The sequence below is a fragment of the Sturnira hondurensis genome, unplaced genomic scaffold (assembly GCF_014824575.4).
Source record: "Sturnira hondurensis isolate 20B ecotype Veracruz unplaced genomic scaffold, ASM1482457v3 Scaffold0022319, whole genome shotgun sequence".
Taxonomy (NCBI): Eukaryota; Metazoa; Chordata; class Mammalia; order Chiroptera; family Phyllostomidae; genus Sturnira; species Sturnira hondurensis.
Genome location: NW_028094950.1, coordinates 2,196,522 through 2,263,115, shown reverse-complemented (window position 1 = coordinate 2,263,115; position 66,594 = coordinate 2,196,522). Strand labels below are relative to the sequence as shown.

General features: G+C 41.2%; 1 protein-coding gene, 1 long non-coding RNA gene and 1 other non-coding gene across 4 annotated transcripts; all 3 read left to right on the top strand.

The window, feature by feature from the left end:
- The first annotated feature begins 24,544 nt into the window (after positions 1-24,544).
- Positions 24,545-29,379, top strand: LOC118979437 (uncharacterized). 2 transcript variants are annotated; one of them, XR_005064911.1, is made up of 3 exons: positions 24,545-24,913; positions 26,121-26,235; positions 28,522-29,379. It is a non-coding gene; the product is annotated as an uncharacterized LOC118979437 (long non-coding RNA). The 2 variants fall into 2 exon arrangements; XR_005064910.1 differs by having other exon boundaries at positions 26,086-26,235.
- Positions 29,380-33,214: 3,835 nt separating this feature from the next.
- Positions 33,215-33,347, top strand: LOC118979441 (small nucleolar RNA SNORA41). The gene has a single exon (XR_005064913.1). It is a non-coding gene; the product is annotated as a small nucleolar RNA SNORA41 (small nucleolar RNA).
- Positions 33,348-36,606: 3,259 nt separating this feature from the next.
- On the top strand, positions 36,607-51,075 carry TDRD15 (tudor domain containing 15). Its single transcript, XM_037035478.1, has 2 exons — positions 36,607-36,680; positions 44,780-51,075. The coding sequence occupies exon 2, from the start codon at positions 44,783-44,785 to the stop codon at positions 50,984-50,986; it is 6,204 nt and encodes a 2,067-aa protein (XP_036891373.1). The 5' UTR covers positions 36,607-36,680; positions 44,780-44,782; the 3' UTR covers positions 50,987-51,075.
- Positions 51,076-66,594: the final 15,519 nt, after the last annotated feature.

Below are 66,594 nucleotides of genomic sequence, written 5' to 3'. Positions count from 1 at the left end.
ATACCACTGCCCAAGGAGGCGGGTGGCTTAGTGGCATTTGCTAGGGTGTGCCTTTGGTAATGTCCAGGTTTCTGATGAAATGTGATTGGGGAAAAACACAGATGTGCTGAGACACCCGTAGTTGCTGCTCCTCGGATGAGTCTCAGTGAACGTTCTGTGTATTGTACTTCTCCCCTTCTGGTCCCTGCATGCGTTCTCCCCAAGCTGGCTCGGGCACCGCGGGTCTTCTTCCATGCTTGCCTTGCACATGATGGCCTTTGCATGGGTCATCCCGCCAGATGAACACACCGTGTCACACCCAGAAAATATCTCCAAGAGTGTGTCACTAGGAAATGACATCTGTCCTCTCATTCCGGACCGGGTCTTGGGACTGGAGTCCCTTGGCGGAACACTGGCTGGCAGCCTTCTTTAACACTGCTGACCCATAAGCATAGCTAAAGGCCATTTATGTAACTTAATTTGGACAAGTCCAAGATAAAGTGGTAAATTGAGGCAATTAATTAAAATCAATCTCTTCTTCTTGACGCATAGACCTTTTTTTCACCTGGACATTTTTCGTGAAAATGATGATGGATGTCTGAATTATCCAGAGAATTCCTTCCTTCTCACTTCATTAATAACAGAGCTGGGTCTCCTTGTCAGAGGGCGGATGAGCTATTTCTCCCTTAATGCTCAGAGAAGCTGGACCCGTCCCAAGAGGAGCGGGGTAGAGAGGTTGGCAGACTCAGGTAACTCAAGCAGCTTCTGCGCACCCCACTGATGACGGGAACCCCATCTTTGGGGCAGAGCAGCCCCTGCCCTTCTTCCACCCCTCTGTAAAAGCCTTCCCTCCCTAGCGTTCTTCCATGGAGAGACAGCTTTGCATGTGACTTCCCCCGTCTCCTAGTCTCTCATGTCGCTGCTCTCCCCCTCAGCCTTGCTCTCCTTCCCTCTCAGTGCACGCACTCTCTTGCCCTTGTCACCACACCTCAGCCCTAAGCTCCACTTCATTAAAGTTGTCTGTCCTGAAACAGCAATCCAAAAGAACCTATGCTCCCCAATGTTCGTAGCAGCTCAATTTACAATCTACATCTAGGCTGGAAGCAACCTAGATGCCCATCAGTAAATGAATGGATCTAAAAACTATGGTACATTTACACAATGGAATTCTATGCAGCAGAAAGAAACGAGGAGCTCCTACCCTTTGCGACAGCATGGATGGAACTGGAAAGCATTATGCTGAGTGAAATAAGCCAGGCAGTGAAAGACAAATACTATATGACCTCACCTTTAACAGGAATTTTAACAAAAAAAACAAACAAACAAACAAAATATGACCAAAGACACTGAAAGAGAGGACAGGCTGCCAGTGACCAGAGGGGAGAGAGGAGGGAATTTCCGGGGAAAAGGGGAAGGGTTTACAGGAACAAGTATAAAGAACACATGGACAAAAACTAGAGGGGGGTAGAAATGGGAGGGAGGTGGGGAGCATAGGGGGAGTGGGCTGGGATGGGAGTAAAAGACAGAAAACTGTACTTGAACAACAATTAAAAAAATAAAATTTAAAAAAAGGGTTGTCTGTCCCGCTCTTCCTCCTGCTTCATATTTTCTTTATCATGTCCACCATTTTGGTAGCAAATTATTACTGAACTAATTTATTTTTTGAGTTGTGTTATGGGCCCATGTAGAATATGCCACGGTGACTCCCCAGGTGGCCTGTGTGTCAGTGTCCTGGGGCTGTCACCAGAGAACCACAGACTGTGTGGCTTCAGCACCAGCTAATTTCCTCACGTCTGTAGGGGGTGGAAGTGTCTCTTTCTCCTGAGGCCTCTCTCCTTGGCTTGTAGACATTGGTCTTCTCAGCTGTGTCTTTGCCTGCTCTTCCCTCTGCGTAGGTCTGAGTGTCCTAACATCCTCTTCTCATGAGGACACAAGTTGTGTTGGATTGGAGCCCACCTTGGTGACCTCGTTTTACCTTCGTTACCTCTCCAAAGGGCCCTGTATCCAGTAGAGTCACATTCCAAGGTCGCAGAGCTTAGGACTCCCACCGGTGTCTCAGTCTGCTCAGGAGAACATAAGGAAACACAGACAGACAGAGGGTTTAAACACCAGGGATTCATTTCTCATGCTAGGGAACCCGGGAGGCTGAGATCAGGGTGTCCACATGGGGATCTGTCATCCTGGCTTGCAGATGGCCAGGCCACCTTCTTCCTGTGCCTTCCCATGGTTCGGGAGTGGGGGTGGGGAACGGGGGAGAGAGAGAGAAAAGGGAGGGAGGGGGGAGAGAGAACTCCCTTGTGTCTCTTCTTGCAGCAGCACTGATCTGATTTTGAGGGCTCCACCCTCGTGAGCTTGTCTAACCCGAATCACTCCCAAAGGTCCTATCTCTAAATACCACCACAGCAGGGGTTACGCTACAACATAAAATTTGGGGGAGTCCATAACACCTGAAGGGGTACTACAAACAGAAGCACAGAATCTCCTTACAGTTCATGGAGGTGTAGAGCCACACTTCCTGTGTTTCCTGAGAAAGGGTTTGAAAAATTTCGAGAAGATTCTGTTAACTGACTGTCTGACCATGGACTATGGTCCACATGGCCTTGAAACTGCCTCACTGATTTCATTATGGCTTCCCAAGGGTCCCAGTGGTTCCCAGGTCAATTTGGCTGTGTGATTGCCACAGGGGAGGGCTATTGCTGGAGAACACCTCTGGGCACGCAGGTGGGCACTATCAGGTGAAGGCCCCACCCTCTGGGGGCCAAAAAGCCATAAAACACTGTGGCATTCATTCCAAGGGGAAGACAGATACTGACTGGCCTGGGACATTAAGATAACCTGTCAAGAAAAACAAAATAACTCAGGAAAAAGAATGATAAATCTTGTTGACTTTCGATCTTTCAGGGCTATTTTTCTCCTAGAAGAGTAAACTCATCCCAGGAAGCTGTGTGCTCCTTTATACCAGCAGACCAGCAATTCCCCCAGCTTAAGAGACAAGGCAGCCAGTGACCTTGGCCTTATCAGAAAGGGTGGATGAACACTTTGATACTGTGAATGTTTTGGGTGGAGAAAGAGAAATAAACATTGCATCAAATCCTGTCTTCTCTCTGGGGAGGACGCTGGAGGAAATATTTTCCTGGCGTTCCCTCTGTTCCTTTGGCCCCTTGTCGATGACAAGACCCAGTCAAGTCTGCTTTCTAAATATCTCCCCCTGTTTTTGTACCCCTTCTCTCCTGCCAGAGCCGGACATGTTTCCCCCATAGTTTTGCAATAGCCTTCTTGCACCCTAGCTACAGCCACACCATGTCCCTGAATATTTTAAGCTTTCTCATGACTAAGTCCTGGAAGATGACTTTTTCTCTGCCTGGAAGGCTCCCTTCTCATTAGTTTGAAAACTTAAAAGTCTCCTTGTAGCCCTCCTTGATGTCCCCACAGATTTAATTGGTGCTCCTCATGCTCTGTGGATGCTTTGCATACACTTCCATGACAGTAATATCTTGCACTGTGCTTACCTACTTGGCTACCTAGCTCTCAATTACTCTGGGTATTTTACAGGCAGAAGAAGATATGACTTCTAATTTTTGTCAACTTAATGCCAGGCACACCAAAGCACCTCCACTTTGATGTTCCACAAACATCTCAAACGTGACATTTGTTGAATGAATGAATGAATGAATGAATACATTTGTTGAACAAATCTCTCCCATCCTCAGAATCTTGAGTGTGGGGAAGCAAGTATCTTTGTTACCTTTGGTGGCAAACATTTAATCACTTGTCTTGATTGGTGGAGATTCATAACTTACTAGTTCTCAACTGTCGTTCACAACTGATCCCCTCCCCAAATCTCAGTTGCCCAGAAGACGTGAGAAACAAGACCGCTTTTCTCCCAAGGTAGCTTCTATCATTCCACGGGAGGAGCATCTTTGGAATTAAAGCACAGAGTTAGCAGGAATGCTCCCTGGACACACAGGCGGGTTTAAAGGGGACAGTGGAAGTTTAAGAGAGTCCTTTTCTTTTTATCTGGAAAACAAAAGATTAGCAGTGGGAACTTGTGTTGCAGATTTTTTGCAGTTTTCACTTGTTAAGGTTCTGTTTGCACACACACATACACAGTTCATTCAAAGTTGCAAACATTTAGTGAACATAGAAGGAAGAATCTTGGTGCAATAGCAGTTTTACAGCAATTTCTATGGTGCGTCTGGTCAGACAACATGGAGAATGTCCTTTCTTTGTGTCACAAGGAATTCTTTCTGGCTCTCCACTCCGTAAGACAGTGTTCGGCTCTGAGCAAAAACAGGGAATCTACTTTTTAATTTCCTTTTATAATTCAGTAGTGAAATATAATTTTCACTCCAGTAAAATTCTTTGAGATTTAGAAAAATGAAGTAGCTTAGAATTACAGATATAAATGTTCTGGTACGTGGGCCAGAAGCTCACTTCCTTAGCAAAGGGCCTATCAGTTCACACCATTGAAACATAAAGCTACGGAGGGAAGAATATATTTCTTATACCCCAGCTACCTGGAAAATGCCACTAGGCCAATTCCAGTCATCTTTTCCATTTTCATCTAAATACATACTTGAAATGCAGCCTTACAAACTAGATGGGTATTTTTAAATTGTCATGTTAAATTTTTCACGGGTCATAAAGCTGCTTGATGTTATTTTCTATTATCTTAGCAGCCAACCAGAGCTTATTTTATACAACTTTTATACAGCGTTCCAAAGCCAACATTATATAACCAAAGTTACACAGTATAGTTAACTACAAACTTTCCATACCCATTAGTATTTCATCAAAATAACTACCCAGTTTCGATAGGGGATGTTACTGATTGCGAGTATGGGAAAGAATGACTCGGGGACAACTTACATTGTCTGCTTCCTGAAGTTTTCACTCATTCAGACCACTGCTTAAAAGCAAATGAATTAATTTTGCCAGTATTAAGTTTCTGTAAGGAACTTATTCTTCTAAATAATTAGGTATTTTCCTACAAGGAGGAAGAAGCAAACTCAATTAAGCTTTGGAATCAACATTTCCCCCAGTTTTACTGAGGTATATTTGACAAATGAAATAGTAAGATATTGAAAGTGTACAATGTGATAATTTGCTATATGTATACATTGCAAAAGGACTCCCCCATCAAATTAACATATCCATCCCCTCACATATTTTTCTTTACTTTTTTCCAGACATTTACATTTTCCTTTCTTAGCAAATTACAACAGTATCATCAACAATAGTTGCCATATTATACATTAGATCCTCAGAAATAATTCATCTTATAACTGAAATTTTATATGCTTTTACTAACCTCTTCCTGAATTTCCCCCACCTCCAAGCCCCTGCAAATTACTTTTCTACTCTCTGTTTCTATGAGTTGAGTTTTTAAAAAAGATTTTGTATATAAGTGATAACATGAAGACTTTGTCTGGCTTATTTCACTTAGGATATAGTGCCCTTCAGATTCAACTATGTTATCACAACAGACAGGATTTCTTTCCATTTAAGGCTGAATAATATTCTAAAATATCTTGTGTGTGTGTGTGTGTATATTTGTATGTATACATATACATACGATCTTTATTCATTTATCCATGGATGGACACTTGGGTTGTTTCTGTCCCTCGGTTACTGTGAATATGTCGCAGTGATCACTGATGTGTAGCTATCTCTTTGAGATACTGATTTCATCTCCTTTGGATACACACCCAGAATTGGGATTGCTGGGTCATACAGTAGCTCTATTTTTAATGTCTTGAGGAAAGAAAGGCCCCATACTATTTTTCACAGTGTCTGTAGCAATTTACAGTCCCACCAATAGTATACAAGGGTTCTCTTTTTCCACCTCTTTGCCGGCCCTTTCCTCTTGTCTTTTTGATTAGGAGATGATATCTCACTCTGGTTTAATTTTTCTTCTTTTGTGGTTTGCACTAAAAATTATTTTGTATTAGTTGCAGGTGTATAGCAAGGGAAATCAAAGTTCTTTGAAGTTAGGAAAGCTACAAGCTGTGAAATTAGGTCACAGTTTATCTTTTGAGAAAAACACCCAGATTTGATTACACAATTGTGTAAAAGTTATTTAGTAATTTAGAGGGCAATTTGTGTGTGTGGACACTGCCCCCCACTGCCCAGATCCTCAGCAATAAAGAAAATAAAATGCCTCTCCCACAACAAAAGGGAAGAGAAATTACCCAGTTTCAAAGAATACACTTTTGATTTGCTCCGATTCAATTTTTAAAAATCAGAATGTACATACACAATGCAATCAAATAACAATTAGCCCTACAGGACTCTGAGTTCCATTAAGCCAACTCAGAAAGAGACGTCCTGGCCCAGCTGGATGTACTGTAGCCGAGACAGGCCTTTCTCGGGAAATTGTCAGCAGCAGTCCTCACAGGGGCAGAGTCCCCCCCGGGGGCAAACGACCCTCTCCGCACTGACGACGGAAGCCGTGGGGCTGGCTGCGCTTCACAACGAGTCGACTACCATCGATTATTCGCTTTTCAAGCAGCTGCTAGACGGGGGCAGACACGGGGACACAGGCACAAATCGGAGAGTGCGGTGACCGCGTTTTCAGGAAATGAGGGTCAGCCCTTAGATTTGGTCAAAGTGCTTCCACCCAATAGGACACATATTCCCACTGAGGTGGTGGCACTCTGGTCACCAGAGTCTGCTGGCTGACCGCTGGCAAAGCAGGCATTGGGCAGTAAGCCAGCTGGAGGCTGGCTTTGGGTACTTACATGGCTTTCCTCCGTTTTTAAAATCCAGGGTTATAGGGCTACTCTTCTTAATATGAGCATATATAAAAATTAGTTGAGACAATGAATCATTTTTAAAATTTTGGGACCACAGACTCCTGCCTGTTAATGATCTGCTAAGAGCCAGTACACTCCGACTATAAAAACCTACAAATGTCCAAGAAACTTTGCATGGAGCTTCAGGAGCCCGTGAAGCCCCTGAAACCGATCGATGGCCCCGACCGCCCCTTGGTGAAGGTGCTCAGGGGGCAGCTAGAGAACCGGGTTGGCTCACCCAGCGTCTCTCACCTTTGTAGCTCAGCGGTGGGCCTGGAGGAAGCGTTGAGATCCCGGGGGAATAATTTCCCCGGGGCTGATGTTGCTGCCCTCTCCCGCAGGGCTCTCCAGGGCATCGGTAGGAAACTCAGTGCTCCGGCGTCCACCATGTCCAGCGGATGCCTCTCCTCCCACCACCGCCTCTTGCCTGCACATCCAGGAGAGAAGGATTCCGTCAGAGTGGCAAGGCAAGGCGGCACTGCCGACTGCTGGGTGTGGGTGACGATCAAGGGCAAGCCACAACCACCCCAACGTGACCACACTGGGCACGTCATGAATGAGGTCCCTGCTCTCAGGCAGACTCCAGTGTGAGGTCTTTTGTTCATGGTGTTAGATTTTAAGAATATCATTGTCCTTCATTAAATAGTGCCATTAACTGCTCTGTGTCTCCAGGAAATCTCTGGAGTGAGCCAGAGCATCAGTGCTCTGCGTCACAGGTCCAGAACCAGTCGTCTTGTCAGAAAACGTGTGCTATGGACAGCATACAGGACACGGCTTCAAATCAGGTTCCTGCTCCAGTTTTAGAGTCAGGCCTTCCTCAGGGTGCGGATTATTGCTGTGTGTGTGTGTGTGTGTGTGTGAGAGAGAGAGAGAGAGAGATAGGAGGTGGGGACAGAGGAGGAGGTCTCCAAGTTGTGGGCTCCATCCATGCTTCGAGGGACGTTTCAAGGCTAGATGTCCTACAGTACCTGTGACCTGTGACGCAACTGAACACTGACTCAGAGCCTCCAGCACTGTCCCGGAGGACCCCCACCCCTTTGCCTTGACACTGCTGTGACAGTGCAGCCACACCAAGTCATGCAGGCAGGATGTGTCACTGATAGCTCCTGAGAGCAGAGGTCAAGTTTCTGGGAGAACGTTCTGGTGGCAAAGGTCCAGTTCGAGCACAGGACATCCAGAACATGAATGAGGCAGGCCTCAGGCTGGTGTACTCCCCGTCTCTCACCCTTGGCTGGCTTATAGTTACTGTGTGTAGTAACCGGCTGGTGTCAAGGCTGAGGGGTGATCTAGGGGAGAGGAAACCCAGGCTGTCCAAACTGTTGGAAAATGACCCACATTAAGAAACTATTTTCCCATCACTGTACAGTGCACACACACACACACACACACATATATATATGTATGTATATATAAAATACATGAAATACATTATATATATATATAGTTATATAAGAGAGCACTACCATAGTCTGTGATAATTCTATCACTAAAACAAAAGTATCCATACTACCTGTGACACACTCTGATATACCCCATTCTGTTCCATTTCATCACAAAAAAAGTTTGGCCACCACCCATTAAATTGGTTTCACTGGTGAGTGGGTGAAGGTTCATTTGCAAAACACTGGCTTTTCTCATTGAACCTGACAAGGAGTTATACCCTGCTTTGAATTCTCCCCTCTAAATCATAGACCTATTTTTTATCCATACATAATTCACATAACATCTAAAAGACACCCTCACAACTGTTCTGCACCGTTTCACAACTGACAAGTGGCAACATTGAGAGCTATGACCAGCCTAGAGATTCCAAAGCAAGGGCTCTGCCGTCTTCTTTGTCCCTGCCTAGCTTCCCCAACCTCGTTGTAAGAGCCAAAGGGACCAGGAATGCGCCTAAAGCCTAACGCCAGGCTGGGGGCCCAGGAGGGTCTCAGTGAGTACCTGATAGCAGAATGGTAGAATAATCTTGGTCAAAAGCCATGTCCTGCTTTTGACATTGTGCTTTAGGCCATCTTTGTGCCAAAACCTTATGTAATACTTAGTAATCGTGCCTTTTATAAGGTATAATTATACTTCATTTGTGATATCAGATCTGTGTTACTCTGTGAGGCATTATTTGATGGGTTGTTACTGGAAAAGTTTCTGAAGCTTTTTCGGTGGATAAATAGGTACTGGGAGGTGGGGGGAGAGGGAAAGAAAGAAGGAGAGAGAAGGGGAGAGAGAGGGAGAGGGAGAGAGAATGAGAGAGAGGGAGGCTGGTTCCTACCTCAGCTTGGGCTTTCCCCGGAGCTCAAAGAGTTCCGGAAAGGTCAACAAGAACAACCAGACAGGAAGGTTTTTGTTTCTGCTTGTTTTCCCAAGGAGCTCGTTTCTGTGAGGTTTTAATTTGTAGGCCTGATTTTACCAGGCTCTGAATTGTGATCAAGGGTAAGCTATCAAGAATAGATCCCAATCTCTGCTACTTTGGGTCTCTCCAGCTAAATCCAATGTCCTTAAGTAAATACAAATGCACATCTGCCCAAAGGTACAAACAGGTGTGAATGGAGAAGTAGGGTAAGGGCAGTTAAGACTGAACTGACACTGAATAATCTGTGGAATGAATAAATGACTATATGGACGAAAAATCAAAGTATGACATACACAATGTATCTTGCGTACATATGTATGTGTATTTTTATATGTGCTCACACGAGGCTCTTTTCCTAGATGACATAGGGGGGGAAAGGTGGCAAAAACACTACCCTGTGGGTAGATGGAAAGGAAAGGACAGTTGGAGAGAGGAGTTGAGAGGAGAAATGGGAAAGTGAGGGTGGGGAAAAAAGAACAACAGGGGGACATGTGGCTGGGAGGGCAGGAAGAAGGCCCAGAACCCCGGAATGTGTATCACAACCTTCGTTAGTTCTAGAATTATCTTTATCAGACCTGCTAGCGTGTATGCTCTGTAGGACGCAAAGTACGTGTTTCACAAGGTGAAAAGCTCCCTGTTTACAAAGTCTTCTGGAACAAGTTTTAAAGTGTGTTTCACCATCTCGGCATGTGCCTTGGAAAGGAACGGGAGGAAGCTGTAGCCCCCTAAATCCAGTTCCTGGGTAAAAACTGATAGCCTTTCCTGACGTTAAGTCAAACAGAACCCCACCAGTAGGAGGAACATAGGTGATGCTCCAATGACGGGACTCGCCTTCCAATCTCACGTTCAACGAGCTTTGGGAAGAGAACAGCCTTCTCTCCAAAAGTCAGGTCAGAAGTCTCGCCACATGTTGGTTCCCCAATCTGGGACCTGTGATGACAAGTGAAACAAAGGCCCTTAAGAAGCCAAAGCTCTTTGCTCTCCCGGGAATTGTGTTCTCTCACAGCATCTTTCTACATGATCACTTTGTATCGAGACAAGGGTTTACATCTTCAAACACAGCATTTGGAGGAAGAGGCCAGTGGTTCGTGGGCAGGGCGGGAGGCTGGTGCTACCCTTGTGTGCGAGAGAGACATCGAGATGAAGGGCACAGATCTGACTGAAGGGCACAGATCTGACGCGGGTTCTGCCACCAGCTTCCTAACTCACCTATCCTTGCTATGCCTCATTCATGAAAGGCGGACAAAATAGTTTTATTTCATTGGACTAAATGAGCTAACACAGGTGGTTTGCTTCAAACATGTGTGAACATAGCAGTCATTCCACCAGTCCTGGGTATGAATAGGGTGTAAGAAAAGAAATACACCTTTGTTAAATGTAAGCACCCAACACTGGGTTAAATTCTCTATGAAGGTGCGGGAAAGTAAAACACAGTCCTCCTCCTTAAAGGGTTTCAGCTGGAACAGGAGCAGTAAGATAGGCAGAAATAAAAATGATGCAATAATACAGTCATTTATATAACAGGGACAGTATCAGAGACTTAGGCATCTTTTGCCATCTAACCAATCAAAAGTCCTATAAAGGAGGTATGATAAGGTTAGTAAGTTAATGAACGACTACAATAAACGAGGCCATGACGTCTGCTAGGAATCATGCTGTATGTAACATTTGCTGTAGCTGTAGGTGCCAGAGGCTTCAAACTGCTGTAGTGCCTTTGTTTTTGTCACCGCTGTTGTCTTGAGGATTTTTAAAATACTGCTCCTTAGAGTCTGTTTGGTAGTTCAGCTGTGACCCACTGTCATGACAGAGCCTTGTTGGTGAGGTGGCGAGATGTTGGGGAGGGATGTGTCCTGTAACTCCATGGTTAAATCTCAGTGTTTTAACGGGCCTGGGTCTCTGGATGTGACCTTCACAAGTGGTTCTTAGGCCCCTTCCCCCTTAGGCAAGAATTGAGTCTTCTGGAGGCAGGGCAAGGTACACCTGGGGGGGGGGGGGTGAGGCTCTGATAAAATCTATTCCCTGGAGGGGAAGGCTTTGTTCTGAGGGTTCTGAGGATGCTCTTCCCTTACATCCCGCCTGCTACTGCAGACTGAATACAGACACAAATCTAGATTTCTAACAGATCTTTTGAAGGACGAACACATTTTTCATAATCATGTTTAATTTGGTATGCATGCATGTATTCTTTTTTAAATAACTTGAAGTGTTATTTACAGTGGATCTTAAATGCACAGTTTGGAGAGTTCTGGCAAATGCATAATTTCTCAGCCCTATCAAGCAATAGAATATTTCCATTACTCCAGAAAGTTCCCTGGTGACCCTTCCCACGCAATACCACCCTTTTTGGGCAACCTCGTCCCTAACTTCTGTCGTTATCGATTAGTTGTTGCCTGCTTTAGAACTTTGTATTAATGGAAACACATGGGTATTCTTTTGTGTCTGGCTTCTTTTGCTCAGCATAATAAGTTTTAAAGTTAGAATTTGGGAACTAAAGTAAATTGCCCTAAGAGAAAATTCTCATTATTACTGAGGTGACCGAATGCAGACCAGAAAGAGGGCACACGTGTAACAGATTCCCACCCCCTGTGTTTCCACCTCCTGGATACTTGGCCAAGAAAGCCGATGGCAGGTGTCAGTTAAGCGCGTGTCACAGGAAGGAAAGCCCGCTCATCTTTGTGCCCCATCATTGCACCTTCCTGAGCTCTTTCTTGCTTTGGAGATGGAAGAGTGGGGAAATAGTGCCTTTCCGGGCCTGTGAGGGGGACGGCAAACCTGCTAGGTGCTTGGTCGGATGATTCTATTCCCGCCTCAGGGCATAAGAAGAAAACCCCGAAATGTGTTTTCAAACTGAGATGAAATCCCAGCTTAGATGTGAAATCCTGAAATAGATTTCTTAACATCTGTTTCGGTAAAAACCAGTCTGAGAAAATATCTTTTCCTTTTTTAAAACTGTGCTTAGGCTTGTGGCTGGACTATGGACTGAATGTCTGTCCTCTCCTCCAAATTCCTATGCTGAAACCGATAAACACCAATGTGATGGTATTTGGAGGTGGAGCCTCCTGAAGGTAATCAGGGTGAGTTGAGGTCAGGAGGGTGGGGCCCGTGATGGGATTAGTGCCCTTACCAGAAGAGATACCAGGGAGCTCGCTTGCACTCTCTCTTTGGGCGCACAAAGAAAAGGTATGTGATCATGCAACAAGATGTTGCCAAGACAAGAGGCCTTGCTGGCCTCTTGATCTTGGACTTCCCAGCCTCCAGAACTATGAAGAATAAATTTCTGTTTAAGCCACTGAGTCTGTGGTACTTTGTTATGGCAACTTGAGCTAAGACAGGAGGTAACATCTGTTAAATACTAACTATGTGCTGGGCCTGGTGTGCATTTAATCTGTGAAACAAGACCAGGAAGTCGGTAATGGCATCTCCATTTTTCCAGGGAGGAAATAAGGTTCAGCATCACACAGTAAGTAATGGCGGATACTGTCAAATTTCCCTCCCCTCCAAAGAAGCTGCACCAATATATTCTCTCATTAATAGTCCCCATATACTTACCAAATTTGGTAAGTGACCCCTGACCCTTTTTAAAATCCTGATAGGTCTGCCTCACGGTAAGGTCTTTGTCTCATTACTTCCTTTTGGGAGCTGATCATTGAAAATGGGGACAGCCTCTGAAACCAGTCAAAATACTGGTTTTGATGTTTCCATCTCAGCGTATCCACATCTACATTGTTTATGAATGGTTTCACTTTGTACTATTGCATGTATACACCTCTTATATGTACTGTATTTGTTGAACCAACCCCCATGAAGCACAACTTAGGTTGCATCAAATCCTATGCAATTAAATCAAAACAAACAAACAAAAAACAATGGTGTTGCTATAAAAAGCCAGTCTACTTAGATCTGTGGCCACGTATCAGTTAATTGGCAGGATATAGCTCAGAAGAATTGATGGTTTATAAGTAATATAAACTTTGTCTCTTTCTTTGTCTTCCCTACTAAAAAATTACTGCATGTTTTCTTCTACTGCTTGTATGATTTCATTTTTTTTAAACATTTAGTTCTTGGATCTGTCTGCAATGTATTTTGATGTAAAGAGGAGGGAAAGGTCCATATTTTAACATTTTTTGCTAACACCATTTATTGAAAAATCCATTGATTTGAAATGTTATGCTACGGTATACAAAATCCTCCTATGTACTGATCTCTTATCAGACTATTCATTCTCTTTCATTGATCTATTTCTCTATTCACATACTAATTTTAAACTGTTTAACTTCCCCATAGCAGGCAGAGTGCTAAAGTCACAGGCTCTGGAATCAAACTGCAGGAAGTAAAATCTTGACTTCACTAACCATAGGTTGTCTTTTGATTTTGTTGACTGGTTCCTTTGCTCGGCAGCAGCCTTTTAGTTTTATATAGTCCCACATATTTATTTTTCCTTTTGTTTCCTTTGCTTGGGTGTCAAATCCAAAGATCATTGCCAAGACTGATGTCAAGGAACGTACCTCCATGTTTTCTTCTAGGATTTTTACTGTTTCAGGTCTTAAATTTAAATCTTTAATCCATTTTCAGTTAATTTTTCATTTTTGATGTAAGGTTGGGGTACAGTTCTATTTTTTGCATGTAGTTGTCCAGTTTTCACAACACCATTTATTGAAGATACCATCTTTTCCCTATTATATATTGTTAGCTCTTTTGTTGTTAGTTAATTGACCATCTATGCATGTGTTTTTCTTGGTTCTCTGTTATGGTCCATTAATCTATGTGCGTATTTTTATGCCATACTTTTTGATTACTGTAGCTTTGTAATATAGTTTGAAATAAGAAAGCATGATGTTGAACCTGGTCTTTTTGATTAGAAAAATTGTGTTCTTTCTATTGTATAATTTTTCTCCATGCAGGAGAATTCTTCAATAATGACAATCTGTAGTCATGTTTTTCTTCTTATCCTTCAATATAGAAAAATTTTAGACCCTAAGGTAATTTTTGAGTAATAATAATTATAATAATCATAATCTAAGATGCTAAAATATTTTCTCAAAAATATAGAATGTTGAGAGAAGGAGTTATTTAGTTGCTTAACATGTACACTATTCTGGGTAAATGTGCTTTGTTGAAAAGTGAGTAAAAAACTTGGTAACCTAATAATAGGCTTTCTGGGGTGTGTGTGTGTGTGTGTGTGTGTGTGTTGAGCAGTGGGCAACACTTCACTGATGGAACACATTCCTCAAAGATAGCTGGAAAATTTGTATTGTCTAGTCAAGCCTTGTTTAGTCAAAATACTTTTGTTTTAAAGCATGGGCAATAAGTTAGGCTAGTTTAACTTTAAAAGGAGAGCTTTATGGAAGAATATAGGGTATTGTGTGGGTTCCAGGGCAAATTGAAATAAGGAGTCCTTAGGAACTTCAGGATCTCATTGGCACAGACTTTCTGTTCAGCAATCCGCCATCAGTGTAATTCAACTACAAAATTCCAATCTCTCTGTTTCTCAGATTCTCAAGAGAGGGAATAAGATAGGGTTAGTGTGGACCAGGCATCCACAGCTGAACTCTATTTATGGAAAAGAAAAGGGAGGTGGTATGCACTCTATCTCCACTCTTGACCTACTTCCAGGTGCTTTTTTCTCTCTTCCATCACAGGGGCCAGAACTATTAGAGATCATCTAATTCAACTCTGGTTTCCAGGTGATGAAACGTGAGGGGAGTTCAGCCACACGGTCAGTAGGAAAGGTTAGATGATGGCAGTGTAAATCAGGAGACTCCAAGCCATCTTTCCACATCTGCCCCTTTTCCTCTATTTCCTCGGATATCACTCTTGTTTTGGTTTTCATTACCTCAGATCCAATACAGGAGACTCCTAACTGGCCCCAACAATCTTCTCAGGCTGACGGATCCTCAGTCACCACGAGAGATCCCCCCAACAATTATGGTTGTGCCATTATTTTAACTCAACTCAGAACCCCCAGTGGTTACCCACTGTCTATAGGCCAAACTCTTCATTATGAATTCTTCTTTGTGTACCTGGAAGGGTTCAACAGAAACTGGAGGAATTTTTGCAGCCTCATTGCTCTGAAAATAATATTAAGAGATTCATTAAAAACCAATGGATTTCTGAGGTCTCACTCAAGCTAAAATTTTCAAGATCCTGTGCCCATTTGGCTTCAAGTTATCTTCCAAACCTCATATTCTCTAACCCCTTGACATAAACCTATTTTAATTCCTTCATATGTTTTTATATTTTTGGCATTAGAATAAAGCAACATTTTCATATCACTTTAGAAAACATGAAGTTCAATATTTAATAGCTCAGGAACAATGAAGCTTTTTCCCTCCCTTCAAGCAAATTTATTAACTCAGCTCTTCATGTTCCATAAATTGTCTATGATTTGATTTGTTGAAAACATTTATATGCAAATATTCCACTAAAATATAAAATCTACAGACACAAATAAGCTTATTCAGCCATATATATATAATCTTAGATTAAAATACTCTGACTACAAAAGATGAGTAAGACAAGAATATAATAAAAAACACTTATACTTGAGTTTGATTATATATGCCCCTAGAGAAAAACTTTATTAGAATCACCTTCTCTCTATTTTATTTTATTTCAAAGACCTTTCATACATACACTACTTCTACGTTGGGGAATTTAATCACTAAACTTTTTTTGCAATATGGGTTACTTTATTATTTCTTTTTCAAAAAGATTGGAAATCCTGGAATAAAACCAATTATTGCCAAGCTGTGTGTGTGTGTGTGTGTGTATAACCTCTCCTAGACTCTCTGGATGGTGTCATCCCAGGTGGCTGCTTTCTGTACAACTCTCCTCTCTAACACCAACATTTTCATTCCCTCTATGGTAGAACGCCATCCAGTGCCGAAGGAAATCCATCTATAATGAGGGCTTCCTTCCCAGAGAATATGCACACAACTCAGTATTTTCCTTGGGTTACAGACTGTCCCTCACCTTTCCCTTTCTTTCAAAATCGCTCATTGAGCAGACACTGAACCAACTGCTGCTGTGCTGACCCTGTGTCAGGCCCAAGCACGGGGAGGCACACCCAGGGCACCCGTGGAACGGCAGAAACAGGCGGTTGAGCGCCATGGGCATAGAGATGGAAAGGTGTTGCCAGTACATTGTATGTGCCTTCATATTTTTCATTTTTGCTTAAGACTTACCCTTCGAACTAATGCTAAAATTTCCCCCCTTATATCTTTCCTTATTCATTACCAGATGTTAATTCTCTTTAAATCTTCAAAGACAAACCAAAACAAATCCACAAAATAAATAGGCTTGAGGTATCCTTCCTATCTCGTAGGTGAAGAACTCTGGACCTTGTGGGGAAGGCTCAGTGACTGCCTGGACAGTGAAGTACATGACTAGTTGGAGGAAAGCTACATTTGTCTTCTAACTCCTGGTATAAGCTCCGTTCAATATCTTACCTAACTTTCCCATGGGATTGGAGAGAACTTAGTGTTTCTGAGTAGGGACAGAAGTATGGTGAAAAGAAATGCATCTGCAATGAGATGTATCAACCACCTACACAAAATGAGGTGCATTGCATCGGGGTGCATTAAGAAGTACTAACTGGTAATTACAACATAGGCTTGGAGATGGAAAGTACAGCATGGGGGAATACAGTCGACAATATTGTGATAACTATTTACGGGGCCAGGTGGGCACCTGAATTATCAGAGGGAGCACTTTGCACTTTGTAACCTATAGGAATGCCTATCTGCTGTGCTGTACACCTAAAGCTAATACAAGACAGTGTTGAGTGCAAACAGTAACCAAAAAATATAATAATTAAAAACATAACCTCCAGATCCTGCAAGGCTGGCACACAGGTGGGGCAACGGGAACGCAGAGTCCCGACTCTCATCCCGGCAGCACACTTCCCCAGGGGGCTGCTTCTGGCCCCACCACATGGGCCTGTGGGGTGTCTGGGCCTCTCCCGTAGTTCCCCACAGCACAGCCGAGGAATACTACTGTCTTTTTCTTATTTTTTTTAAAGACAGAAAACTGTACTTGAACAACAATTAAAATAAATTAAAAAAATAAAGCCCTATTTGTTTTATTTAAATTTTCTATTCCTTCCTAGGTCAAATTTAATTATTTGAATAACAGGAAATGTATCAGTTCATCTAGGTTTTCAGATGGGTTAGCACACAGTTGTGTATAGTCTCTTATAATTCTCTTTTGTCTTTCACATATGCCTATCTGTGAGTGACCATTCACTCACTATTAATGGTTGCTTTTTGTGTGTGTGTGGCTTCTCTTTTAAAATTAACCTTGCCAAAGGTTTAATCTTATTTGGTTAACAATGACGGTGGGAGGAAGGTTTGGGGTTGAAAACGTGATCTGTTACATAACCGTTTCTGTGCACTCCGCCATGCAGTCACCTAGGGTTGACTGCTGTGGATGGGTAGGGTGATCATAGGACCCAATTTATGCCTTTTCGCAGGTATAATAATGAACAGCACTTCTGTCTGCTCTCAAAAACGTCCTGAAGTGTCAACTAAATTACGTGACCAACCCACTGACAGGTCAAATAACGATGAGTTGAAATGTGCACGTGGTGGCCGGAACAGGATGAGCTTTGCTCCCGTGTTGAAGACGGAAGCCTGGCTGGGAGAGTTTAACAATGTGGAGAGCAGCCACAGACAGTGAGCATGGGTTTTTGCTTTGAAGAGTTTTGCCATAACAAAGAGAAGAAATGAGGGAAGAGGCAGAGGAAGGGAAGTTACTTGCTGTTTCATCCATTTCTGCGTCTACTATTTTTCTTTCTTTCTACTTCCTCTAAGTTGAGTTGTTTATTTCTTAGTCTCTTAGGATGATAGATGATGGTTGCATCTGAAGCCCTGACTCTCTCTCCATGAACAAAACATGGATTCTGATATTGCCTTCATTTCCTTTCATTCCTAAATAAGTCGAAACTTTAATTTGGACTTTCTCTTGAACCCATAAATTGTTTAGAGGTGACTTAAAATATGTATATGCCTGGATTCAACTCTTTAAAATTTTTTCTAATTTTAATATGCTGTGTTCAGTTAGGTAGTCTATATACCTTTACACAGGATATCATTTTTAAAAACTTTTCTTGTTCTCTCTTTTCAATTACAGCAGACATACAATATTACATTAGTTCCAGGTGTCCACCCCAGTGATTAGACATTATGTAACTTACTAAGTGATCATCCTGGTAAATCTTGTACCCATCCGACACCATACATAGCTATTGGGATATTATTGACTATATTCCCTATACTGTACTTTACGTCCCAATGACTATTCTGTAACTACCAATTTGTGTTCTTAATTCCTTCACCTTTTTTACCCATTCCCCTAACTCCCTCCCATACGGCAACCACCAAAATGTTGTCTGTATCTAGGAGTCTGTTTCTGTTCTGCTTGTTCATTTACTTTGATTTTTTAGATTCAATTGTTGACAGATAACATATTTCTTGCCATTTTCGTGTTCAAATATGAAGAAAAGAGTTCTTTGAAAAATCTTGGGAACCATGTTAGTGCTGTGTATCTTCACTATTTTTATTATAATTCAGAAGCAAGCACAGCTACCTTCATTGATATTTTTGGCTGATTTTCTTCTCATTACTAGAGTTCCCTTTATTGTGTAAGGGATAGTATATAAATTGTTATAATTTTATACAAAATACAGTGATACAGGTATTACTACTCTCCATGCAAGAAGCTATGAGAAGTGAAAGAATTGTTAAAATTCACCGGGTAGGAAGTGACTGGGATTGGAATCCGTGTCTGTCTGTCTGTCTGTCACTAATGTCCAAGATCCTTTTTTTCCCCCCATACACTGAAAAGATTATACTGAGAGCAACAATGTAGTTCCTCTGTACTGGGATTCAACTGTAAGTGTGTGATGACATTAATGGTTCACTGCTGCTTACCTTAGTTTAGCCCAGATCACTTGTCAATTAATACGCAGCCTTTTGGTTTTCTCCCAGTGCCCAGTTTCAAATGGGTGTTTAAGATGGACTGTTTCTGGTTCTCTGGGAGGTCTCTTGGCTTGAAGATGCTACACAATATAAAAGGCCAATACATCAATATTACACAAGATTCCTGGAGTTCATGTTGGAACAGGAGAAAAATGGCTGCTTTCCAAGGTGGGGAAAAGACAGACAGTTTCTGAAAAAATGCTCCCTAGGCCTGAAAATAATTGTGGTTTTGATTGTGCCCGTTCAGAGACCTCTGCGCAGGTTAGGTCTGCACGTCCACGGAGCAACCTCCTCTAGTCACCCCCATGCAGTGCGCTCACTTCCTCCTCCTCCCACCTCTTAGGGCAGCCCAGAGTCCCAGGGTATTGCCTCCTAGTCTGGATTGTTTATGTGCTGGCCAGCCTCTGCAACAAAATGGTAACTTGCACATCTTTTTTTTTTTAATATATCCACATCCTTTATGTATCTGCCGAGCAGGGACCCTGTGGTGACCATTCTCCTCTTATTGCATTGACAAAATATACATACCATCAAAGTTAGCATTTGTGAACATACAGTTCGGCGGCATTACGTGTGTTTATATCATTGAGCAACTCTCACTGCCATTCATCTCCAGAAGCTTTTCGTCGTCCCGAACTGAAAACCTGTGCCCAGTAAACAATAATGCCCCCTCCTCCCCTCCCTGCCCCCGCACCTGGCAATCACCATTCTGCTTCCTATTTCTATGAGTCTGACACTCTTAGGTAAGTGGAATTAATCGTGCAGAATTTGTCCTTTTGTGACTGACTGTCTTGTTTCACTCCGCATGATGCCTTCAAGTTCCATCCATCTTGTAGCACGTGTCAGAACTTCACTCCTTTGGAAGGTTGAATAATGCTTCTTTGTACGTGGATGCCACATTTTGCTTGTCTAGTCCCCCTTCGGTGGACATGTTTCCATGTTTTGGCTGTTGTGAGTGATGCTTCGATGTTGGTGTGCAAATGTTTGTGTGAATTCCTGCTCTCGGCTATTTTGGGTATATACGGATAGTGGAATTATTGAATCGCACGGTAATTTTGTGTTTAATTTTTTTGTAAAACCACTGTATTCTTTTCTTCAGTGTTTCTCCATTCTGCATTTGCACTGGCAAATGCAAATGTATAAGGATTCCAATTTCTCCACATTCTCTCCATACTTATTATTTTACCATTATCCTCTGACTTAATCTTCATGACAGATAAATATTACTCCATCTAGCATCTGCATTGCACTTTACAGTTAACATTTTTTACATAATTATTCATTTTAACCTTTTTAGTAATCTTTGCTGTAAGTATTGTATTTATATTAAAAAAAAGAAATGAAAGCTTAGAGATGTTATATCACTCCCAAGATCACAGAGCTAATATGTGGAGAAGTCAAATATACAGCTTTACTCCAGATTCTTTTTAGTATTTGGAGAATTAAATAGTCTGTGTTCTTTGAGATTCTCCTCTGTGTATTCTGTCCACTCTGAATCATATCAAAAGGCAAGCTCACGCACATTGAGAAAAGATTCCAGCAAAGGAGACCTGCTGTTCTCCCATATTTCTTAAGGTATGAAAGAAAAGAAATGGTTTAATAAGTAGCAGGAAGGATTTAGCTTAGGTATTAACTGGTGGCCAATGTTGGTGAAACATTGGAAAAAATTACCAAAAGATATTTTGAGATAATTCAAGTCCTGAAAATCTCTGGGTTGAATTTCTTCCCAGTACCTGCCTATGGGCACAGGAAGTAATTCCATTAATCCTTGTTAACTATTTGAAAGTGAGAAATAAACAAATGACTTCATAGAGTTTCTTTTGAGTTCTCTAATTCTGGAACAAATATCCTACCAAATGGATTTGTTTTACTCAAGAGCGCTGTTCCTTGGTGTTTGGGGATGGCTCTCGTTTCTTGACCCCTTCGTCTTTGGTCTCTGGAGAATGCAGCTCCCCTCCCCTGGTTCTATTTCATACCCTCAGGGAAGAGGGCGGAGATGGGCCAACATCCTGAGCCACATCCTGGGCAGGTTCTACACCATTGTTGATTTGGTTCTGCTCTGCTTCCCAGCGAGAGTTGAAGGTGTTGCCATCCTGGCCTGAAATTAAAGGGGACAATTTTAACGTCTAGCCTTGATGGGTTGTCAGTGCTGGAGCATGAGAAAGGGAGATGGTAGCTGGTTTCAGCGAGAAAGCCTGAAAGAAAGATAGCGCGGGGTAGATAGAATCCCCTGGGTGTGTGTCTAGATGCTGCCACTTGTGAGCGATTTATTTCCCTTTGATCAGCAGTCCGGGATGGGGGGTGGTATTAATTTATTTATGTTTCTTCTTATGTATTTGCTTACATACATTCATCTCCAAGCATGACTTTGAACGACACTGTACAACTTACGATAAGTCATATTTTTATTATCATTAGTTCAAAATATTTTAAAATTTCCATGATTTGTTCCGACTGTTGCATATTTTAAATATGTAGGCATATTTTAATTTTTATTCCCCCCCTTTTTATTGTTATTCTGATGCTCTGTGATTTCACTCACGCTAAGCAGTCCCTCCTCTCTGCTGCAGAACCGTAACTGCACATCTTTCTGGGACCTGGCATGTGAGACTAGCTCAGCCCCCTTCGTGGGTTCCATATCCCTGTGTTTTACTTTCCTCACTGTACAGAAGAAAGATTCAGAACTTTCCACCTCACTGTGCTTAGAGAGCTAGCTAATAAACCTTTGGAACTGCAGCCTGCATCTCAAGCAATTTAAAGGCCTTTTTAGGAGAATGTTAAAACTAAGGAAAAATTATTCTAGTAATCAACCAAATGCTTGCTGGAAAATGAAGGTGATGTGCTATGCAAACAAAAGTGGTAATGAGTTAGTGTCATGTGCATCTGAAACCAAACAAACAAAAAAGGAGCAAATTGTTAAGGGAGAAAAGCAGAAGTACAGCCTCTCATCTACATCCTTCTCCTTTTCTTTCCCATCCTTCGAAGTCCCTTTGTTTATGGCCCTGACCTCCTCCTCTGTACATGACAGGTGAACTGGGTTGAGAGGGAGTCAGTGCAGCAAATCCCAGCTGTCCCGACAGGCCGGCACTGCTGACCTGGAGCAGCGATCGCTCCTTCCTCCCAATGCAGATTTAGTCTTTGGAACCTCAGAGCAGAGAATGCGGAGCAGGGGTGAGGTCGCAGCGCCGGTCTCCTTCAGCCACCCTGTCTCGGTGCCATGCTGAACCTGAAGCCTGAAGGGGTGCCAATCATTTTTCTTTTACATTTGAGGTAGACTTTGAAGAATGCAATGGTAAGCAAGTGGAAAAAGGCAAGGGTGTACCCATTAACCCCAGGTCTAGGGAGCCATTTTTTGTAAGTAGACTCGCCTTCAGTTATCCCATATGGTCCGCTGAGTTTACAGAACAACTTAAGATCACTCTGAACCAGGTATTATTTCAATAAATACACAGAGTGAAGGCGGATAGAACCTAGTTTAGTGTTTAGCTGATTCTTATTCTCAACTTACCTTCCTTTTGAGCCTCGATAACTTCACGTGATGTTGAAAACCAGCCTCCAAAAAGCTGCCTGTTTACCTCTGTCTGCAGGGCAGCTGGAGGCTTCCATCGGCACCCTAATCGGTGCAAGATCCACACGGACCTGCAAACCACCATCCACGCCAGGGTGCTTTTCTGAAATTTAATGGCCTGAATTTTAGTGTCTGTGATAAGAACTCAGGGGGTACTACCACACACCTCTGGAATGCGTCTACTGACTGTGGGCTGTCGCCTGCAAGTGGCAGTAGCAGGACCTGGTCAGTTAGGTGTGCAGAGCTTTCTCACCTTGCCTGGGTGTTCACAGGCAAGGTCGTGCTGTTCCTGCTCCCGGGGAGCTGGCTGGTTCCACCGTTCTCACCCCCTACTGCAATATACGCTCGCAAACAGGGTCCCTGCCCAAGGGTGCTTTGATGTTTTATGTAGTAAGTCCCAAAACATTTTAGATTTAAATGTCAGAAGAAGAAATCCACGCTTCCCCCTTTTATTCTGTAAAATTTAACACGTCAGTTTTATTTTTAATCCCCAAAGAACTTGGTGAATGAAGTGCATTGTGGTGGGATTATGCCTGTGTTTCTCTTTTTAAGTAGTTTCATGTGGCTGGGAAGTTTTTCCTCAGTGGAAATGCATTATATTTATGAATCTGATAAATGTTTTAAGGAAGCCGCCAGCTGTGGCAGGCACTGGTGGGCTTCTGAGGGGCTTTGCGACAGGTCGAAGGTCGCTCCCTCACCTCTACCTCGAAGTGAAACTCGGTTTACCAGGCCATATTGAAGTTTACCACTCCATGAAGGATCTGAACTCACCATCACTAAAATGCACCTCTAGGGATGCATCTGCGGGGCGATTTGGGTGTTAGTTCTATTGTATTAAAAATCCCAGATTTGGAGCCGAAATGCTGCAAGAAATCTCTGCTTGAGGCGCCGGAGGGAAGGCATTTGGCCCTCCTGGAGGGGAGGGGACAAAGGGACATTACTGACCCTCCCAGGGTTTCTGCATCTTCGGTGTTTTCCTCGGTGTGACTCACTAATATGCTCTTTGTTCTTTGCTCTGGAGTCAGAGGCATCCCTGCCACGTGGCACCTAGAGTTATAACTCTGGGCAAAGGTTTCAACAAATAAGATTTCTTCACTCCAAAGTCCCCTCTCTGTGTGTCCCTGAAATAGAGAACAGTGCATTTCTCTCTGCTGGTCTCTGGTCCCAGGAGCCTCGGCCACACAGGTAGGAGGAGCCCCAGGAAGGCCTTCCCCCAGCTCTGGGGATAAGGACTGGTTCCAGCAGGTCAGAGCTTCACCAGGACTCCACGGACTTTATTGCTCTCTCTTTTTTCAAACTGATAAGAGCGTCTGCCCTGACACAGGCTGTTCTGGAAAAAGAAACAACTGTGTCTGTCGTAAGTTTTACCAAAGTGGTGTCAATGGACAGATCATAGCCCCAAAATCTGGTGAAGACACATTTCTTACCAGAGAATCCACTGAAATGTTGCAATTGAAAAGTTCTATTTGGAAAAAGAAAATGAGGATTTTTTAAAAGGGCAAGATCTAGAATTAGGCGTGATATCTAGAGCCTGCAAGGAACATAATACAATTCCTGATTCTGAATCTGGCATCTGAGCACGTCGTCTGGGACGTAAATCAGAGTCTGCAGTAGCTGTGCTGCCTCATGCCCGTCCCTCTCCTGTAGACAGGCAACAGGGGTGCCTGGAATCTGGGATCCTCTCAGGCCCCAAAGCGGTCTCTGAGCAGGGCGTGTCCTTAGCATGTCACATGAGCATGACTGACACAACAGCCAAGGCTCACCTGGGGCCCGACTGACAATGCCGTCTAGAAACCCCTGGGTGGAGGCCAGTGCTGTGGCATGGAATCCACTCTAGTGAGCCGCGGTGCACGGGGCATCCGTGTGGATTCGAGCCCCACACCGAGCAGGACTCAGTGATGTAATACGATCTGACCCACCCTGAGGACTTTCGGGGGAGTTTAGCTGCGGGGCTAACCTTTGAATTACCTAATCTGGAAAGGAGCCAGCTGGCCCATGGAACACCTGAAAACGAAAGGCTACCCAGCAGAGAAGGGAAAGCATGCCCGCCTTAGAATCCCTGGGAAGAGTCACTTAAAAACCGAAAGCCACACAAAGGCTCACAACGCCTGGGTTCTTGAGAAGTTCGGTCTAATGGGGAAAGCAGATAGACGCTAAGAATCTTAAAAAAACAATTGAACTGTTATATTGAGCATACGTCCAGGGCGCTGTTAGAATGCAGAAGAGGGACACCTCCCGCAGCCAGACGGTGAGGGCCTGGGAAGGCTGCCACTGTGTCTAGTTATAAGAAATGCCAAGTTCAGTGGGTGGATCTTGCCTTGGAGATCACGCTTGCCCTCCAGATAAATTATATTCTTTCCAGAACTGTTCCAAAGGACTTCAGCTCTTCTCACAAAGACTTTATATACTTATTCATCTGCCTCCTCAGGGAGGGGCGGGGGGTCAGAAATGGGCCAGATATAGACCAGGGGCACTTTCACCCTATGGTCCTCTGCCTGTCTCCTGAACATTTGTCTTCTTTACTTGTCTTTGCGTAATTCTTAACAGATCTCTGTCTGACCACCCAAACAAGCTGTATAACTTCATGCAACATTATTTGTCCTGGAAGGTATGGGCATAATGGCCTTAGATAATTTTTTTTGGGGGGGCTTACATTATACAAAGTTCGACCTCCCCTGTTACTTGTACTTCTCCCTTCCCCGTCTTCTGCACACTGCCGGGGTCCCCTGACTAGCACTTGCCTAAGCAGTGCCACCTGACAGTTGTTTTCAGTATCAAGTCTCGCTTTATCACTAAAACCCTACAGACATATTCACTTCCTCTAAAGTTATCTGAGTTGGATGAGCTAAAAAAACAGAACACGGGGCTGTGGCCGGGGGCTACTGAGAGAGCTCAAGGCCCTAAAAGTAAGTGGCTTATTAGCACTTTTATCCAGAACCGGGTCTGACCAGCCCGACTCATCAAGAAATTCAATTGGAGGTTGGAATCCTTTCATCCTTTTATCTTTCCTCATTGACCATGTCCACACATCCATTCTTCCTCTGGAGAGGTCCGAGGGGCTCAGGGATGACAAGGACGGGCCCTTTCCATCGCCAGCTGTGTGCCCTCACTCACCGTCCTGCAGCAGGTCTCTGGCGGTGGGGTGATGCGTTGTTGAGGACGGGCCGGAGGATTTTCAGCCTGCCTTTGGACGCAATGCCGAGTCCTTTCAATTATCTTGAAAATGGGGGTGGTGTTAGCCAAATGGAGAGACTCTTTTGAAATGTAATAACATCATCCAAAGCCACTTCCAGTTCAGAAATAAATTTTAGGCACCAGTTGATGCAATCATGCAGATTTTTTTGTTTGATTTATTAATGCGGTAAGGTAGGCTTATTCTTGTATTATTATTTGTTAACTCTGCTATTATTTTTCATGCAGAAAACTATACATTCACTTCGCCGCACCCTGAATAGTGAACACATTCCTGAGTCATCTCGCAGCGGACAAAGCTGCTAGATTTCCAGACCAGAGTCCCTACCTACTTCTATCATAAAGCTTCCTCGGAGGTTTGACCAAACTGAAGATCATGTCAGTGGTTCTTGTTGTAATTCCTTACCCATTAGACTCAACCACCGGCGATCCACTGGATGATTACGACATATTACTAAGTAGCTGCTGTTACATTCAATGCCAGGATTGAATTATTGCCAAGGGTGAGTTAGTGCCCTGTAATCCTGGCCTTGTAAATGATGTCAGAGAACTATCTATGCTTAGGGAGGAGGGTTCAGTGTGATAAAAGTCCAGACAGTGATTAATTGGATCATGTCCTTCCCTATCTTAATACTGATCTCTCTGAATCACTATCGCCTGTTTCCGTGCTTCTGACACAATAGGCACACAGTGAAAAATTGTCAACAGACTGACTGGTCTCCAGGAAACAATTCCACAGGTAGAGGGACTGTATCTACTTATCCCCAGCTCCTAATGCGGGGGGTCTAGCCTGAGGTAGGCATGCGCAAAGGCAAAGCCATCGATGTCAAATGTGTATCCTCTGAGAATGTATAAGACCTTTTCCTGTAGTTCCTCATATTTATGCCTTATTCCAATTGCTACATTTTACTATTTTTAAGTGGCTTAAGAGCAAGGGCTATGTTGTTTTTGCAATTTATTAGAGTGATAAAAAGTGGAAAGAAAAATGTCTTAAAGCTAAATATAAAGTCCATTCATTTGTACACTTTTCTAAATTCAGCAGAATTACACTGACCTTAAAGTGTGCAGGTTCAAACCACTTAAAATGAATTCCACTTCCGTGTGTGAAGGTGGCTGGGAGCAGAGAGTAGCGGGTGATAGGACATGCCACGCCTCTCGCTTGCAGGCCCGGTGCACCTGTTTGCTCAGCTATTCCCACTGAACACCGGTGAGCAAAGACAGCTGCCAAACATTTTCTAGGCCATTTGTTCTGTGTGTAAACAGAAAGTGTGTAATATGTGTAATAGTTAACAAGTTATAATCATTCACAAACTGGATTTATGCAGAATGAAAGGAGTAAGAAAAAAAGAGAGGCTGGAAATTAATGCACGTCTTAAGTGCTTAATGACCCCATTAATTGAGAAATAGGTATTTGGGGAAAACAAACAGAAGAGGTAGCGCCTTGGAGCCATTAATCTGTTCTGGGCGTACTGCGAATGTTTACCAGCTGATTTTCTTCTGAGTTAGGAGCTGAGAGTCAGTCTACTGTCAGTTCTTAAATCTGGTGTAGCATAAAAAACACTTGGAATGCTTCTGAACCACACCGATGCCTGGATTCTCTTCATACTTCCTAACTCAGGATCTCTGAAGTAGGACTCAGGCATTCAGATTTTTTTAAAAAGCTGGACAGGTGATTCTTTATTTTAAAAAAGTTTTAATCTGCACCAAGGACATTGATGCACAAGGGAGAGATTGCCTCCCATAGGCTCCCAGACCAGGGATGATATGCACCTGGACTGGGGATTGAATCTGCAACCTTGGTATGTACTCAGACCAAGAATCGAACCCACAACCTTTTGATGTATGAGACATTGAGGTACAAGGGAGAGATTGCCTCCCATAGGCTCCCAGACCAGGGATGATATGCACCTGGACTGGGGATTGAATCTGCAACCTAGGTATGTCCTCAGACCAGGAATCGAATCCACAACCTTTTGATGTATGAGACGATGCTCCAACCAACTGAGTCAGGGCTGGACAGGTGTTTTTTTTTTTTTTTTTTTTTTGTAAAAAGCTAGCCAGGTTTGGACATCATTGCTTCAGAACAGGTTCTCAACCTTGGTGCTATTGACATTTTTGGATGGCTAAAGTCATGGAGACCGCCCCTGTACATACAGCTGTGGACTGCATATATCATGGTGGTCCCATAAAATTATAATGGGGCTGAGTTTCCTGTAAGAAATGGAAGGATTTTTGGTTCAGGAGGAGTTCATTTTTCTCTGATGGGAGCAGTCTCTGCAGGGCTGAGCCCTCCATTCCCCCTCACTCACAGTACCTCAGTGTCGAGTGCACAGGCTACGTCCCAATCAGTCAGCCTCCGACCTGGCTCAGCACAGAGTAAGACCTTGACCCCCAATGCTATGCATGCTGAGGGTGCTCTAGCCCTCCCAGATCTAGCCTGATGGTCTTCAGAGAACACTGCTGTGCATTCTTTGTCAAGAGCCTAAGACCCTGTACAAAGATGCAGGTCCACAGGAACTACCGTGATAAATATTACGGTAACGTTAATAAACAGTTTTTTAGGTAGTGTGGAACCAGCCTGTCCTTGCATGTTGGAAATTTTTCTGGTTGTAATGAGGTAAAGCATGGATAATTCTTATTTCTTTCTTCAATTCAATGTGAGAGAAAGCCCTTTGTGCCAGACGGGGTCAATAGAATCGAAAACAAAGTTCCAGAGTCAAAATACTGAGTTCTCGCTTCTACACCCTCTCCATATCCAGCACCCTCTTACAAGAAAACGAATGCCTCGAGGTTTTCCTAATCTGCTCGCTGCTCCAGCACGTGAGAGCCCAACCCACACCGCGTGATGGCCCCCTAGGTTCCTTTACCGCTCCCTCTTGACTTCTTATTCCTACGGGTCCTCAGACCATCTCCCACTCCCTCCGGACCGGCACCATCGTGGTGATCAGCACCTAAGCCACCCAGTTTCTCCCTGGTGTTTCCGATCCATCCAGCCCGCATCCCTGTTCACGGAGCAGCATGGACAGCTCTGATACTCCATTTCTGACCCTATTGGTAGGAAGCGGGGACAGTGCTTACAGCGTCTCCAGCAGGGGTCAGTGATGTCCCAGGTCTTTCTGTCCACTCAGCACTCACTCACTGACTCCCCCAGAGCAACTTCCAGTTCTGCAAGCTCCGCTGACGGGAAGCGCCCTACACAGGTGTATCACTTTTTAAAAGCTTTTTATGCTGTATTTGTACCATATTCTTTCTATGTTTAGCTATATCTAGATACACGAATAGCGGTGTGTTATAACTGCCTGTAGTATTCAGCAACGTGCTGTCCAGATTTGCAGCCAAGGAGCAATAGCGGCTCTACCACATATGTCTCAACAGATGAGTCATAAAAATAGTGAGATTTTAACATATTAATATAGAAAATATTAATATAAATCTTAAAAAAATAAAGAAGCCAGTCACCAGAGAGCACATATTGTGTGGCCCCATTTATAGACTATGTCTGTACGAGGGAAATCAGTAGAGACAGAAGGAAGAGTAGCAGTAAAATCGGGACAGTGGGAGGTGATGGTTACTGGGTGCGGAGTTTCTTTTTGGTATAAAAACATTCCGAAATCATATTTTGGTGGTGGCTGAACAATACCGTGAGTATGCTAAACACTATTGAGTTATACACTTTAATTGGATGAATTGTGTGACATGTGAACTACATCTCAAAAGAGCTGTTCACAGCTCTAAGTATATGCAGATTCACTTCACTCGCTCTCATTGTTGGACAGGAGTCCATTCATCCAATCTCATCTGGAGTTCAGAGCCCCTTTTCCAATAATATTTTTATGTGCCTTTCCTTCTCTTTCTTGATCAGTCCTGTAAGAGGTCTCTGAAACTTATTATTTTTTCAGAGATATGGATATATTGCTTTTTCTCTTTCATTAATCTTGTTCTGTATAATTTTGAATGTTTAAAAGGTTCTATTTTTACCTTTTGTCAGTTTCATTGAGGCATAATGCATATATAATAAAATTTGCCAATTTTAAGAGGATAATCCAATAAATATTGACAAATGGATACAGTGGTAAAACCACCAACACAATAAAAATGTAAAATATTTTCACTCATCCGAAAAGTTCCCTCTTACCGTTTTGCAGTCAATCTTTCCCTCCTATCTGTAAGTCCTGGCCACTATTCTCCATATTAAGCTGTTATTATAGCTCTGCTTTTTCTAAAATTTCATATAAATGTAGATAAACAGTAGGTAGTATTTTGTGTGTGCTTACTTTCAGTTAGGATAGTCCTGCTGAGATATCTCTCTGTGGTTATACCTACCAACAGTTTGTTTCTTTTCAGGACTGAATAGTATTCCATTGTCAAAGAGATTATTCGGTTCCATGGATCTCTGTGTCTAGACCACTGATCTTTTGACTGTCTTAATAATTTTGACTTTTCTAGAATGTCATATAGTTGGAATCATACAGTAGGTGTTCTCTTCATGTGGCTTCTTTCACTTAGTAATATGCACTTGAGTTTCTTCTGTGTCTTTTCCTGACTTGACAGGTTGTGTTTTTTAATCATTGAATAAGATTCCATTGTCTAGACATCGTGTATTTTCCCATTCACCTACCGAAGGAGATCTTGGTTGCTTCAACTTCTTGGCAATTATGAATAAAGCTGCTACAAATATCTGTGGGCAGGATTTTGTGTGGATATGTTTTCAGATACACACATTGTGTATTTTAATCTCTAGCAGTTCAGTCTGAGTCTCATTTACATCGTCTATTTCTTTCCTCATATTCAGAGTGTATGTCTTCTTAAAATGTGGAGTTGATTTTTAATAGCTGATCTAACATCCTTGTCCCTTAATTTGATCATCTCTGTCATTTTTGAGCTTGTTTTTTATTGGTTGATGTTTTTCTCTCTGGTTATGGGTATTATTATTATTATTATTATTGCCTTTTCACATAACTAATTTTTCATTGGATTCTGGTCACCAATGGCTGCTGGATTTTGTTATATTTCTTTAAATATCTTTGGCCATTATTTTGCAGTTAAGTTACTTGAAATGAACTAGATATTTTCCAGGTTCGTTTTGAAGCTTTCTCAGGTGAGTCCAGAGTAGACTTTAATCTAGGATAAATTGATTCCCACTGTTGAGAAATGCCTTCCTGAGGATTCTATGTGATGTTTCAGGTATTAGGAGGGCTTCTTACTCTGGTTGGCTTGATGCTGGACTATTGCTGGGCTTAAGTGTGTAGAAAACCTAGATATGCCTTTAATATCGATTACATTTTGTTACAAAGATCTGTTTTGATGTCTGCATTCCTCACCACCCAGAGCTTTGGAAGAGAGCTTGCAACTACTGTTAATCTTATATTCCCTAGGACCTTACCAGTTGCATACATAATTTATATATGTTTGCTAAAGTATAAGTGAAATAACAAATTGGAAAGTAGGTTTCAAGAACCTTGAAGGGTCTGAAATTTCACCCAATGCTAGCTAACAAGTAAGTCTGCCACAGTGTCATGGATGCTTACAGAAGACGTGAGACTCCCTGAGCCAGACTCAAAAGCTAATGCTCACAGCAGAAACAGTAGCTGAGTATCAGCATGTTTGCACTGATTGGTTCCTCTCGCCCTGGCCCCACAGGGTGATGCAGGTGGTCCCGGCTGTACTGCACACACAGTGGGTCAGGATATAGGAGAGGAAGGCTGGGTCTGGGAGCAGAGGTTCCTGAATCTTTCAGAGTTGTGTTTGCAGAGAGGAACCTTGAGAAATGTCCCAGATAAGAAGTGGTTAGGACTTTGCATTCTTGGCATAACCAGTAAGATATTTCAGAGCTTGAGAGAGTCGTGGAATTGTGTTTCTTAAAGGTAGAGACGGTAGCTAGATGCAGAAATGGTACTTTGTATTGTGACAATAGCGGAACAATAAAAAGCAGACACAAGAACTCTAACATTTTACCTCGCTGGGTCCATTTGGTATTAGGGGTGAGTCCCCTCCTTGGCCTCCACTGAACTGTGATGGGAATTCACAGTGAAACCTTGAATTATCCAGTAAAAAAGTCCAGCCACTTAGGAAGGCAGGAAATGCGTGAAAACATAATACATTTCATGGAAATTCTATCTAAAACTACTTAAAGATTTGGCTCCTAAAGAAATAAAGTTCAGAAATCTAGAAAGTTAGTTACATGGAACTACTCAATCCTTGATAATGGTGGAGAAACATGCTTAAAATCACTGTGAGATTTAAGGCAATGCTATGTGGCCAAAGTCGATGCGTATCCCTATTACTAAAAATTGTATTTGTCACACACTTGCCAGATGCTGACGTATATCTCTTTGACTACTGATTGCTATACTTTAAATACATTTTGCATTTTATCCGCCTTGACATTGCTAGACGCTGCTACGGTTAGCAGCTCTTCCCCTTCATCGTCAGTGATGTGACCCTCAGTGGTGGCTGTCTGGTACTTAACACAGCCCTTTGTTTTGGCGACATTGCTGGTCACAGCCACACAGCCACCCATGATATGACCTGAATCCCTTATTGTTGGACATTTGCCTTATTTCTAGTTTATGTTGTTATAAAAATGCTGTATTAAATAGCCCTATTCCAACCAAGATCTTTGCTGACAGCCACAATAATTTCCTTAATGGAAATGACTGGGGGTGGGGGAGTGGCTGTGGGGACGGGGATGCCAGAGGAAAGGATAAAACGCGCTTTTAAGGCTTCAGACATGCTGTTTCAGGTTGCCCCGGTGAACATTCCTGCCGCTGGCAGGTGGCAGTTCTTATTCCCCACTTCCTCATTAACACTGAGTATTAATCTAAAAAAATGGTGAAGTTTGATTGCATGCAAGTGGAAAAGACACCCCATAGGGAGTGGCGAGTGACTGTGCAAACATAGGCATGTGGAGTGAGCGCAGCGCTAGGTTTGTGCTGCCTCCTCGTGGCACCTAAATGCCCAACGAGACAGAAAACAGTCCGGCTGAAAGCAACCTAACAAGTCATGAAAGTTACTGTCTTTAGGGCCAAGTTCCGGACAGTGAGTGGCAGAAACGCAGCAAACAATGGACCTGACATCAGGCTGTTGGGGGCATGGCAACTAGAGGAAAAACATTCTTACCCATAAATATATCGCACATGGCATGCCATGCATCATGCCATGAGAAATGATTTATTAAACTGAATGAGAACTTGAGCAAATTGATGTTAAAATGGAGGACTCTGAGGAGGGGCCCCATGCAGCTTCCTTGAAGGGACAATGGAAACGACTGTATTTTATGTGTTTATTGAATAATATCTGTTTCTCCCACAAGATGGGAACGCAACAGGGGGGTGGGCACCAAGAGATTGAGAGATTTTTCCTCGGCTGCTGGTCTGCGGCTGTTCTCATGGCGGCAGTTGTGGCCCTCCTCTGTGGCAAAGGGACTGTTGTACAGCTAAACCCCTCTCTCTTGGCAAAGCAGAAAGTGGGCATGTGTGTGACAGACACCGGGAAAACAAGAAAGAGAAAAAAGAGATTGAGAGATCTGCTCCAGGTTTGTCTTCTACAGTTAACAGTTTCACTGAAAAGAAAATTCTTAGTGGTAATTATAGACTCTGGATCTTAGACTGGTTGGGTGAAGCAGGGTTAATTTTGCTTAATTATTTCCCATGGCCATCGCACCCCCTTGCACACTCCCTTCCCTGTAGTCGCCACACTAGACTGTGTCCAGGAGTCCTTCCTGTTTTTGTTCAATCCCCCTGCCCCCCAGATCTGGCACCCTGCTCTCTGTCAGTCTGTCCGTATTTTGCTTGTTAGTGCAGTTTGTTCATTAGATTCCACGTCTGAGTGATATCGTATGGTACGTGTTTTTCTCTGACTGGCTTATTTCACTCAGCACAATGTTCATTTTACTTTTGTAGTGTTCCCGTGTGCAAAACACCGTGCTCCCTATTAGGGACCAAGGAGGGACGAGGTGCAAAGACAAATGCCACAGTTGTTGCTCTAAACGTTGTTAACCTACTGCTGATCTCCAGAGTTCCAGCCTCTGCTCTGCCCACGTGTTCCCGGGATTCCCATCCACTCCCAGGGCTGCAAATACCACCCGCACAGTCATGCGTCTGCTCCTTCAAACTGGCATTTAAGACTCACGAAGGAAAAGCAAGAGGCTCAGTGTTGTTTCTATGAAATTCGATGTAGGAGAAACAGACACAAATAGTCACAGAAAGACATGTACTTGCACACTGTGATAAGTAAGGGCAAAAGTCTGGGTTGCTGTGAGAAAATATAACTTGGTAGTTCAATGGTATGTTTTTTGTTGTTCTCATATCCTTAATGCTCTCATATGTCCAATGATGGATTGATAAATTGAGGACTTGACTGGCTTCTTCAGTGTAAATGTAAGGACACAGAAGGTTAGAGGCAAAATGATAGAAAATGATAAACCAAGGCAAATACCAACTACATGAAAGTTGGCATGGTTAAATCAATACCAGGCAAAATAAGACTTGAAGGGAAAATTTTTCTGGACAGGAAGTAGGTTATGATAAATTGATAAAATGGTAAATCCATCAGGCAGAAATTTGAAATCTTTATGTACTTTATAACTTACATTGAAAATATATAAAGAAAAAACTGGCAGGCTCACAAGAAGCTGACCAAAATCACTTTCTGTAACTGATACAGCTGATGAAAATGTCAGTAAGCACGCAGAACACTTGGACACAATGAGCAATTGGATTTAATGGCTATGTTTTAAACCGGAGACTGAGCCATGAAGCAGTCTCAAGAAATTCTAAGCAACTGGTATGAGACAGACCACACTTTCCGATCATAATGCAATTAGTGAAAGTCAGCTCTAAATGAATGTTAAAAAGCTCACAATATACTTCCATAGATCTGGAAGTTAAAACATTATCTTTCAGCCATTGACTACAAACAAATCTGTATAGGAATGAGAAAGACTTAAACCTGAAAATAATGAAATTGTACCATAAGAACAAGGGATACAACTAAAGCAGTATTTACAGAAAGAGGTTAAAATATCGACAGCAAATACTCAACAGAAGAAGTCGAAAAGAAGTACTGTAATATAACTAACTCAGAGAAATTTCCAAAAATGAAAGAATGCAGATAAGGAAATGTGAAGTAGGAAACACTTAGAACAAGAAAAACCACTAGAGGAGATGAACAAGATTCGTCAAGAAGAAAAGTGAGAAGACATAAAAAATACAGAGAAAAGGAAGAAATGGTCACACATTAATTTAACAATAATATGCTTGTATTATTAAAACTGTGTATCAGTAAATTTAAAAGGCTAGGGGACATAGATCAATTGATAGAAAAATAAAATGACAAAATTCATGCAGGGAATAGAAAACCTCACTAGGGAGCATGGAAAAATTTACATGTAAGTCAAAGATTTTGTCTGCTCGAAAGTCCTCATGCTGAGGCGCCTTTATAGCTGAGTTCCTATTCTTTCAAGGAAATGTAATTACGGTGTAATATAAATTGCTACAGAGTACAGAAAAATAGAGCTGTCCTCAGCTCATTTACTGAGGACTAGTGCGTTTTTTCTTTATTATTAGTTATTGTTGACACTATTACAAATGTCCCCATTTTCCAGCTTTCAGCCAGGCCCACCCCCTTCCCTCTGGCCATCACCACCCTGCTGTCTGTGTCTATGGGTCATGCATGTATGTTCTTTGGCTAATCCCTTCACCTTCTTTCATCCAGTTCCCTCTCCCCTCCGACAGCTGTCAGTCTGTTCCATATGCCAATGGCCGTGTTTCTATCTTGTTTGTTGTTTTATTTCGTTCGCTAGAGTCCACGTGCGAAGTCATATAAATTAACTTTTTTCTTTACCTTTTGAAATCTCAAATTCGCAGGAAAGGGACAAGAAGAGTGGAAAGGACATGCCCGCCCTTCCCCCAGTAACTTGTGTTGCCTCCACCACCGGTGAGAACAAATGTCGAAGACTTTCAGGGTTTATGATCTTACTTTATTGGCCAAGTTTAACCTGCGCAGGGGTGAACTCTCAAGATGTCCGAGGACATAATACCCACAAGGGCTGCAAACGAGAGTCTAGCGCTTACAGCTAAGTCCTTATATAGGGGGAGCAAGCAAGCCTTACATAGAAGCAGACGTGGCAGTTAGCTGTTTGCTTACAGAGCCCCCGTGCGGGAACAGGGTGGGGTCTGAGTGGAAAATTATAAAATAAGTCCTTATATAGATTATAACCGACCTAGTTTGCCCAAGGGAGAACATTTGCACTATGCCGGATGGTTGCTCAACTCCATCCTGTTCTCGGCGTTCTTTTCTAGTTCCCCTTGGCCTCAGTACACTACTAGTTCTCAATTTCCTTGTTCCCGACACTTGAGGGTAAAGTGCTGAGGACGGCCGAGTCATCCTCCGTGCTCTGCAACCTTTGCCCAACAAGACGAATGGGGTGACCCCACCGTGATGTGCCACACCCACATACAAAAGCTACACCCTCTACACCACCCTAGCTCAGGCACGCCCACCCCCACGCCAATAGGACTCTAACCAAGGCTTTAGCTTCTTCCTGAGACAAGGCTGTGAGGTCACCCACCTGGAGCTCGGAGCTCAGATGGGCCACAGCCCTTCCCCGGCCGCACGCTGCAGCCTCACCCTCCAGGCCTTGACCCGGTCGGGGAGTTGGGGGTGGGGCGGGAAGAAGTGCAACCAGTGGCGCGCTTGCTCTGTGCATGCGCCCTGGGGCCTGCAAGGGGCGAGACGGGAACCTCAAGTTTGCCGCCATCTTGGGCCCTGGCACCTTCTCGGAGCTTTGGGAGGACCAGGCTGACCCACGCTGGGGACTCAATGTAAGTCCAAGCTGTAGCTGTTTAGGGTGCGGGCGTTACCGTTCCTTCCTGTGTGCCTTTGGCCTCCGAAGAGTGGTCCCAGCTCTCGGCCCCCTGTGGCGGGATGCCCTTTGGCTCCTGCCGGCCTCCCTGCCTCCTAACGGCCTCTGCGGCTCAGCCCGGGTGGGTGGGGGGCGTCGGGTTCAGAGCGGGTCGGTTTGGGGGCCTGTTTTTGCGCGTGGAGAGGCAAAGGCATGAAGTTGGGGTGCGGATGCGCTCTTCGGAAGGACCTTGTTTTTGCTGAGCCACTTCATTGAAATACTTTAGTACACGTTCAGAAATAACTTGGTACCGTTTGGAATTTTAAAAAAGAAATAGAAGCCCAGGGCAGCATGTAAGCTAAAAAGAAAATCACGTTAATCCGGCGTCAGTTTCGCCAATACCGTCCCCTAACTGACTCTTCATCGGTGCATTTATTGGCCCCACGCAGGCACAGCCCCTGCCCCCGCCGCGCCCCTCGCAGGCGCCCTTCTCGTGCTGCGGTTGCATGACTCCCACCCTGCCCAGCCCAACGGGTGCCTGTAGATTCAGCTCGCTGCTTTTTATTAGTAATTAAAGGGATAAAAGATCTCTGTAATGTATTCTGATGTTCCACCATTAGTAAGCATTTGGGTTGTGTGGAGTGTGTGTGTTTTACGGCTTCCCTTAGAGCATCATCGAAGTGCACCAGGCTGCACGTTGAGTGTAGAATCTGGTAACTTTTAACACATGCCTCTACATGCAGGAAGGCCCTGTAATCAAGACAGACATCACCATCACTCGCCAAGGTTTCTTCTGGGCCCCACCGCACAGCACGGAACTGCTTTCTGTAATTATAGGTTAGTTTGCATTTTCTACGATTTTGTAGGCATGGTGTTAATCAAAGAAGAGGTGCAAGTGATAATAAAGAGCAAAGGCATTTTATTTGAGCAAAAAGAGTTGCAACGTAGGAGGCACAGGTTCAGTAGCAACTCAAAGGGCACTGTGGAGGAAGCAAAGGCAGGGATTTCTAAGGGCAAAAAACCAGCAAATGTAATTCCTTCATGCAAATGAAGAAGGATTGCTAGCTATGTTAACAGGGATTGGTTAGTTCCAACACGCAAATGAGGGAGGTGAAACCGAGGAGGAAGGGGGTGGAGTCTCTATGTGTCCTTGCCGAGGTGGTTCCAGCATGTTTTGGGATCCGCCTTAAACAGTTTAGCAACAGGTTGAGCAACTTAGTAACAGCAGCTCACAGAGCTGAGGTGCTAGGTGTGGCTAGGCCTCACTTCCTCGGTAGCCTTCTGACTCTTATTTTTAAGTGTCTCTCTTAGTGGTATTTATTCCATTTCATTTTTCCACTGTCAGGTTTCTGCCCCTTGGAATAATTGAGATTCCTGTATGTCGTGGTGTGCGTCGATACTCTGTTCCTTTTCACTGCCGAGCAGTTTCCGTTGTAGACCATGCAGGCACCGTGTGGTTCTGTTTGTACTTCAGTAACGGACCCTGGTTGTTCAGATCTGGGGATTTTGCAGACTTGTTTTGTTTTAAGTGAGTGTAGCAAGCTGGACACTTTAAAGAAAGCAGCTGACAATGACTATCCATGACAAAATTTAAGATTTAAAGGCAGACTTAGGCGGTCGGGACACCTGTGCCTGCGCCTGCAGGCTGGAGGGCTTCCCTGATACCTGAGCTTTCTGATGAGGTCGGTGGTGATATTAACTAGATTTGGGGTGTTGGGAATGCAACACGTCCATATATGGAATCTGCATTCATTTACAAATCAATGCAATGTTTAAAGTCATTCGCTTTCCAAATTCTGCTGACACGCAAGGTACACCAAGGGATTTCAAGGTCACAGAGAACCAACAGTTCATTTGTACGGTTTAATAGTCCATGTTTAAATAACTTGTAAGACATGACCACTCATCGAGTTTTTGTGAATATCAAATAATAATAATCTCAGTTATAAGAAAGAGCTGTTAAAATACTCTTTCTTTCTCTAAGTACTGAATTTTTTGGACTGTAAGATGCATCATACCATAAGACTCACCCAGGTTTTAGAGGAAGAAAATAGGAAAAAAATTTTGAAGCAAAAAATTTGGTAATATATTTAATAACATAAATAACATAGGCTACTGGCCCTCCCCCTCACCCACAAGCCAGGCAAGCTACATTTGGACTATAAGATGCGCCCCCATTTTTCTCCCAAATTTTGGGGGAAAAAGTGTGTCTTATAGTCCAAAAAATACAGTATATGTCTGTGTGTGGCCAGATTTTATTCACATACTTTACTCAAAACAGTCTTCTGTAGCACACTGAATGCAGAAGCAGCTATGAGAATGGAGCAATTTTGTGTTGAGCAGTCATTGAGGTTTTGAAAAATAAAATTAGTTTTCATAAAATATTTAACATTTAATGGTCTTATTTTAAGAACTCATACATGTTTTAAAAGTTTGTTTTTATTTCAAATATGGTAAATGTTGACAGATTAGAAGCCACATAAACAAAGACTCTTTGAGGTCTGTCTGTCTCTCTGAGCCTGGGCTGCTATAGCAACATACCTTAAACTGGATGGCCCGTACGTAGCAGAAGTTTATTCCTCACAGCTCTGCAGTCTGAGAAGTCTCAGATCAAGGTGATGGCAGGTCTTGTGTCTGCCAGGAGCCTGCTTCCAGGCATCCCATAGATGCCTGTGTACTCCTTGTGTCCTCATATGGCAGAGAACAGAGAAAGATCTGTGGCTCTTACAAGGACACTAATCACATGCATGAACGTTCTATCTCATGACCTCTTCTGCTGCTAATTACCTCCCAAAGGCTCCACTTTTTAATCCTTTCATATTGAGGGTAGAGTTTCAACCTAGGAATTTAGGGTAAAGCACAAAACTTCAGTCCACAATAGGATCCTTAATATTTAGGAGTATGAGTCCTGAGACCAGGCATTTGAGAAGCAGTAATTTAATAAAAGCTTTTTTTTTGGTGCTAGAGAAAGAAAGGTTAGGAGGTACCTAGACACTCCTAAGTCAGGGGAAGTTTGTAGATTTAAATGAAGTGGGCAGGAAACGCTTCACCAACAAGGACACATTCTGGCAAAAACTCGAAGGAGGTGAGGGAGAAAACTGTTTCTGGGAGCGGTGAACCCCAAACCCAGAGTCAAGACCTTTAAGGAACGGGATGGCACTGTAGCTGTGGTATGTGTGTAAGAGGGATAAGAGGAGAGAAAACGTGTGTGCATTGGGTGGGGGTTGTGGTGGCATTGGCAGTGGTTAGATCCTGTAGGACTTCATAAGCCATTGCCATGGCTTTAGTTTGCACCCTGAAGGAAATTAGGAGCTACTGATTTTTTTCTTTGAGCTGAGAGTAGTCAAGGAGTGGGGCAGGGGGCATTGGGTAAGGTAAGATTAAGAACAGAAGCAGGAAGACAAGTTCGAAACCTGGTATTACAGATTACAGAGGAAGGTAGTTTGGACTAGACAGCAGAGCTGGAAGAAAGTGTCCAATATTTAGTCCGAGCAGATCTTTTGTGTGGTACGTTATATGGATTTTAAATTTGTTATAGCTGTATTTTTTTCCTGTGGTTTTGAAATTTTTAATAGTTTTTGGTAGCCTCTAGGTCTGAATATCTTTTCAGTTTTTTAGTTTGAAAAATGAAAATATTAATGTGAAGATCAGGTAAACTAATGTAATGAAACCTTTAAAATATTGAATATATAATAATTTTCTCTGAATTGTTAAAGTCTGATCTTCAGATATACAAGGGTGGGAACTTATCAGTGACACTGAGGACTTCATGGTTTTATTGAGCAAGAACTGGAGAGGCAGGTGAAGGAGACTAATTGAAATCCATGGAATATTTTTGTGTATGGTGTAAGTTGGTGATCGATTTTCATTCTTTTACATGTAGCTGTCCAGGTATCCCAACGCCATTTGTTAAAGAGGCTATTTTTACTCCATTTTATGCTTCTTCCCCCTTTGTCAAATATTAATTGACCATAGAGACTTGTGTTTATTTCTGGACTCTCTATTCTGTTCCGTTGATCTTTGTGTCTATTCTTATGTCAGTGCCAGGCTGTTTTGATTACAGTGGCCTTGTAATACAGTTTGATATCAGGTGTTGTGATCCCTCCTACTTTGTTCTTTCTCAAAATTGCTGCAGCTATTAGTTAGGGTTTATTTATGGTCCCATACAAATTTTTGAAATGTGTGTTCTGTATCTGTGAGATATGTCATTGGTACTTTAATAGAGATTACATTGAATCTGTAAATTCCTTTGGGTAGATTACATTGAATCTGAAAATGTCCAAAATCTGGAAATGGACATTTTGATGATGTTAATTCTTCTAATCCATGAACATGGTACATGCTTCCATTTGTTTGTGTCTTCCTTAATTTAATTCTTCAGTGTTGTGTAGTTTTCTGAGTATAGGTCTTTTACCTCCTTGGTTAGGTCTATTCCTAGGTACTTTATTTTTCTTGTTGCTATATCAAATGGGATTTTTTCCTGATTTCTGTTTCTGATATTTCATTGTTGGTGTACAAAAATGCCTTTGATTTCTGAATATCGACTTTGTATCCCACTGTTTTGCCAAATCCACGTATTAGGTTGAGTAGTTTTTTGGTGGAGTCAATAGGATTTGCTATGTACACTATTGTGTCATCTGTAAACAATGACAGTTTTGCTTCCTTCTTTCCAATTTGAATGCCTTTTATTTCCTTTTCTTGTCTGATTGCTGTGGCTAGGACTTCCAGTACTGTGTTGAATAGGAGTGGTGAAAGCAGACATTCTTGTCTTATTCGTGATATTAGTGGGAAAGCCTGGATGGACCTGGAGAGCATTATGCTAAGTGAAATAAGCCAGGTGGTGAAAGACAAATACCATAGGATCTCACCTTTAAGTGGGACCTAATCAACAAAACAGATAAGCAAGCAAAATATAACCAGAGACATTGAAATTAAGAACAATCTGACAGTAACTGGAGGGGAAGTGGGAGGGAACAATGGGGGGAAAGGAGTGAAGGATTTTCAGGAACAACTATAAAGGACACATGGAAAAAACCAAGGGGACTAGAATCAGGGGTGGGAGGTGAAGATGGCTGGGGTGGGGGGGAGTTATGGGGGTAAATGCAGACAACTGTACTCGAACACCAATAAAATAATTTAATAAAATAATAAAAAAAGAAATCCATGGAATAGGTTATCTGTGTATCTGAATAAGAATTTTTTCCATAGTGAGACTCTTTGGTGAGCATTACATGGGACCTACAAATTTTCTTCTCATATGTCAGTTTTTAGAGGCTCAGCCACATACTACTTCTTCAGACATCCTTGTAAGATAATCTTCTGCAAGACTAGAGGATTGCTCATCATCCTGCAGAAACTGTAGGTGTTGCCAATTAATGTGCAGGGATTAACTCAAGTAATTTCTTCTGCAGGGAAAGCAGATGCACCAATAATCTCATCAACTGTGAGTATTTCCTCCTGTCTCTCAGGTAGTTCTCCCCTGGGCTGGGGTGCAATGTGTTAGCAGTCTGTTTCTGGAACTTACTAGCATTAAGTCAGAGCATGTGCAAACCAGGCTCTGATTTTTCTCACCCTTCTGCTGTGAAACACCCCGTGAGGCCATTTGTATTTGAGGGGAGGGAGAGAGGTGTGGAGAAGGCTTCTGGTAGGCTGAATAATCTGATTATGCAACTTCCTTAGGTCTTTGGGCTTTCTTTGGCCTAATGTGGTATAGACCACCTTCACTGAATGAAGGAATCCCCCTGGCTACATCTGCTTTTTGTGCTTAAAAAGACTGTTGTGGTTCTGAAAGACTTATGTACTTTTTTTCCTTTTCCCATTTACTCAAGTGAATGGTCACATGACTCTTTGGATGACTGCCAAAAAGAATTTTCTTGGTGCAGTTTAGCCCAGGATTCTTTCTGAAGAGTACCTGGTCAGCATCCATGTAAGGACTGTAGGTCTATAAACAGACAAATGTCTGGAAGTTGGGCGAAGGCCTGTCACCCTAAGTAATGGTGACTTAAGAAGGCCAGTCTTATTCTGGAGTGTTTGGGTTTATTTCAATCAAAATCTTCAGTGTATTGTCCATTGATTTTATTCTTAAGGGTTCCAGGATCAAGTAAGCATAGCCTGGAATCTGTATAGATCAGACCATGCTGATTGCACAAAACATTAGTTATTTAGGATGAAATGAAGACCATAGCCAGAACTCTGATGTTCCTAAATCTTACCACTTTCTCTGGCTTTCTTGTGCCTAGTTCCATTTGGACTTGGATTTTAAGTCTTAGATTAGAAAGGTCTGTTCTGTTATTTTTATCTCTGAGATAACATTTATGCTTTGATAAGATTTTATATTCCTATCTTTCATGCTTCTCTTTCATCTTTTTATTCTTTCCCCCTGAATTTTGGTGTATTCTCTCAAAAATGTATTTCTACCCCATTTATCTTTATTTTGTGTTGAAAATAAAAGCAGTTTCCCATGCAGTTAAAATTTCTTTTTAATTTACTGATCTAAGCGAGAGACAGACAGACAGACACACACACACACTGTTTTGTTGTCCCACTTGTTTAGGCATTCGTTGGTTGCTTCTTCTCTGTGTTCTGACCAGAGGTTGAACCTGCAACCCTGGTGCATTGGGACAGTGCTCCAACCAACTGAGCTCTCTGGCCAGGGCTCCCATGCAGTTTTAACTTTCTCATGTGTATATAGTTCTTCCTAATCTTACGTGTGGCATCTTAATAACTACTTAGCCATATAAAAATGCATTATTCTCTTTCAGCCTTTTTGAAAACAGTAATTAGACTTTTGAAAAACAGTTCTTTGGTGTTTCCTTTCAGTATATTTATTCCTGAGGGGGGCATTTCCTTGGGTTTTTTAAGTAGTTTCCTTATTTTTTTTAGGTTCTGTGTTTTTTTCATCCTCATAAAAAGAAATTGATAATTGTCAGCTGTTAACTCACATCCAAATATGAATTGAGCTGAATCCTGTTATGATAGATGTTGGTTCTCAGATGAATTTGTGAAGTATTTATAGTTCTGAATGTTCACCTTGCCATTTAAAGAATTCTAACAATGTAGAGAAAGTGAGCAGAACTATAGGGAACTTTGCCTCTGCACTAAAGAATTCTTCCCCTCCTCCTCTCTTTCCTTCATCTTTTTGTGGCCACCCATGTCAGCAACAAGGCCTGGATGTACCTAACCTGCCTCAAGGGTTTCCTTTTTTCTGTTCAGGACTCAGCCTATTGCCCTTGATCAGAGAAGAATCTTGGAGTTGTATAGGGTTGTTGATAGGCTCCAAATATTACTGATTGACACAGAGTGGGGAGTGTAGACAGTGTCCCCTACTGGTTCTCCATCAGCCCTTGCTTCCGGCACTCACTTCTTTTGAGTTACGGGTTGTTAGAAGGAGTCTTCACGAGGGGAAGTAGTTTGCTCACGGGAGCAGGAGGTCTTCAGAGGGCTTTTTTGGGCTTCCTTCTATTTATACCACATGTGTCTAGTATCCAGTAGAAATTTGTTAGTTCCTGGAAAGTAAAGATGATTCTTTGTTTTACAGTGATTGTATACACACACACTATATACATGTGTGTGTGTGTGTATATGTATGTATATTTCCTGTTTTTGTATTCTCGTTATTTCAGTAGGAAAATATGCAAGGCAATGAACACTTAGATGCATTTTGTTTGTCTCTCTATCATCTTGTCCAGTGTATGTAATTTTTTAAAAGATTTTAAAAAATATTTATGCACAGTTTTTTTAGATTTTATTTATTTATCTTTAGAGAGTAAGGAAAGGAAAGAAGGAGAGAAACATCAATGTATGGTTGCCTCTTGTGAGTCCCGTGCTGGGAACTGGCCTGCAACCCAGGCATGTGCCCTGACTGGGAATCAAACCATGATCGTGTGGTTCCCAGGCCCGTGCTCAGTCCACTGAGCTACACCAGCCAGGGCTAATTTTTATTAACATGTCCAATTTGATAAATTGGGATAGAATTATTTTTAAGGTTTATGTTTACATACCAATTTTATATAAGGCTAATCTCACTTAATTTTTACAGCTAATTGTCCAGAAGCTAATTAGTACTTATTTGCTTTTTAGAACATGAATCCTTCATCTCCATTACCAACATTCTTAGATATGGATATGACAATATCACATATAGAAATTTGTTCGAAGGACATTCTGGTGAGATTTCAAGGCAGAAGTAATACTGAATGTGAATTTGACTACCACATATTGCAAAGGGAAATACAGCATATTCCAAAAGTAAAAAATAATGTGGACATTAATGAATTTTGTTTGGTAGAAGAAAGAGTGTCTGGAGAATGGCAGAGAGGAAGAGTTTTGGAAAAGAAAAATGAACTCTATACGGTGCTCCTCATAGATCGTGGAGAAGAACTCAGAGTCAGTAGTACGCAGGTCGCTTCAGCATGTGGCAAGTTATTTGAACTCCCACCACGGATAGTATCTGGTGTTTTTGCGAACATACTACCAGTTGGAGAAAAATGGTCTCCTAGGGCTTTGAATTACTTCAAGTCATTAGTAGGCCTGCAAGTGAAAGGTTGTATGCAAGCTATGTTTCCTCTTCAAATGATTCTTCTTGAAGTGCCAAAAATTATATCCCAGGTTCTTGAATTAAAATTAGGAAGACTTATTGATGGGGATTCATTTTGTCTCATTGTTGAAATGTTAAAAGAATTTCCACAACAAACGCCTGATTTATTACAACATAAGAGCCCTGAATTATCACTAAGTAATAATGACACTTTACTTGACATCCAACACGTTTTGGATAACTTGCAGCCAACTTTGTCAGTAGGTAGTATTGCAAGTGTGAAGGTAGCATCGGCGCGGAGCCCACGTAAATTTTATTGTCAGTTAATGAAATGGATTCCAGAGTTGGAAGACTTGACCGCGTGCATGAGTTTGCACTATGACATTCCCAGTCCGGAGAGCAGCCCCATGTGTGACAATTTTGGACTGCTGTGTGTTGCCAGACGGAGAGACGGGCGGTGGCACCGAGGCATCCTTCAGCAGCTCCTGCCCAGTAATCAAGTGAGAATTTGGTTTATGGATTATGGGAGTAGTGAGGCTATTCCCTCGATTCACGTAAAAAAGCTGAAACAGGACTTTATTTCAGTGCCATTGTTTTCATTTCCGTGTTCTCTGACATATTTACATAATCCAGATACGGACGCAAGGAAACTTCAACTCCGGGTATTTAAACAAGCTTTGTTAGGGCAGATAGTATATGCACACATTGATTGGCTTGATGAGGATGAACATGTGTATTATGTAACATTACAAACTCAAGAGCCTGCAATGAATTCTAAGTGTCCGCTGAACACGTTAGGCACACAGGTACTTTGTCCGGCGTCTGACTTAAAAGTCTCTGATATGTTGAGAGACACTTGTGCTTTTGAGGTGAACAGCTTTGCCGCTGAGAGTTTCATTGGAAATACCGAACGGTTGATAGACTCTTTAAATGAAACCAATACTTTGAAGGTAGATTTTTCTATTAAAAATATAGGAATGGAGGTAGACACTGCCTACATAGCTTCTGTGGCATATGTATTAAACCCATCAAATTTCTGGGTGCGCATCAATGAACGTCAGCATGAATTTCAGGAGGTAATGAAAAATATAAACAAATTTTATGATATACATGAAAACGATGAACTAATTCTAAGAAATCCAGAGCCTGGCTTATTTTGCTGTGCAAGATATAGCAAGGACAGATGTTTTTACAGAGCCGTCATCACCGAAATTAATGGTTCTCAGATTGATGTTTATTTTTTGGATTATGGAAATACTGATTCCATACCATCTTTTGATGCAAAAACTCTGCTTCCAGAGTTTTGTGAGCTGCCTGCCTTGGCCATGTGCTGTTCACTCGCACATATATTTCCTGTTGAAGATATATGGGTGAAGGCAGCAACCGATTATTTTAAAAAAATTATCTTGAACAAAGAAATTTTGCTTCAAGTTATAGGAAAAAAAGATGACAAGTACACTGTAAATATCCAGAGTATCGAAGCCTCAGAAAATATGGATGTTGTCTCTCTTATGGTACAAGCTGGATATGCAGAATATTGGGAAGTAGAGCCAGAATGTCATCCACAACCTATATATCAGTGTTCGATGTTAAGTTTGAAATCTAAAAACAAAGTTCGTATTAAAAAGATATTATCTGTCCTTCCTAAAGGACGTAAACCTAAAAAGTCCTATTCAAATAAGCTAAGAGAAAGTAATTTGTCTTTGTTAAAGTCGCCAGCTGTTAATCTCTCAAATGTGAAAAACCCTTTCGCCATGTCTGTGCGTCCCGAGTCACCGTGGCCTTATAAAGAATATGTGTTTAAACCGGGAACAGCCCTTGAAGTTAAGTGTTCTTATTCTCGTGGCCCAGGTGACTTTTCATGCCAGCTTCAGTGTAAGTTAGAAGACCTAAAATTACTGATGGAACAGATTCAGACTTACTACAGCATTCATCCCGATCCATATCAGATTGGTCAGATCGCGTGTGTTGCGAAGTATTCCAAAGACAGGAAGTGGTACCGAGCTGCTGTTGTGACTCAGGTGTCAAATAGAGAGGTTGATGTGCTATTGGTTGATTATGGTTATTGGGAAAGAGTTTTAATTAAAGATCTTTGTGGGATTCACCCACGTTTCCTTTTTTTAGAAGGCCAAGCCTTCAGATGTAGACTTAACCATTTAGTTGACCCCACTAGTTGTACGTTACTAAGTTGGACAGAAGAAGCATACAGAGACTTTGGGGATTTTATTTCTCTGTCTAGAGGGTTATTGACTTGTGTCATCTGTGCCTTGATTATTTTACATTCAAACCACTTATGTAATTTGGTGGACTTACAGTCTCCACTTACTAGTGCGAAAGAATTTCTTATTAATCATGGCTCTGCCCAGTATAGTACATTATTAAAGCCATTCCCATCTTCAGTTAGTCTTTACAGTTACTGTTATTCTTCCTTTAATATAAAAATTGGAAGTGAGGAAGAAATGTATATTTCCCATGTATATAGTCCCAAAAAGTTTTATTGCCAACTTAGTAGAAATAACAAAGACCTAGAGATGATAGAAACAAAAATCACCGAGGTCAACCTCAACAATTGTCCAAAATATTCTAGCAAAAAAAGATTGTGCTTATGTAAATATGCAGAGGATGGTCTCTCTTATAGAGCTTTAGCAGTGCCAAAGTCAGGTTCATTTTCTGACTTTCTGGTTTATTTCGTGGACTTTGGAAATAAGCAATCAGCAGAAGGAAGTATGTTGAGGGCTATTTCCGATCAGTTTCCAGAGTTGCTGTATACACCTGTGCAAGCTGTTAAGTGCTTTTTGTCAGACCTTAGAGATGTAGACATTCCAGCAGAAATCAGCAGCTGGTTTGAAGATAATTTCATGGGGAGACCACTAAGGGCAGTAGTGCTGTCCAGGGAGTCAGACGGCCAGCTTGGTGTAGAATTGTTTGATGGGTATCAACATATCAATCAGGAAGTTAAAATGCTGCTTCACGCGTATGGAAAAAAACATTGTGACCCAGGACACTGTGTGGAAAAGGGTCATAAAATAAATGAGAAAAAGAGACTTGCTGTTTCTTTGAAAGGCAAAATAGAAAACTATCACCATGATGTGATGAATAAAACTTGTCTAGTAACATATTCTGAAAGCAAAATACATCCGTTAATGAATTCCAAAAGTATATATGCCAGGCTTTTCAAACCATCAGTTTGTTATAAAATTGAACCTGGGTCTAAAAACAAAGTAAAGAAGTCTTTGAAGAGTGGGCTTAAAAATAAAGGTGTGAAAATTGTCCCTGGATCCGCACCTACTCCTGATGAAAATACTGTGGGTGAGGCATCAGCAAGGGCTGTGTCACTGTCTTGCATCAGAGAATTCCACCAAGCAACCTCACAGAACCTGTGTAGTCTTGCAAGACCACAGATCAGAGACCTTCCTCAACCCCAAATTTACGTGGATGCCAAAGTTAAAGGCTATGTTTCTAGTATCAGTAATCCAGCAAGTTTCCATATTCATCTTGCCGAGAATGAAAATGTAATCATCAGACTTGCAGATGCTCTAAATGAAAGAAGAGCGGATATAGCGAGTGAGAGAAACTCAGTTCAACACAGAGTGGGAGATCTCGTAATTGCCGAGTACTCTGCCGACAGTGCCATTTACAGAGCAGTGATTAAGAAGATTTTGCGAGGAAATTTATTTGAAGTGGAATTTATTGACTATGGCAACACTGAAGTAGTGAACATAGCTAAAATTTATGAACTTAAGAGAGAATTCTTAACTATTCCTCAGCTAGGAATCCATTCTTTCCTTAGCGGAGTGAAGTGGAATGAGCCTGGTGAGGTATGGGACAGCAAAACTGTAGATTACTTCGCTTCCAGAGTACGTGACAGAGCAGTTTCTTGTGAATTTCTGAAAAAGCATGAGCAGAAGTGGGAGGTAAATATAATTTGTGATGGAAAATGTGTCATTAATGAACTCCTGAAATGGACAGCCTGCTCAAAATTACGGAAAACAGCATCGCAAATGCCTCAGGTTGTTTCTCAGGAGGTAAGCGCTGGTGGTGAGAGTGAAATGAAGGAAGGAAGACCCAGTGAGTATGAAAGTCCTGTGCCCCTTCCACCATCCCCCCAACAGCTGGTCACTATCCCTTTTGAGCACTTAAAACCGGGACAGCTCGAAGAGGCTGAAATACTTGACGTTTCAAAAAGTGGGGCATTTTACGTGAAGTTATCTAAAAATAAAAAGAAATTATCAGATTTAACAGAATCAATTGCTGAAGAAATTAAAAAACCCTTCTCACCAGTGGAAAGTATTGAAAAAGGCTTAGAATGCTTGGCAAAATCTGAAAACACTTTGAAGTGGTATCGATCAAAAGTAGAAAAAAAGCATGTTGATGGGAAAGTGCTTGTTTTCTTAGTAGATTGTGGTAGGCATGAAATCGTGCCTTCAGGTAATATCAGGGTGCTCGGAAATGAGGTCAGAAACATTCCAAGACAGGCAGTGCCTTGTAAATGGGTTTGGTCTGAAAATTTTAGGAGCATGCCATTTGAGTCCACTGTGCAGCTATTTGCTCATTTGGAAATAGACATCCTCTTCCTGAAAGATGGAGACTCTGCCTGGGAAGTGGAAGTTTTGGTAGATGGCCTGTTACTTCTGGAATTTTTAAACTCAAATACAGTTCATGTTGAAGAAAACAAACTTAGATCTTCAGAAATTGTTTTTGACGTGACATCTAAGACTCCAGTGGCACCACGTACAATGAGATCGTTTACTAGGGCGCGGCTCGAGAATGGGAGGCGGTACTCTGGCATTGCCACCGCCGTTGCTGATCCGTCACACTTCTGTGTTCAGCTGGAAGATTTCTTTGACACAATGAAGTCTGTCTTTACGTTGCTTTCTGATCTGCCAGAAAACTTAACAGCAGTGTCTCCCGAGCACATACTGCCTGGTTCTAGTTGTTTGTTCAGATGTGAATTGGAAGATCAATGGAATAGAGTAGAAATTTCTGAAGTCTCTGAGCAGTCTTTACTTATTGTACTGATTGACTATGGATTTTCCGTTTGCATACCTTATTCAGATGTAAACAATCTTAAAGTTGTTCCCGAGGAACTTCTGAATTTGCCAAGGCTGAGTTATCCTTGTGTCTTACATGGGATCTTACCTGCTAAAGGGAAACATTGGGATGAAGAAGCCAAAAATTGCTTCCTAGATTTCCTGAGTAAACCAGGCTTAGTTTTTCAGTTTAGGGAATACAGTTTTGAAACAAAACTGAAAGTAGATGTCATTTGTGACAAAAACAGTCTGGCCGATATCTTAGTTGCGTCTGGTCTTGCGGTGTATTCTGAAGATTCCCATCATCTTGACGTCGCTTCTGTTGGAGCTACTAAAATGCAGTATGAATTACAGAAGAAGCCCATTTTCCCATTGTTCGGTCACAATTGTTACAAAGGAGAAAGTATCAATCGCTCACGCACCAAGAAACAGAAGCCCAGAAAGCAGAAAACTGTCAAGAGAAAAGATGCCTGTAAGAACCTCTTAAGGAAAAGCCATAAGCATAGTCCCCAAAGTAGCATTACGTTTGGTGAGTGTGCAGCAGCTCCGCTCTGGGAACGACCTAGTGGTTTGAAGAACAACGCCAATTGCATCAAAAACCTATTCGAAAAGCTACCAATTGAAGAAACACAGGAAAACAACACAGTGGACTTGAGTACAGTCATAGAGGCACCATGTGCTGGTGAGAACGCAGCAGGAGGACACTTAAAAGGTAAGTAGCCGTTTTTAAAAAGGATATTATTTTTTGTAGATTCTGGTTTTGATTCTTTAAAAGTTTGTTAAGTACAAAAATTGTCTAAATTGAACATATCATGTGTAAGAAAATTTGTTAGGAAACCTGAGTACATGAATAAGTTGGGAGTGATCACTTGAGGGATACAATGATGCTTCGCTCTGCCTTTTTTGAGTGGTAGTCTGCACATTCGTGTTACATACGTGTACATTTTACGAATAACATCAGGGGTTTGACAAAACTCCTGATGGTCCACAGATCTCAAGTTAAGAAATCTTGCTGTTGTGATTAGTGAGCTTCTTGGGCTCACTTTGAAGAGTCAGTTTTCTGTCGTATATTTTTATCAGTTGAAATATATCTTTATTTAGGTATTTTATGTGCTTTGGGCACATTGTTAATACAGTTAAATTTACAGAATAAACTGAGTAGCACATTCTTTTCTTAAAACGTGTAGACGTCAAGCTGATTCTAAAATACTAAAATTTTACTGTTTTGTGTGCTGTAGCATTGTCTGATTCTGCCAGGCCCATCGCGCTTCATTCTCTGTGTGGAGCATTTCCTGAGGATCTTGTAGGCTATAGAGGATGTTCCCTGCCTAATGAACGTTTGTTCTGACTTTATCGATGCCTTATTGTAACCAGTAACAGACTATTATGTCTCTTCAACAAGAGGAGGTTTCTTTTTTATTGATGTATTTTGGAAAGAATATTACATTTGAATTGATATTTAGATACTTTATAATGATTTGATAAATGCTTTTTATTTTTGAGTCTTTTATTATTTCATTAGCGGTTAAGTTCGAGTGCTTACTATGTTCCAGGTACAGAGCTCAGAGTTTATATGTGTTATCTCACTTAAAGCTTACCATGACTCTATAAAGTAGGTCGATGACTAATGTTCAGATGGAGATTAACAAAGAGTGGCCCTGTTCCCTGCCTGAATTCTAAACCATTTCAGTGAGAGATGGGAGAAAGACAACCGATGGGCAAAATATCGCATTTATTAAAAAAGCCAAAAGCAACATTGATGAGTGCGGCTTATCTCCATGGAAAAATGCAGTTATCGATGAAAAACTGTTAGACTTACCCACATGGGCACACAAGAGTGTCTTCCAGTGAGGCGCCTACCCCAAACTTACAGATCGAGGCAGTTATCTCTGAGAAGAAAGGGAGGCCAGAGAAAGAGGCGAATCTAACATCAAGCATTTTTCTTCTAAACGGACCAGGCAGCTCGCTCCCACTCCTGGAGTGTGCATACGGGAGCAAAAGGGGGAGGCGAGTGTTATGACAGGAGAATGCCTCACTCTTTTGTGCGAGGCCCAGAGAAATGAGGTAGGTCACCCATGGATATAAAACTTCCCATCTAAGGAACTGAGATTTTAAACTCAGATGTCTCCAACTCCAAAGTCTGCTTTTATTAATTATTTATATTGCCTTTTGAAAAGTAGTTAGATTATTCGAAGAAGGGTATTCTATAAATGCTTGGTTATTAGTCCATATTTTTAGTGCTTATTGTGTCATATTATTTTTTTAAGATTTTATTTATTTACCTTCAGAGGAGAAGAGAAGGAGAGAGGGAGAGAAATATTAAGGTATGGTTGCCTCTTGTGCATCCCCTGCTGGGAACTGGCCTGCAACCCAGGCATGTGCCCTGACTGGGAATTGAACTGTGATCGTCTGGTTCGCAGGCTTACGCTCAATCCACTGAGCTACACCAGCTAGGGCTGTGTCATATTATTTTTTGTGTGTATTTCTATCTTCTTTATGTTTTTCCTGTAAAATTCTTTTTTAAAAAAAGGATATTTATAATGATATATTGTAATAGAAGTTATGTGAGTGTAGTCTCTCTCTCAAAAATACCTTATTGTACTACACTTACCCTTCTTATTTTTTCTTTAATGTGTTTTATTGATTATGCTATTATAGTTGTCCCATTTTTCTCCCCTTTATTCCCCTCTGCTCTGCACCCCGCCTCCCACCAACATTCCTCTACCTTAGTTCATGTCCATGGGTTGTACAAGTTCTTTGGCTTCCCCATTTCCCATACTATTCTTAGCCTCCCCCATCTATGTTGTACCTACTATTTGTGCTTCTTAGTTCCTGTACCTGTACCCCCATTCTCCTCCTTCCCCCTCCCCCCACTACCCCTTTCTTTCTGATAACCCTCCATGTGATCTCCATTTCTGTGATTCTGTTCCTGTTTTAGTTGTTTGCTTAATATATACTTTTTAGGTTAAGTTGTTGATAGTTGTGAGTTTATTGTCATTTTACTGTTCATATTTTTCATCATCTTCTTTTTCTTAGATAAGTCCCTTTAACATTTCATATAATAAGGGCTTGGTGATGATGAACTCCTTTAATTTTATCTGGGAAGCACTTTATCTGTCCTCCTCAAATCAACAATTTGGAGCAGAAGGAAGAAGTAAATATTCGACCAGAACAGAATGAAGAAACAAGAACTCAAAAACATGAGGAGGGGCCTAGGAACCTCCAGGACAACTTTAAACATTCCAACAGCTGAATCATAGGGATGCCAGAAGGAAAAGAGGAAGAGCAAGAAATGGAAAACTTGCTTGGAAAAATAACCAAGGAGAACTTCCCCAATCTGGCAAAGGAAATAGACTTCCAGGAAGTCCAGGAAGCTCAGAGAGTCCCAAAGAAGTTGGACCCAAGGAGGAACACAACCAAGGCACATCATCATTACATTACCCAAGATTAAATTTAAGGAAAGAATTCTAGAAGCAGCAAGAGATAAGGGGACAGTCACCCACAAAGGAGTTCCCATAAAGCTATGAAGTGATTTCTTGAAAGAAACCTTTCAGGCAAGAAGGGGCTGGGAAAAAGTCTTCAAAGTCATGAAAGGCAAGGACCTACATCCAAGATTGCTCTATCCGGCAAAGCTATCATTTAGAATGGAAGGGCAGATGAAGTGCTTCTCATAAAATTCTTTAAGAGTCTACTTTTGGCCCCTACCTCCATCCCTCCTCTTTCATCCCTAGCATACAGTGAATCAATCAGTAAGTGGATTAAAATGAAATAGCCGTTGCAGAGGCGGTGTGAGGACCAAATATTAAATTATACTTCAAAAAAATAAAAAATTATTTATTTTTTAGAGAGAGGGTAAGTGAAAGAAAGAGAGAGAGATGAATCAGCAGGTGAGAGAAACCTTGATTGGCTGCCTCTCGCACTCCCCCAAGCAGGGACCTGGCTTGCAATGCAGGCATGTGCAGGCTGGTGACCTTTCAGTTTGCGGAGTGATGCCTGACTCACTGAGCCCCACCAGTCAGGGCAAAAATAAAAATTCTGAAGTCTGTTCAGGGAAAAACCATAACTTTGATAACACAAATATATGAAACAATTTTGTGGACTAAGAATAGATCAATATACTTGCTGTAGTCAAAGTTTTCAAACAGAATAAGAAAAAATAACCTGGTTTAATTGCCTCAAATACTATTCAAGCTTCACTACCACCATCACTCATCTGAGGGTAGTAGTAACCACTGCTGTTGGCCATGATGACTGCCTGTAGGTGCTCTGCAGAATCTGGGGCAACACGGTGCTTGGTAGTTCTCGGTTGGAGACATCGGTACTTGAAACTCTCTTGCCTATTAAAACATTTAGAAAAGAGGTTCTAACCATAGTGCTTCTCAGCCTCGGCTTTGCATTGGAATTCAGAAAGGAAACTTTGACAAACTCTGATGGCTGGATCTCATTTTCAGATTGTTTCAATTGGTCAGGCTGTGGCCTTGCTCTTAGGATCTTAAGCTTCAAGTGCTTCTGATGTACAGGCAGGGTTGAGATCTGTGGGTAACTTGCTGAATCATTTTGTGAGAGAAAATAATCCTGAACTCTGGGTGGAACTGTTTGGACTTTGTCCCTCTGTATTTGGAGTCCATACGATACACAGAGTCGCAGCAATTCTGTGCTAAACTGAATTTGGCGTAAATACAGTAGTAAAAATGTCATTGTGCTAGAAATGGAGTAGAAGTTTGATGCAGCTGTTTTATCTTGACCAGATATTGTTTTGATTACAGAAGTTACTGCCCTTACCTTCAGAAAATTTTCCCATGGTTTCAGCCTACTGTAACATATCAATATTTAATTTTTCAAGATAATTGTTTTTATTTGCAGACTTTCTCCAAAAGTTAGTGGTCCCTTTTCAGGATGTTTTGTAGGGTTTCGTGTGTGTGTGTGTGTGTGTGTGTGTGTGTGTGTGTGTGTATTGATTCCTTGCTTGTTTATTGTTGCATAGATCATTATGGGAACTAGAGAATATGCCAACCTTTTTGGAAGAGCACAGAGTAGCTGGTCAGTCTTTGGTAAGGAGGTGGTGCTCAGGGTTGATCCACACTTACTTCTCTGGTAGTCAACTCTGAAGAAATCTGGAATGGCAACCACTTTTAGAGAGGAGTGTTTTATCTGATAACTTGAGGTAGCATACAGGTCCCCAAAGAGTGCCTGACAGACATGTGGAATGTCAGAATGGAGTTTTAAAGTAAAGGGTAGTGAGGGGTACACGTTTGTGAATTGGTTGCATTGAATCTGGCGTGGCATAAAAATTTTTCAACCTATCTGTGCCTCAGTTTCTTCATCTGTAGACTGTAATAACATCTACTCCATTGGCTGGTTGTGAAGAGTTAAATATGTTAAAACTTGTAAATTGTTTTTACTAGTACCTGGAACATAGAAAATACTGTTAGAAGTATAAATAATCATTATAAGAAATCTACTATCAATTCATTTGTTTTGAAATATATTTTGGAAACCAGTAGCTTAAATTTCTGATACTGCTCTGCAAGAAACAAATAGGACAATGAACATACATGTACACATACACACATTTGCAGAGTAATGGTTAGATTAATGGTTAAATTTCTATTTTGAGGTAGAATTTATGAATAAGAGACAATTATAGTTTTATATAAAGATTAGAATAGGCTGTGTGTATTTTTAGAAAGTAGATAAGTAGCACTAATTATTTAAGAAAAGATGTTTTTATTTTATACATATGTGTAATTATGTTATAGTGTGTATATAATTTATTTGTTTATGCCATATTTTGTTCTATTGTGACTTTTAGGAATTGTTAAATAAAAACTGATTATAATGGGAATTTTCAGAATAAAGTCTCAGATGATTCTTCATAAAATGTATAATGCTTTGAAAATTATAGCACAGTATACTTAATTAAATTTTGCTTGTTTTTCAGTAGTGGGAGATGAGAGCTCAGATCGCTTATGCATCGGTTTGGCAACAGATGACACGTAGAACACCCAGTAATTACTGTTTGTTGTAGATGCTCCGGATGCATAATGAACGTGGTAAGCATGGGACAACTTTTAGTATGAAATTACATGAAAGGAATCTAGATTGTTCACATTATTTCATCAGTAGTCAGTGATTAGAACATAACAGAAATTTTATGTGACCAAGAACTGTGACGATGTGATTTTTAAAAAATTACTTAGGAAAAATGGCTCACCCCTAAAGTATAGTGGACCCTTGTCTTCACCTTACAGATTTGTTCTTCCTGAGCTACGGCAAATACCTTAGCCCGTTATCACTGTATGGAAGTCTGTGTGTACAAACGGGTGGGCAAAAACAAGTGTACAGTTGTGAGTATGCAAAACGGAGTTTATTCTTGTATTACTTATTAATTGTATTATTTATTTATACTATTTGTCTTTCTATTATTTTGTTATTATTTTGTATTCTTACTTATCTTTTAGGTAATGATGGTAATTTAGCCTCCTTTTGCCTGCCCCTGTATATATTTAGGTTTCTCCCATTTCCGTTAGAAGAGGATATAAGCCTCTCTCAAGGGAGTGTTCTTCTTCCCATTGTACTTTAGGGATGCCCCTCACTGGGGCTGTGGTTGGGTGGGTTTTATGTTGGCTTGCAGTGACATAGTGAGTTGACCAGTTTGTGGGTTAGGCTTGATGTTTTAAAAACCTCTGTCAGTTGCTTATAGGAAACCTTCCCATGAAGACAAAGAAAAGTATGTGATTTTTGAGTGTTAAGATGATCTTGCTTTTCTAGGATAAATTGTACTTAGGCATGTTGTGTAATCCTATTAATGTCTTGTTTGACTCAGTCATATTATATATATATATATACACACATATATATACATGTATAAATATATATACAAATATATAAAATTTATATCTAAGTATATATATATATATATATATATATAAATACATATATTTTAAGTGCATGAGGAACTTTGGGCTGTGGGTTTTTACTTCTTTATGCTGTCTTTGTCTGGATCTGGCATCAGAGTAATGCAGTGAGTTGGGAAATGTCTTCTCGTTGCCTGATAATGTAGGATTGGAACTCTTTCTTTCTTAAAAATATGATAGCGTTCACCAGTAAAGCATTGTAGGCATGGGCTTTTCTTTGTGAGAAGATGTTAATTACTATTTTTTTCTTTTTTTTGCTTGTTTTAGATGTGTTCAGATTTCTATTTCTTCTGAATCAGTTTGGTTTCGGTTATTTGTGTCATTCTGGAATTTTTTTCATTTTACCCGTATTGTCTAATTTGTTGGCATAAAGTCATCATCATATGTCTAATAATACTTTGAATTTCTGTAGTGTCAGTAGTGATGGTCCCAGTTTCACTCTTCATTTTGATTATTTGGCTTTTTTCCAACTTTTAAAAAATTATGGTAAAATGCACATCAAGTTTTCCATCCTAACCATTTTCAGCTGGAGTTCGGTGGTATTACGGACATTCACGTTGTTGTACAGCCGTCCCTCCCTCCCTCTTCAGAGCCCTGGTTGTCTTGCACGGCGGAAGCTCCGGCGGAAGCTCCGTATCAGTGAAACACTAACTTCCTATGAAGTCCTCCCCACAGCCCCTGGCAGCTACCAGTCAACTTTTCATTTTTATGTGTGGTATCTCCCGTGAGCGGGATCATAGAGTATTTGTCCTTTTGTGACTGGCTAATTTCCTGTAGCATCATGTGTTTAAGGTTCAGGAATATTGTAGCAAGTGTCAAAAGTTTGTTTTGGGGTTTAATAATCTCTGGATCTAAAATAAGTCTCTGTAGGCAGCCTCTCATTGTATCATGCTTATAAATCTGTTCTTCCAATTTCTTTCTTTTGTTTGGAGAATTCAGTGCATTTACACTTAATTAATTGTAAGGAGGAACTTCTGTCACTTACTGGTTATTTTCTGAGCCTTGTAATGCCTCCCCCCATATTTCCTGCATTACTTTGGTCTTTTGTATTTAGTTGAAATTTTTTATGCACAAACATTTAATTCCCTTCTCATTTTCTTTTGTGTATGTTCTGTAGCTCTTTTCTATATAGTTACCCCGAGGATTACATTAACATCCTAAAGTTATAAAACTTTAATTTGAATTTATGCCAGCCTAACTTCAATAACATAAAAATTCTGCTTTTACATACCTCTATCTCCACTTTTTTATTTTTGTCACAGAATAACATCTCCCGTCTGTACTGCATGTCCAGAAATGTAGACTGATAATTGTGCTTTTATGTACTAGTCTTTGAATCATGAAGAAAAATGGACTCACAAACTAAAGTTACTGTAATACTAGCTTTTAGACCAATTATTGTTTTATTGAATGTATTAATCTCTTAAATCATGTACATTACAAAAAGCAGAGCTATAAATCAAAGTTAGAACAATACTAAATGTTTTACTTTCTCTTGTGTATTTATTGTTATTGAGATCTTTATTTTTTCGTATGGCTTCAAGTTATTGTCTAGTGTCCTTCTCAACCTGAAGGGTTCCCTGAAGCACTTCTTTCAAAACAGGCTTAATAGTAATAAACTCCTTCAGTTTTTACCTGGGAATGTTTCAATTTCTCCCTCACTTGTAGCAGACAGTTTAGCCTAATATAGGATTATGGTTGACAGTTTTTTTTTCCTGTTAGTGCTTTGAATGTATCACTTGGTCACATACCGGTACTTTCTGGCTTACAAGGTTTCTGATAAAAGAAATTTACTGATATTCTCATTGAGGATCCTTTGTATGTGATGAGTTGCTTCTCTCTTAACTGCTTTCAAGTTTCTCTCTGTATCTTTGACTTCCTGTTGACAGTTTGATTATAATGTGCCTTATTGTGGGTTTCTTTGAGTTCATCTTGGAGTATAGAGCTTCTTGGAAGTTTATATTCATGTATTTCTTCAAATTTGGGAAGTTTTGGCAATTATTTCTTCAAATAATCTTTCTCTTCTGGGACTCATAATGTGTATGTTCATGGTCTTGATGTCTCACAGGTTCCCTTCACTTTTTTGTCTTTTTTCTTTCTGTCATGTAGGTTTGACCATTTCAATTATCCTGTATTCAGGTTCACTGATTGTTTATTCTTCCTACTTAAATATGATTTTGAATCGTTCTAATGAAATTTTCATATCAATTATTGTACTTTTAGCTCCAGAATTTTATTTGGTGTGATCTTATATGTTTAACCTTTTTGTTCATACATCATTATATTGACTTTCTCCATATCTTCCTTTAGTTCTTTTAGTATCTTCAAGATAATTGTTTTAAATTCTTTGTCCACCTTCTTTCTCAGGGGTAGTTTCTGTTTATATTTCAGTGAGTATGTCACACTGTCTTATTTCTTTGCATGCCTTGAGATTTTTATTGAAAACTGGACATTGGAGTATTTTAATATAGTAACTCTGGAAATCAGATTTCCCCTTTGCCCATGGTTTGTAGCATCTGTGTGGGGATTCACTCTGAGGTGTAAACTTAAGGTCTTTTTTGAGCCCACATTCTTCCCTGGGCGTGTACAGAAACTCAAATCTCCTTTCTGTAGGTGGCTGCTTTTGAATAGTGTAGTCTCTAAATATTTGGCTCCTAAGAGGAGAAAAAGAGAAAAGTGAAGAGGGGTAATAAAAGAAAATAAAAAGGCTGGCCCTTTAAATTTGGAGGGCACTTCACCTGGAGTGGGGGAAACTTGCAGCAGTGGCTTCCCACTTTTGTGTCTGCGCCTCCATGATTAGAAACAGTAGTTGATGATCAGAGCATAGATTCTGATATTGGGAGAACTTGATACTTACTGTCCACCTTGGATCCCGAGAGCTGTGTGCATGTTGCTCTAGGTTTGCTCTAGGTAATGCATAGGGCTGGCTGCCATGAGGTTGGGAGGTGAAGGATGTGTAGCCATTACTGTGCTGAGAGCTGAAGTTACTGCACTAAAGCTCAATTCACCAACCAAGTGATTCCTGGGCAGTTGCAACATTCAGTAGACCCTAGGGTTCCAAACGAAGTGTGTCTGACGGATTTAGCCAGCGCAGTTGCTGTTTAGGCGGGGAGATGAGTTCCTGGTGCTTCTCCCTATAGCATCTTCTGAGAACCCTCTCTAATTTTTTTCTTTTGGTGACACTAACAATTAACTATTTTTGATCATTTCAAAGAAGTTTCATTGTTTTTTTTCTATTTTAAATATATTTTACTATTTCTGCATTGGTTTTGTTATTTCTTTTCTTGTCTTACTCTGTGATTTGCTTTTCTTTTTTCTAGGTTCTTGAGGTAGAGACTGATTATTTATTTTAGATATTTCTCTTTTTTGCTAGAAGGGTTTAATGCTGTAAGCTTCTTTCTAAGCATTCATCAGCTGCATTCCATAAATTTGAAAGTGTTTGTCTTCATTATTTTAAACTGTTTTATAATATCCCTGTATTGTTTATATTAATTTGGACCTAATAATACTGGATTTTCTCAGCTTTTGCTCTTCTGTGAATGTCTTTTTATTGCCATTATTTAAAAAAATAACTCCATCAAGGCATATTTTCATATCATATAATACACCCTTTTCAAGTGTATGATGCCGTAACACTCTGGTTGTTTTAGTAAGTTGTACAGCTATAACCACGAGTACTGTTTACACCATTTTGGTCCCCTTGTGTCCTTCCTGCCTCGAATCCACGGTTAATCCCCACATCCTTCCCCATCCCTGCTCCCTGCCTCGGGCAAACACCAGTTTTTGTCCTAATAGCTTCTCTTTTCTGGACATTTTATGAAAATGAAATCATACAATATGTGATCTGTTGTGTCTGCTTTCAGTGAGCAGAAGGTTTTGAGGTTTGTCCATGTCATAACGTGTCCCAGTAGTTCATTGTTTATAATTGCTGAGTAGTAGTGCATTGTGTGACTATACATTGACTTTCGAACAACGTGTGGGTTAGTGGTGCCGACTGCCTGTAAGGTCACAAATCTGCCTGTAACTTAAGTGAGCTCTCCACAACTGCCAGCTGACCCTTGCACAGTGTGGGCTTGAACTGTGTGGGTTGGTTGAACTGTGGTCAGCAGAACTGCCCAAGTCAATTGAACTGTGTAGGTCAGTCGAAAACTATGTCCATGTGTAAGTGGACTCATGCACTTCAAACCTGTGTTGTTCAAGAATCTACTGCACTACATTTAGGTTGTTTCTAATTTTGGCTGTTATGATTAGTGCTGCTAAAAACATGTATACAAGCCTTTATATAAATATATGTATTCATTTCTCTTGGATGTATACCTAGCAGTGGAATTACTGGGTCATGTGGTAAATTCATTTTTTTCACTTAAAGAATTAACACTTTTCTAAAGTGCACAATTTTTATGTTGTGCTGGTCATATATAAGTGTTCCTGATTCTCTATATCCTTGTTGGTATTAGTTATTATCTGTCTTTTTTATTTTTGCCACTCCAGTGACTGTGAAATGTAATCCTCTGGTTTTAATTTGCATTTCACTAATGAATTTTAGTGATGGGGAGCATGTTTTATGTGCTTACTAGCCATTTGTATATCTCCTTTGAGTAAAAATATGTGTTTAGATGTTTTTACCATTTAAATTATTTTTTCTCTTTTGTTGACTAGCAATAGTTCTTTATATATTGTGGGTACAAGCCCCTTATTGTGTATATGATTTACAGATATTTTCCCCTCATGCTGTGGGTTGTTTTTTCACTTTCTTGATGTCATTGTAAGCACAAGGGTTTTTAATTTTGATGGATTTCAAATCTTTATATATATTTCTCTTTTATCAGTTTGCTTTAGGAGTCAAATATAAGAAATCATTGCCTAATCCAAGATCATAAATATTTATACAAGTGTGTTCCTAAGACTTTTATAATTTTAGCTTGTATATTTAAGTCTTTGATGTATTTTGATTTAATTCTTATATATAGGCTGGGCAAAGAAGGTTTACAGTTGTTTGTATGGAAAATAATACAATAATAAATATTAATACAAGAATAGTCTTTGTGTTTCACATATTCACAGCTCTTACCCTACTTTTGCCAACAACTGAGTGGTGTTAACTGGAGTGCAACTTTTTTTTTTGCTGGTGGATTTTTGTTTTTACAACACCATTTACTGAAAAAAAGACTTTTATTTGTCTACTGAATTATTGTGGAAACTTTGTCAAAATCTGTTGGCCCAAAATATAAGAATTTATTTATGGTCTCTTAATTTCATTCCATTGATCTGATGGCTAGCCTCATGCCAGGACCCACTGTTTTCATTGCTATAGCTTTGGAGTGTTTTTGAAATCAGAAATTGTAAGCCCTCATATCTGCTCTTTTTCAAAGTGGTTTTGGCTCTCACGGGTCCCTTATGGTTCCACGTGAATTTGAGAATTCACACAAAACCTGGTTCGCACAAAAACCTGCTTGACTTTTAATACCAATTGATTGAATCAAGGTTAATTTGGGGAGAGTTGCTATCATAACAATATTGAATCTTTCAATCCATGAGTAAAGGAATATCTCTCCACTTGTTGACCTTTAATTTTCCTCAGTAATGTTTGTGATTTTTTAGTGCATGTGGCTGGAACAGCTTTTATTGTATGTATTTAAATGTATTTTCCTCTGATGCTGTTGTGAAAGACTGTGCTTTGTATTTCATTTTCTAACTGTTCATTTATAGGACTAGAATTGATTTTTGATCTTGTGTCCTGTGACTTTGTTGTGCCTGTTCATTAGTTCTAATTTATGTGTGTGTGTGCATATGTGTGTTCTTCTGGACTTTCTGAAAGCAGGATTTTGTCATAGGCCAATGAGTAAAATTTTAGTCCTCCCTTTCCAATTTTGGTGACTTTTTGCCTGTCAGACGGCAGTGCTTAGCACCCCCCATACGATGTCGAAACAGTGGCGAGAGCAGGTCTACGTAGCCTTGTTGTCTGTTTCAGGAGAAAGACCTCTTTCACCTTAAGAATGATGTTTGTGTAGGTGTTTAACCTTTAACTATGCTGAGGAAGTTCCTTTTTATCCTGTTTATTGAGACTTTTTACCATGAAGAAATGCTTCCTTGGACTCATTATTTCCGTGATTATCTATACTTACTCCTACTTCTTTCCCTACTGTTCATTACATGGTAAACAAAGACAATGTAAACATATATGGTAATAGCTTTGGGCTACCTTATCTTCCTCTAAACACTTTAAAGTTTTCTTCTGGTAGACAGAGAAATTGCTAATGGACCACTTGGATCCTTTCAAGGCCATGTTCAAGGGCAGACTGATCTCCACTAAAATAACGTGTGTGTTGTAGCTGCTAGTACTTCCTCCTATTGTCATGTTGCTCTTCTTTACCATTTTTTCTTGATACGCTGGTGTAGAGAATTTTTTCCAAGCTAAAATCACTGCACTATTTTCTGTCTTCATTTTCTTCTCCCAAGATCGTAGGTAAGTGTCCACTTCCCCCGAGGTTGCCCTGCTGTGAGGATGCCCACGCCACATGGAGAGACCATGTGGAGGTGCTATTTTGATAGCTGCAGCCGGTGACTATTAGAGTATTCTCGGTAAGGCCTAGACATGGGGGAGCAGAGACGAGCCAGCCCCGCCGCTGTGTCCTGTCTGAATTTCCACCTCACAGGATACGTGAACATCATAATATCATTATTTTATCATTAGGTTTTGGAATACGTTGTTATATAGACATGATAACTAAAACAGACTTTGGTGCCGGAATGAGATACTGCTATATGTTTAGACTGAGCAGTGGGCAGGACCTGGAAGGACCTAGAAGGGAGGAAACCTGGCAGGCCTCAAAGAGGCCATCAGCGAGGGCCTTGAGGAAGTTGGAGAGGATGTTGGAAGCTGGAGGAAAGGAGACTGGAGGCCTTTATTAAAAATAGTAAGGAAATTTAGCAAAACTGCCATGGCCGTAATACGGAAAGTTGAAAATGTGCCTGTTGAATCGAGAAATCAGGCTAAAGAGGTTTCCGGGTGATCACTGTGTGCCTCCTGGTTCTTCTGTCTCTTTGAGTGGGAGTTCCTGTGGAGTCGTTGTATGCAGTCCCACAGTTGCACGTTGGATGGGTGTGGGGTAATACGCCACTCTGCTTCACAGGTCTTCGGATCAAGAGGAACTCGACTGAGAACCCAACGCCGGGGAGCCTAATCTGCACTTGGACCTGATGTAAAGGGTGAAGTGTGAACTGTGCTGATGGCATAATGGACTGAGACTCTGGGGGTCTTGGGGAGGGTGCAGGGTATTTCTCACGTGGGAATGATGGGAGTTGTCGTGGCCACAGGGAGGACCGTGCTGCCCTGCATTCTCCAAAGACGCCACCGTGGTATTTCTCACCGCACAGGCTCTCCTCTGGTGTGGCCTTGCCACGCCCCATCAAGAGGCCTGGTGGGTCTGGGCCGGCATGTGGCTCTCCTGCCCAGAGCAGAGGGCCGGCGTGGTGCCATGTGACGCTGTGAGGCTGGGTCACAGGCAGTGACGGCAGCTTCCACCTCACTCCCACCCGGTGCCCTGGCCCGTCACGCAGGGAATTCAGCTGCCACACCCAGGCTGTGAGGACACCCCGGCCACACAGGGAGACCAGGTGTAAGGACCCTGCCTGCTGTCCTGGACCCCAGCCGTCTGAGGCGCCCTTGCTGAGGCCAAGGGCATCAAGCAGAGACGAGCCAACTTCATCGTGCCATTCACGTCCAAATTCCTAAGCCATAGGATCCAGGAACCTGATAAAATAGTTGTATTTTACACTCTAAGCTTTGGGGCAGTAACTGGAACAACCACATTGTAAGACTCGTTAGACCTTTCGGTGTTAAAGTGGCTTCATAATGAGTAAAGTAGGAGTTTAAGTGAATAAGTTTATGATACACGTTTTAGCTGCCTAGTGTCTTGTTTATTTATTCATTTATTTGGTTTTAGGAAACTAAGTTATATGGCTCTTTGTGATTTCTAGATAGTTGATGTGTGACTGCACATTAATTTGTACTGGTTTATCTGTAAACTTTACATTTAATTTGCATTTTGTTCTCCTACTTGATGGAAAACTCAATAAATATAATAATCCTTTCAGTTTGCCTCTGTTTACACATAATTGATATGAGGTAAATGCATATTGATTGACTTAGCATTAAATTTTATCTTTTCAGAGGACATATGTCAGAAGCTTCCAAAATAATGTAAAATGTTATAGATGCTTTAAGAAACGGGGAATTATATATCAATATTAACTCTTACTAATAAGGGTTATGGTCTGCCTTCTAAGGAACTTCATTCCTGGGAAACCGTACATCTATTTGAATATTTTCATGTGGTAAATACTGGAGGTAAAAGAACAAATGTTTCTAGCAGTCAGGAAAATGTTTCTATAATTTCGTGGAGGGTTTTACTGACACCTAGTGGCGCTCAGTCCCGTGTGGTTTAAATTCCTGTTAGTTTTGCTCCACTTATCTATCTATCCATGCCTGTCTTCTCTTGATTTTTGACTTTTTTTAAGGAAAAAGATATTTCCGGTGTCTAAAGTGAGACTAGCAATTTTTGAGGTTGTATATTATACCTATACCTTATATATTGTAATTTAATACAGGTGAATAAATATGATCATGTCATTCATTCTTAAGTGTACTTTATTTCTTGCACTTCTTTTCTCACTTCATTTACTTGGTTTTCCTACCTTCCTCCTTGTTCCATTTATATAATTTCTCTACCCTCGTCTTAAGATGGGCTGTGGTTACAGCCTAGATTTTCTTCATGTGCATCCCTTTCAGTGCATGAATGAGTATAATTATGTAAATATGAATATTCATGGTACATGTTTTAGAAAAGTAGGACCATGCACAATTTTATACATTTTGCTTTTCTCACTTAACATATCTCTTTGAAATCTAAGATACGTAATGCAGTTCTAATTATTAATTTAAATGTATGCATAACCTTTAAAAGCACGGGTGTGTTTTAATTTTTGTTGTCAGCGACTTCTCTACTGAGAGCCATTTTCTTTGTGGTGCGTGCCTCCGTGACTGCGTCAGCGGAGCGCCGCTGTGCCTTGTCCCCTGAGCACAGGGGTCACTCTGTTTCCCTGAGGTAGCCCTTTAGCAGTGAGGTGGGTGGGTAAAGGAATGTGTTTTTAATTGTGAGAGATGTCGGCAGATTGCTGCTAAGAGCAGGTGAAATTTCAATCAACTGTGTACGAAAATACTTTTTCCCTACTCAACATTAGATTTTACAGTATTTTAAACACTTTTTCCTGCATGAGAAGAGTGAAGTGATTTATTAATTTGAATTTCTTGATTACTAGAGAATTTGAATGTTTTATGTCTAACTCTGAACTTATTCTTTCATGAATTTTAGAATTGCAACTTTTGCACTTTGTATGTTAACCCCTTGC

What these genes read in the sequence shown, in the direction of transcription:
- TDRD15 (XM_037035478.1), top strand. Translation starts at nt 44,783, where the DNA reads ATGAATCCTTCATCTCCATTACCAACATTCTTAGATATGGATATGACA.